The 66369-nt window shown below is 40.5% G+C and overlaps 4 protein-coding genes across 5 annotated transcripts; 1 reads left to right on the forward strand and 3 right to left on the reverse strand.

The window, feature by feature from the left end:
- Window positions 1-4989: 4989 nt before the first annotated feature.
- LOC139468748 (caspase-3-like) lies at window positions 4990-13064 on the reverse strand. Its single transcript, XM_071250874.1, has 6 exons — window positions 12967-13064; window positions 9529-9589; window positions 8720-8970; window positions 7420-7640; window positions 6426-6567; window positions 4990-5489 (listed from the first exon to the last, which is right to left on the reverse strand). The coding sequence occupies exons 1-6, from the start codon at window positions 12992-12994 to the stop codon at window positions 5233-5235; spliced, it is 960 nt and encodes a 319-aa protein (XP_071106975.1). The 5' UTR covers window positions 12995-13064; the 3' UTR covers window positions 4990-5232.
- A 2074-nt stretch (window positions 13065-15138) lies between these two features.
- Window positions 15139-20916, reverse strand: LOC139467471 (caspase-3-like). Its single transcript, XM_071249016.1, has 6 exons — window positions 20752-20916; window positions 19519-19752; window positions 18322-18542; window positions 16508-16655; window positions 15644-15739; window positions 15139-15404 (listed from the first exon to the last, which is right to left on the reverse strand). Exons 1-6 carry the CDS (start codon window positions 20786-20788, stop codon window positions 15139-15141), a joined length of 1002 nt encoding a protein of 333 aa, XP_071105117.1. The 5' UTR covers window positions 20789-20916.
- A 4674-nt stretch (window positions 20917-25590) lies between these two features.
- On the reverse strand, window positions 25591-41727 carry LOC139469861 (caspase-3-like). 2 transcript variants are annotated; one of them, XM_071252169.1, is made up of 7 exons: window positions 41619-41727; window positions 40156-40195; window positions 38021-38069; window positions 36476-36720; window positions 34014-34234; window positions 32906-33050; window positions 25591-31729 (listed from the first exon to the last, which is right to left on the reverse strand). In XM_071252169.1, exons 2-7 carry the CDS (start codon window positions 40178-40180, stop codon window positions 31470-31472), a joined length of 945 nt encoding a protein of 314 aa, XP_071108270.1. In that variant the 5' UTR covers window positions 40181-40195; window positions 41619-41727; the 3' UTR covers window positions 25591-31469. The 2 variants fall into 2 exon arrangements, with proteins under 2 accessions (XP_071108270.1, XP_071108271.1); XM_071252170.1 differs by lacking the exon at window positions 41619-41727 and having other exon boundaries at window positions 38016-38069; window positions 40156-40186.
- Window positions 41728-43470: 1743 nt separating this feature from the next.
- Window positions 43471-60737, forward strand: LOC139469862 (caspase-3-like). The gene is made up of 6 exons (XM_071252171.1): window positions 43471-43622; window positions 45192-45264; window positions 52857-53122; window positions 53580-53755; window positions 54514-54664; window positions 55804-60737. Exons 1-6 carry the CDS (start codon window positions 43613-43615, stop codon window positions 56034-56036), a joined length of 909 nt encoding a protein of 302 aa, XP_071108272.1. The 5' UTR covers window positions 43471-43612; the 3' UTR covers window positions 56037-60737.
- The last annotated feature ends 5632 nt before the right edge of the window (window positions 60738-66369 follow it).

The raw sequence follows: 66369 nt of genomic DNA on the forward strand, positions 1-66369 counted from the left end.
GTGTGTGAAGTGTTACATGTAGATCGGCTGTGTTGGGCGACGGTTGTGTGTGAAGTGTTACATGTAGCTCGGCTGTGTTGGGCGACGGTTGTGTGTGAAGTGTTACATGTAGCTCGGCTGTGTTGGGCGACGGTTGTGTGTGAAGTGTTACATGTAGCTCGGCTGTGTTGGGCGACGGTTGTGTGTGAAGTGTTACATGTGTTGGGGTAGCCAAATGGTTAAAACGTTCGCTCGTCAAGCCGAGACCCGGGTCCCTATTCCCCACATGGGTACAGTGTGTGAAGCCCCCGCTGTGAAATTGCTAGAATATTGCTAAAAGCGGCGTAAAACCATACTCACTCACTCTGCGAACTTCCAACTGTCAATTATCTCCCAGAACATAATTTGTGTTATCTTACCCCTATGTCACAATGTTGTGATCTGATTACTTTACGTGATTTTGCTAAACTACTTTCTAGTCATGCGGAGAACTCATAAACCGATCACGAACCCGTACATTAACATCAATGGCTTGACCTTCGTCGCAGAAATGTATACACAGCATTTGAAGTACCCTGTTATTATTTAACTCAGGAAATTCTTATTAATGGCATATTACTGAAATGCAGGGTGAATTTGATACCACGGAAGACAATACAATTCTCAGTGAAGCCTTTTGGAACGATGGGTTTGCATGTTCGAAGTCTGAAAAGTGTCATGGAACACGATGATAACGCATATCGTTCTGTGATGAATTATAAGGCAAACTCAACATTCCTCTGTCTCAGAACATCATTATAAATAAACACACTACAAATGGTACATCATTTGTCAAAGTATATCAAATAACTTTAGTTGACCTTAAACGAAATAGTATAGCTGTTCGGTATTGTATATACGTGGCACTGTTTATAGTATTGGCACTATTTACGTTCGCGCTCTTTAGCAACCGGAATTTCAGAACATTTACTGCATTGTCCGCATTGGTGATGGCTTACTTTATTTGATTTGTGACAGAGCTACTCTCAGAAGAAAATGGATTTTTTGCAGGTGTTAACAAATATCCATTATTTCGAAACTCCTTTGTGGCGTGTTTTTACGATCTGAATATTTGAGTAACCCATTTTGATTTGTTCAAACAGAAAGAAAACGTCTAAAAGTACCACAGCATGCAATGCGATCATCGATTAAGTTTACTAAACCTAATATACACTACGGGTTGTGCGAATGCTTTTATCTCATTTATAAGGGACTCTGACAGTGAATCGTGTTTCTTAGACATTCCTCCACATGAAAACAATTACCGATCACAGCGGTATAGCGAGGGGGATTGTTAACAGGTACCCTACCTACAGCGAAGGACAGGACAAACTCGATATACCGTATATCGATCCCTGGAGCTTCCACGGTGCTACATCGACTACAGAAGTAGAGAGAGAGGTGTTTGTATGAGGAGGAGGCCCATCTATCAGCCTCGACCCGAGAACAAGCAATTATACTAGTGTGATCCGCATGCGACTAAACCAATGCTTGGGCATGGTTTGAGGTAATTCAATTGTCAGTCAAGCAAGGGGTTGCATTGGACCTGTAAATAAAGCAACGATCTGAGCGTGCCGTTTGCTTGAATAGTTTGTTGATTTTTTGGTGAAAAAACGTGTTCTATTCGTTTCTTTACGTTTGTAAAACCTAACGTAGTTTTCTTTAAAGTAATTTCTTTGAACTTCGTAATCCAATTTCAGGCACATGACGTGGTTGTAAGATGTTAACGTGTTTACCATGTCGCAAGATAGGAGGTCAGCTTATTGTGAACCATGAAGTAGGTATTTTTATTTGACTGTTTTTGTTATCCATGACCTTATTAGTTTGCAATATGACGTCAAGTCTTTATGAGTTTGATTCGGTCATTAAATATATACGCATAGGCGGTCTGCCCTTTTGAAAACCAAATGTAGTATGTGTAGACCCCCCCCACCCCCCCCCCCCCCCACCCCCACCCCCCCCACCCCCACCCCCCAACCCCACACACACTATAACACACACACACACACACACACACACACACACACCCTTATACATGCTAGATCAGCCCTTGCACAACTTACCACCACTCAAGACCCGTGAAGATCCGAGGTATAGGTCTTCAGCGCCAAATGCTTGCCGTAAAAGGCGACTATGCTTGTCGTTAACGGCGACTAACGGGATGGGTTGGTCAGACTCGCTGACTTGGCTGATGCAAGTCTTTGTATCCCATAGCTTGGCTCGATGCTCATGATGTCAATCACTGGATTGTCTGGTCCTGATTCGATTAGTTACAGACCGCCGTCATATACAGCTTGAATATTGCTGAGCCCGGCGTTAAGCAACAAATAAACAAAAACAAATACCACAACTCAACCCCTGGAATATATTTTTGTGAGCGAGCAGCTTTTCTTGTACAGTCACGTCTCTTCCATATGCGAATTATGATTTTGCTGAAAGTATGGTCTAGTTTGTTGTATGGGTTTCAACTCTCCAGACACTCCCCCTCTCAAACGTATTTCGTGGTCAAATAGACTATGCTCGTCAATCTTGTAACCATCTCCAGTCTAGGTCTAGAGTGCGTGAGTGAGTATGTTTTTACGCCGCATTTAGCACTATTCCATCATCATCGCACCGGAGGACACCAGAAATGGGCTTCACACATTGTACCTATGTGGAGAATTTAACCCGGATCTTCGGCATGACGAGCGAACGCCTTAACCACTAGGCTACCCGACCACCTTTTCTATTTCAGAACCACATTCTCCAAACTCTAATACTACAAAGGTTTAAACTAGTTTTTCATGCCATCAAACACTGGTGTATCTAAATTGTGTGACGGGCATTTCTTAGACGTTGACGGGTGACAAAGTAGACACATTTCGGATAACAACGTCTTTAATATACTATAATATATATTAGTACATTAAAGAAGTTGTTTTCCATATATTGTGTCTCCTTTGGTTACCTGACCAGACTCGATTACTTACATATTGCCGTGAAATAGCAGGGATATTGTTGACTGCGGCGCAAAACAATATACACATATTTACCGTTAAAACAACAAACGGTACCATCAACACTTCTTATTAGACCCGTGATTATAGGTCTACAGCAACCCATGCTTGCCGTAAAAGGCGACTGTGCTTGTCGTAAGAGGCGACTAACGGGATCGGGTGATCAGGGTCGCTGATTTGGTTGATGCATGTCATAGTATCCAAATGTTCGTGGATCAATGCTCATGATGTCAATCACTGGATTGACTGGTCCAGACTCGATTATTTACAGACCACCGTCATATGGCTGGAATATTGCTGAGTGTGGCGTTAAACATCAAACAAACAACGAAACAAACAAACTTACTATCATGACGACGCTTAACCTAAAACTAGACAACCCTGAAAACGTTCTCCATCATGTTTTACTCGCCCTGATGATGACATTGGAACTTGTTGGAGAAAATACTTAGCGCACGCGTTGTCTCGTTTTAAACTTTAAATATATTGGACTGTTAACTCGTATTTCAGTTTCTTCATAGAATTATGTTGAATAACGCATACTGTTCATTCCCTTCAAAATTGGTTTGATCTCAGAATCATTAATTGAATTGTTATCATTTTCTAAAGATTGCTGGTGCACTCACCCCTTTTCTAAACACAAATAAACAATCCAAATGAACATCTTATGTGCGTGCTCCTTAATATGTGTCAGTAGTAAATTATACTAGTAATAATAATATGTTGGGTTTCTATATCTATGATTTTAGAGAAGCACCGCCATGTGTGTATGGATCTATGAGGAAGTGTTAGTCCTGTAAGAGTTACTTCCCTTACCAATGATGTTGTTTGTTATACCATAAAATCTCTTTTCGTCATCAGAACAAATTCAATACAATTCCATGTAGTTAATCAGTTGAGCATTTCTCATAAAGTTATTTTTCGTTTGGTCAGGGATTGGGAGAATATATCTTAACATATTATCAAGTACATGTAGACAGTTGTTCTACCCATTGCAATTCAGTAATTTCAGCTAAATGATGTCAGAGCCATACAACAATAGACAAGTTTAAACAAAATGTGGATTTCTCTTGTCACACGTCTCTTGTACAATTACCAGAATATACATATGTAATTATATAAATGTGTTTTTTTGTCTGGTAATTAACAGATACCAGTAGTTCATGCGACAGTATAAAAAAAAACATACTATATACAAAATGCAAACTGATTTATTCTTTGTTGATCTCATATTAATTTGTTGATAAAATGTTCATATGTCATCACCTGCAGCACCACCATCAGGTCCTGGGAAGAATAGGTCTTCAACAACCCATGCTTGCCGTAAAAAGCGACTATGCTTGTTGTAAGAGGCGACTAGCAGGAACGGGTGGTCAGACTCGTTGACTTGGCTGATGCATGTCATAGAATCCCAATTGCATGGATCGATGCTCATGATATCAATCACTGGATTGGCTGGTCCAGACTCGATTATTTACAGACTGTCGTCATATAGCTGGAATATTGCTATATACAACAAACAAACTATCAAGGGGGTCTTAAGTTTTATCACAGGATCGTCATTGTATGGCTAGCAAAATGTAGCAACTGCTTAGCAAAACTTTAGCAGTTGCTACATTTTGCTAGCCATACATGACGATCCAGTGATTGACACACATAATTCATGACACTTAACACCCCCATGAAAGTATTTTCAGGGGTTTGGTCTGGACCAGGTGAGGTGCCCCCTTACCCCTAGCGTCTGTATTACTCGTGGCGTAATCTTGTGTTTAATGGAAATCAATTGTAACATAAAAGTAGGTATGTTCCCTGATCTGATTGGTTAAAAAGTGTTGTCGAATGAGCATAACATCACTGAAATTTTGGGGTATCATCACCGTGTATGTATTGAGGAAATAAGTATTTCGTTTTGTAAGATTTGCGGGATGTTATGCTGAATGGATGTACGGAAAGTTTTCATTTGAAATTTCCGTACATCCATTCAGCATAACATCACGCAAATCTTACAAAACGAAATATTTATTTCCTAAATAACGGGTGCCAATATATTGGTTGACAGACGATAGAATGTATGCTGCTTTTATCAATATATGAATTTAAAACAATATTATGATGGGGGGAACAATATGATAGTGGCTAAAGCAATGGAAAAAAATCACACATATATAAACATATGAAATGTATCAGCGGTAACCATGGTAACGGTGATTGATGCAGCCTACAGTGGCTCCTCCCCTAAGGGTTTGGGAGAGAAATACACATCCTTTATCAACATGGAGTAAATGCATCCTGACTGTTTCTTGCCATCGATGTCCAGCTGTGGGGAATGAGATTCAAACTGTCGTGCCACGTGGTTGATGACCTTGGTCATCAGCTGGAGCAGGTTGTGTTTTGTCAAGTCAGCATTTTCAATGACGTCACGTAAACCCGTGACAAACCAGGAGCCTGTGGTCGGGCGGCGAAATGCATAGAAACCTGAAAACATTGGGATGCATGCTTAGGTCGGAGTTAAATGGCTTGGTTGTTGAAAACATTGGGATATGTGTTCGGGTTGGAGTTAAATGGCTTGGTTGTTGAAAACATTTGGATATGTGTTCGGGTTGGAGTTAAATGGCTTAGTTGTTGAAAACATTTGGATATGTGTTCGGGTTGGAGTTAAATGGCTTAGTTGTTGAAAACATTGGGATATGTGTTCGGGTTGGAGTTAAATGGCTTAGTTGTTGAAAACACTGGGATATGTGTTCAGGTTTGGTTTGGTTTGTTTCTTGTTCAACGCCGCACTCAGTAATACTTAAGCTTTATGAAGTCGGTCTGTAAATAATCAAGACTGGACCAGACAATCCAGTCTTGTGCGCAATGTGGATACAATGACATGCATCAATTAAGACAGCGAGCCTGTCCACCCGATCTTACGACAAGCATAGTCGTCATCTATACGGCAAGATGGGTAAGGCATCTTCACGGGTCGGGATATATGTTTGGGTTGGAGTTAAATGGTTTGGTTGTTAAAAACAGTTGAGCATTATTATCTGACACAAAACATGAAACTATTCAATGTTCAGTATGTGCGAAGAGATGGTGTACTGGGGTTGAGTGAGAGACACAGCTATAACACTGACACACCTGGAGGGGTGGCATACACTATACACAAGTCCTTGAAGCAGGGAGTGGGTGGTGTACTGGGGTTGAGTGAGAGACACAGCTATAACACTGACATACCTGGAGGGGTGGCATACACTATACACAAGTCCTTGAAGCAGGGAGTGGGTGGTGTACTGGGGTTGGGTGAGAGACACAGCTATAATACTGACACACCTGGAGGGGTGGCATACACGATACAGAAGTCCTTGAAGCAGGGAGTGGGTGGTGTACTGGGGTTGAGTGAGAGACACAGCTATAACACTGACATACCTGGAGGGGTGGCATACACGATACAGAAGTCCTTGAAGCAGGGAGCGGGGGAGATGATGTACTCTGGTTCAGTCATAGCATCAACCACATCCATGTCTTCTGTTACAGTCACCCCTGGGTCCAGCATCACACCCCTACAGGCCTGGACACAGAAGGAAAGACCATCTTCATAGATAAAAATGATAAACCCTGTTCAATAATCATAACTATAAAATGTCAATACAAGATAATAACCAGTCTAGATTATCTGCAAAACAGATTCCATATAGCGTAAAGGGCAAAAAAGCTGACAAAATTATATGACTGGACAACTGAACATTAGTGATGACACCAGGAAATCATAAGAAATCTCTGCTAAACGTAGAGTTCATTGTACGATTCTGACTGTATGACTAGCGTATCACATGTACTTTATGAATCATTGACCTTACACATCAAGCACAGAAGCACCCCTTTCTCATTGTCCATTGGGACATTTTGATAACATACCATCAAAACAACAAATACAGTCTTCAGAATATATAAGGATGATTACTGGTCCCTTCAGTAAAGGTGGTCGATTAATCTTTTTCTCAAATCAGAGGATATTTTTCACTATTCATCACCCATAATATTCACTTGTAACAACTGTATATTTTAAAACAATGGACCGCCTCCGTGGTCTAGTGGTAGAGCGTCCGCCCGGAGAGCGGAAGGTCGGGGTTCGATCCCCGGCAGCATCATACCAAAAGACGTTAAAAGATGGTACTTGTTGTTACCCTGCTAGGCGCTCAACATTAATGGATAAAAACAAGAACTGGTCGGTTCGGAGTCAGTATACTGTGTCTGAACTGGGTGTTCATGTAAAACTGTGGCATGGTATCTCAGTGGGCTAGCACTATAAAATCGGCATTAGTCGATAAGACCTACACGCACGCACCACTTGTAGCAATATTGCAGCAATGTGACACTTAAGGACACACCACATAGAATTCACAGAAGAAACATTGCATACTTGTAAAAAAAATATTCTTGGTTTCCCTCTTAAAGATGGACAGTTATCATCTGAGAATTTCTCCACCAGTTCTTCTGTGTAAACTGCCCCCTGTGAGCCGAGGATGGTATCTCGTTCCACTGAGACATTGTACCTCCTGGGGTCAACTTGAGTGTACTTCTCTCCGTGGGAGGTAATAGCAACAGCCAGACAGTCACGTTCACTATGATCTTCTTGAGATACTGTAACATATATTAAATTCTAACTACAATTCAGATCATCATTTGTAAATTGTCAAGTAATAATCTCTAAATATGTATTCATGTACAAGTTTGTTTTGTTTTGTTTACGATGACAAACGATGGTTGAAAATTGGTAAACATTTTGTGTGGGTATTGTGTTTCATGTTATTTACAGCAAGAACGTATAATCATTCAGCATCCTTTGTGTAAGGAGCCTTTCCCCCAAGCAGGTCAAATATTAACTATTTATTTTTTTATTAAATCAAAGTAAACAATTACCAAATATGTTAAAGTTAATAATTGCCAAACAGTAAATCAAAGTTAACAATTACCAAACAGTAAATCAAAATTAACAATTATCAAAAGGTATGTGAAAGTTAACGATTGCCAAACATTAAACATTAAATCAAAATACATGTATACAATTACCAAACAATAAATAAAAGTCAACATTTACTAAACAATAAATTAAATGGCATCAGGTTTGTTTCACAATTGCAATTTTGTGGACGTGTGTTGATGAGCTCCGAAATTAAGTAATTTTCCAACATGTCCAGCCATATCTCCCCATGTTGGAAGCTGTGGTATATAGAGAATCTTGCCCGAGTGTCTCGGCAAGCCTCGGAGTTTTGCCTCTTTTATCAACTCGTGTTGATATATTTTATATCAAAAGACAATAGGGTGAGATTTTATTTATCATCCAACATCATTCTTCCAACTTTTTCAGTTTGTAGGCAGTAATAAGCAGTGTCTTAAGTGTAAGAAGTACTGCTAACAGCTTCAGTAGCAGAGCCATTAGTGATGTCATTTGATTGTGACGTCATGGTAACAATGACATCACGATGATCTGCCAAGCATTGTGATGCACTATCATTGCAGCGATATCTACGCTGTAGATATCGCTCGATCTCACCCAAGCAATATCTTCTCTGGGAGCCAGTTTGGGATGATAAATCATGATAAAACCCTAGTTTAATGCCTCTTACAGCATGTCTTAGTAACATTTGTTGTTGAGCATATATATACCCATAAAAAAACAACGTTTTTTCAGGTAATATATGTATGTGAGTTAACCCTACCTGCAGTGAACCAATCCCTCATATCCGTATCAGTCATATTGTATTTGGTGCGGATATCCTCGAATCCAAGTTTCCGAAATGTTTTATAAAAACTTTCGGCATCTAAATCTGCCCCAACTCTGGGTTGGACGTGTTGAAACTTCTCATTACACACAATCAGGGCCACACCTCGCTGTGAGTGTCCAAAGTCATACTGGTCTGTTCTGTCCATTTCCTTCTCTTCCTCATCTTCATCTCCAGACATTAAGGTGCTGGGGACACAGGGACACGGAGACACAGCATGAGTGCATGAGTACAATGATTCTGACAGTAGGTGAGGTGAAATGGGGTTTAACGTCGCATCCAAGATTATTGCACTTATAAAGCGATGTGCATGGACGTGTGTGTGTGTGTGTGTGTTATTGCACTTCTATAGCGATGTGCATGCACGCGTGTGTGTGTGTGTGTGCGTGCGTGTGTGCGTGCGTGCGTGCGTGCCTTCGTTTTTGATGACACCATGCAGATCCTGGTAAGAATGGATCTTCAGTAGCCCATACTTGATCGCAAACCCATGTGAACGGGTGATCAGGCTTGCTGGCTTGGTTGTTGCATGTCATCGTATCCAAAATGCGTGGATCGGAGATCATGATGTCAATCACTGGACTGTCTGGTCCTGACCGGATTATTTATAGACCACCCTCTTATAGCTGGAAACTGCTGTGTGTGGTGTTTGACAAAAAACAAAGAAAACCATAAGCGATGATGTATATATAAATGTACCACCCACTTCATCAAATATACTGAAACAGATGGTACCAATGGATGCTTACTGTACACAACTCTTCACTGTATCTTTTAATTTTTTTAGGCTGCTCAGACCAAAATCTTTTTCTGAAAAAACATCAACAAAAAAACAAATAATTCATGATAATAATGACATTACATGAATCCTTATACACGTATATAGATAAACATCTCTTCTACACACCAATGACCTATTGAGTGAGTGAGTGAGTATTGTTTTACGCCGCTTTTAGCAATATTCCAGCAATATCACGGCGGGGGACACCAGAAATGGGCTTCACACATTGTACCCATGTCGGGAATCGAACCCGGGTCTTCTGCGTGACGAGCGAACGCTTTAACCACTAGGCTACCCGACCGCCCCCAATGACCTATTGGGTAAAATAGATGAAATAGGCCATAATCAGTTATTAGATTTAAATCCAATGTTATTTTAAACTTTGAGGTGGGAAGAATTTTTATTTATTAATTTTTATTTTTTTAAGCAAACTTTTCAAAGTACCTGCATGGATGTGATTAGCATGAAGCATGAACATTTTGTAGGACTACTTATATGGTGCATTTCATCTAGTATAGAAGACCCGTGAAGATTCCGGGGTAGAATAGGTCTTCAGCAACCCATGCTTGTCATAAAAGAGCGACTAACGGGATCGGGTGGTCAGACTCGCTGACTTGGTTGATGCATGTCATAGATCCCAATTGCTTGGATTGATGCTCATGATGTCAATCACTGGACTGTCTAGTCCCAACTCGATTATTTACAGATCGCCTCATATAGCTGGAATATTGCTGAGTGCAGCGTTAAACAACAAACCAACCAGCCAATCTAGTATAGAAGGAAAGCAACACATGCAGATATTTTCTTTATCTGTTAGTACATGGTGACAATATGATAATGTGAGGTGGGAATCAAATCTGATAACTAGAAAAGTGTTTGCATTATATGGTAAAACAGAAGCAATCCCACCCCACGATATCCTGTGTGCCCAAACCATTCCCATCAGAAACATGCACTGAGCGCCATTTTGACATCAGGTGATCTCACACATTCGAAGTGCAGTACAACTTTGAAACAGAAGGTCCTATATGCCTCCAGATACCCTAGTAAGAAGGTTATAATCAGCTGGGCATGAATTTTTAAAACTTAGTTTATGAATCCTCCAACACAATTGAATTGAAATGTTAAAAAAAAAATATCTTTTTCCGTTGACCAGAGTAAAATGTATTTGTTGCCATAGCTTACGATGATGTTTGTGAATTTTTTAATGTCAAAATCAGCAATGAACCTCATTTACTGTCGCTAACAATATAAATAAAATACTAGTACTGAAAATACTATGATTAAATCCTGGTGGAAATTCATCTTCGATACTTCCAAACAAAGTGAATTGTGACAAATCCCGATTTATCCTGCCCTCATTTTTTTTCTAACTACTTAACATTTAGAGGAAACTGATACAAATATTTGAAATTTTATTTTATAATTTATTTTTTCTTCGACCTACCGACATGAAAGTGGGGGTGAAAAATCAGCAATCACCCCCTCAAAATGTTGGCCTTTTAGAAGTATCCCAACCATATTAATAATATTATCTGAATGAAATTATTTTGTCATTTCAAGTGAGTGAGTGGATGAGTATGGTTTTACGCCGTTTTTAGCAATATTCCAGCAATATCACGGCGGGGGACACCAGAAATGGGCTTCACACACTGTACCCATGTCGGGAATCGAACCCGGGTCTTCGGCGTGATGAGCGAACGCTTTAACCACTAGGCTACCCAACCGCCCAGACAATTTTAAGAAGTTGTTACAGAAGAACAAGCAGGTGGGTTCGGGGTTTTAGCATTAGATAACAATGTAACAAATGTGTAACAAGAAGAAACAAATAGACAGTATCATATTTAAGTTATAACTTCACACGTTGTACACATGTCGGGATTCGAACCCAGGTCTTCGGCATGACGAGCGAACGCTTTAACCACTAGGCTACCCAACCAACCTGTCATTTCAAGAGAGAATGACCCTCAAAGTGACCTTGGCATTTGACACAATCTTGATGTGTGTGTGTGACAAGTATTGAGTTAGTTAGTTAGAGTCTGTCATCAAAGATTGGAAAATGCTTTGATTTTACATAAATTTTCCTGAAATTTGAGTCATGTTTCATAATGTGACCTCTAGTGACCCTGACATTATACAGAGGTCAGGGCAATGGGGTAGCCTAATGCCCAAAGCGTTCACTCATTCCCCCACCGTGATATTGCCTGAATATTGCTTAAAGCAGCGTAAACCCATACTCACTCACTCACCTATTTAGAGATCCCCCAAAAGTGTGACCTCTGACGATCAGGGCAATTGGGTAGCCTAATGCCTAAAGCGTTCACTCATTCCCCCACCGTGATATTGCCTGAATATTGCTTAAAGCAGCGTAAACCCATACTCACTCACTCACCTATTTAGAGATCCCCCACAGTGTGACCCCTGACGATCAGGACTCGGCCCTAGAGATAATGTACACTAAGTTTTGTCAAAATCCAATCATAAATACTCATCCTGTACACAATATTTTTAGACGCCTACTTCATACTGATCGAGTCACCTTGACCTTTGGTGTCAATAAGTCATATTTCAGGAGTATATTGTGGTCTATAAGGTATGAGTGAGTCAGTGAGTTTGGTTTTACGCCGCTTTTAGCAATATTCCAGCAATATCACGGCAGGGGACACCAGAAATGGGCTTCACACATTGTACCAATGTTGGGAATCAAACCCGAGTCTTCAGCCTGATGAGCGAATGCTTTAACCACCAAGCTACCCCCACCCCACCCCACCCCACCCCCACCCCCACCCCTAACCACCCCCATCAGGTTTGAAGTCTCTAAGATCTGTCATAAGCATTTGGAGAGTTCAAAAGCAAATCTCTTAGAGGGAGGGGGATGCATGAATACTTGACTGAAAAAAGAGTGTTTTCATGTTAGTAGATTGCATAAAGGGCATTCTGCACATGTTGAGTATTATGCTTTAAAATAATCTCAATATCATTGATAAGAACATGTTCACTGATTTTGCCTTTGAGAATATTTATATAGTTGCTGTAATGCAGATAAGACAATTGCTCACACAGGCTGAGATAACTCTGCACTACTAACAGATTCTTAATTAATTGTTTAAAGCCTGTTTGTTTACACACATGGGATAACTAGTCTTCCCGATAATTAGTTATAAACAGGTTACTAAAAGAGGGGTCAGCTGGTCAGAACTTGGCCAAGAGAATCAGATACCCCTTTGACAATCCAACTCTCTCATGCAATTTCAACTGAATTAGGGAGACAAGAATTTGTCTCATCCTGAGAACAGTGGGCTGACATTGCGAGGGTTAATCTTACAAACTCCTCCCTCCCTCCTTCCTTCCTCCCTCTCTCCTTCCTTCCTCAACCACTGCCTCACTCACTCACTGGGCAACTTACCATCAAGGTCCATACCATCGTCAGCCATGTTTAACTCAAGGTACAAGATACAAGTCACTATCTCCTACAAACCACCCACCTCACCTACTTCACCGCTTCAAGGAAATGGAAACAGTCATGCAACGTTGCATAAACAACATCGGAATTGTTGCTATTTATTTTTTTATTACTGTCTGTTAAATCAACCACAAAATATGACATGACATAACAAAACAATACTTGAAAATATTTGGTAAATGGACAACCGTTTAATCAAATACCAGTATTACAAAGCAAGTCAAAACAAGTTTTTCAGTCAAAACAAAATATTGACACAGAGTTATTATTAGATCCTTCTTGGAAATGCCCATGACCTTGACCTAGAAATGAATACCTCAGTAGTATCTGACAGACTGTTTGTGTCTTTAGTGTCACTCATGCTGCCCCAGTGGATTGCTAAAAAGAGCTTCTTATTCAGGCGTTGCTTATGGGTGAAGTCAGCACAGGTTAAACTCGTCAAACTTACAACTGTATTTTGGTTATATACAAAGTAATAATTACCACATAATTTGACTTGTCATAGAATTCACATTAGGGAAGAGAAGCAGTTATGACCTTCCATTGATCATACAAATTGTTTTTAATAGTTGCATACTTTATAGTGTGCTATGTAATATTCTATTATCAACTAATATTATATCTTATAGGACCCCAGAATGATTGAGGTGTGCTTGTGTTAATACTTCCCTGGTGAAGAGTGAGTGAGTTGGGTTTAGCGCCGCTTTTAACATTATTCCAGTTATATCACGGAGTGTCAGCTTATTGTGGGAGGAAAACCCGAAGTGATGCAGGTCTCAGACGTTTACCACTTCGGTGAAACCCACGAGCACAGGTATGGGTATGTATGGTTATGGACAAACCTAGAAACATAATCAGGGTGAACCGGGATTCAAACCCACAAACATAGGTTTCTGGCATGTCCAGGGGATGCAACTCTGCACAGCGAATCGCGGCGCCTTAGATGGCTGGGCTGTTTTTAATCAAGGTGCTCACGTGATTTGATGCACTTCACAATGTAAGACTCGTTTTATCACAATATAGATCTTGATTATGGATCAGATCGTCCTGGCTGGGCGCCACCGTTTTGTTTGAAGCAAATGCATGTGATACGAGAGGTTGAATCTGATTGGTCAATAGAAGAGGCATAGAAAGAACATAACTCGTAATAGCCACTGGTGGTGCTATGATCGAGCCCAGGTATTCCAGCCTAGTTCGGCAAGGGTGGAAACTGGACTTTTAGAGTCAGTTAACTTTCTTGCCTCGGGAAGATGCTGTTTATTTGGTTACATGCTTGTTTGAACAAGCAGAACAAAAGAAGACAAAAACACCGCCCGCACTATGATACAAAAGTCATTACCTGAAAACCAATTCTTTTATTTGTTTCAACCTAAAGAACAAGGATAAACAAAAAGAACTGCAAACTACAGGAAAAAAAACTGCACTTTTTTGTATTTAAGTAGATGAATGACCAAAGAAATCAAAAGGGTTGGACTGCAATATTGTATTAACCATTAAGCATGTACAGTACTAAAAAGTGGATCTAACAAATTGATCACAACAGTTCACTCACTACACACATGATACAACTCCACAAATATATTAACAATGGCTGTGTCTGCTGTCTTAGTGATGTCTCTTGCTGTTAGGTAACATAAAAGTGATGTGTCAGATCACACTGCACACTGTTCATCCACGGGTCTACACTAAAGTACACACACAACATTGAATGAGTCGTGTTCAACAAGTCTGTCATATGACACAGTCAGGAAAATTTATGAAGAGCAGAACAAAATGTAATTTTTTTTTTTTTTTCCTGGCCTACAGACCAGGACTTTTCATAAACAAATTGGTAAATCAAAGCTAAAACCATTTATAACATGTTTGAGCTGACACGATTTAACTGAACCAAGATATACCACCCAAAATGCTTTCTTTTTCCTTTTAAAAAAAATGAGGTTAGGAAATCCAAAACAACAAATAAATTTTTTGTTGTTGAACCATTTAACAAGCATATCCTTAATTTAATTGGACAGAAGCTCTAACATAAACCTAATACACTGAACAAGAAGGCAAAAAGTTTGTAGGTGTTTTAGATGAATAGCGATTCTTCAAAATTTCAAAACGATGTATTAGTTATGGCTTTGACATCAACTCATCAGCTTCTTGTTTGGGTGTGAAGTAAATATCCTTGGTCAACATTGAGTAGATACATCCTGACTGTTTCTTGCCATCAATCCTTGGATCAACGGCTGAAGACTGGAAGGAGAATGCCACCTGGTGGATAACCAGAGTCACCAATCGCAAAAAATCCACACGGGATGGATCCACTCTTTCCACAACGTCCCAGAAAGCTTTCACAAACCAGGAGCCTTCCGATGGGCGACGAAATGCAAAAAACCCTAGAAAGGATCAAATATTGTTTAAAATGTAAACATTCATGCAACTATTGTTCTCATACCACAAAGACAAATTCATAATGCCGACTGGATACCTATGTCTGGTGGCTGAAGTTAATATGAGCAGAATTGAAGTTGGGCATACTTTGAAAGGGTGGCATACACAATACAGAAGTCCTTGAAGTAGGGAGTGGATGGTGTACTGGGGTTGAGTGAGAGACACAGCTATAACACTGACATACCTGGAGGTGTGGCATACACAATACAGAAGTCCTTGAAGCAGGGAGTGGATGGTGTACTGGGGTTGAGTGAGAGACACAGCTGTAACACTGACATATCTGGAGGGGTGGCATACACGATACAGAAGTCCTTGAAGCAGGGAGTGGGTGGTGTACTGGGGTTGAGTGAGAGACACAGCTATAACACTGACATACCTGGAGGTGTGGCATACACGATACAGAAGTCCTTGAAGCAGGGAGTGGGTGGTGTACTGGGGTTGAGTGAGAGACACAGCTATAACACTGACATACCTGGAGGTGTGGCATACACGATACAGAAGTCCTTGAAGCAGGGAGTGGGTGGTGTACTGGGGTTGAGTGAGAGACACAGCTATAACACTGACATACCTGGAGGTGTGGCATACACGATACAGAAGTCCTTGAAGCAGGGAGTGGGTGGTGTACTGGGGTTGAGTGAGAGACACAGCTATAACACTGACATACCTGGAGGTGTGGCATACACGATACAGAAGTCCTTGAAGCAGGGAGTGGGTGGTGTACTGGGGTTGAGTGAGAGACACAGCTATAACACTGACATACCTGGAGGTGTGGCATACACGATACAGAAGTCCTTGAAGCAGGGAGTGGGTGGTGTACTGGGGTTGAGTGAGAGACACAGCTATAACACTGACATACCTGGAGGGGTGGCATACACGATACAGAAGTCCTTGAAGCAGGGAGTGGATGGTGTACTGGAGTTCAGTGAGAGACACAGCTATAACACTGACATACCTGGAGGTGTGGCATACACGATACAGAAGTCCTTGAAGCAGGGAGTGGATGGTGTACTGGGGTTGAGTGAGAGACACAGCTATAACACTGACATACCTGGAGGTGTGGCATACACGATACAGAAGTCCTTGAAGCAGGGAGTGGGGGAGACAGTATATTCAGGTTCAAGTATCTGTACGGCATCAACAACATCCAAGTCCCTGCTTAAGTCAACCCCATCGTCCAGATTTATTCCTCGACAGGCCTAAAACAAAATACAACCCTGTACACGCACTGTCAAACTACCCTTCCTATATATTCAACCCTGGTCAGTCATGCATGAAGACTGTGCTATCATTGTGTCAGCTATTGTACAACTTACACACATTGTACCCACGTCGGGAATCGAACCGGGGTCTTCGATGTGACTAGCGAACGCTTTAACCACTAGGCTACCCGACCGCCCCTACAGTATGCAGAATAAGTGAGTGAGTAAAGTTTAAGAACACTTCACATACAATGCAGAGGATAGAATGGGCTTCACACATTGTAACCATACAGGGAATCAAACCCCGTTAATGTCATGCATCAATGCTTTAACCACTGGACTATCCCACCGCATGAGGGTATGAATAGGTTAGCACCCACCCCAAGGGCACTCGAAGCATCAGCAGAGAGTGTCCATGTTGCCAGAGAGGGAGGCGCTAACTGACTTATTTGAACGTGCTGCATTTTGCATGATCATTCAAAACTGTGAACCAAGCCTCGCTCCCATCTCGTCCTAATCCAATTATCGGACCTCAGCAAGATGCTCATGCTAGGTGATTACAAAAAATAACAACCTGCCAAATAAATGGACATATCGCACACTAAGTGGTATAAGTAGAGATATACAATCTCCTCAACTTAACTTTAAACAATATAAATCCTTTATGCAGCATAATAGTAACATGAGATCAGGAACATAACACAGCTGTATTTGTACTGCTTTATCTCCATTCAACTCAAACATTACTGATCACATAGTTGTTATATGTTACAGGAATATTTGTATTTCTTTTCCACAATTTAGTTTTAAGAGTTCATCAAAGCTCTGGAAACCTTGAAAGTGATGTTTGTCAATTTGTTGTCATGGTTATATAGAGAATTTCATCCAAGTGGCCAGACCAACATTTAGAAATAAAGTTCTCTTATTAAAAAATATGTATCTACAAAATAAAATCCCAATGGAGCCCTGAATTTCCTCGAGCTGAGGCAATCTAGACTTGCCAATTCATTCTAGACTTGAGTTGGATTCATTGTTTAATTTATTCTCAAGGATCTGGGAGACAGACTACCAAGTGTCTTTTGATAACAAATATATCAACAAGTGTCAATAAAAGTATGAAAGACTGAGGCTTGATGAATGTTGATATATTTGGTATCAAAGACACTTTGGTGAAATTCTATTTATCATCCAAAATCATTCTTACTTCTTTTGTTGTTTGTAAACAGTAATATCCAGTGTATTGCTAACCAGCTTCAGCAGTCAGAGGTATCAGTGATTTCATTTGATCGTGATGTCATGGTAACAAATGATGTCACAATGATGATTGTGAAACAATTTCATTGTGGCGTTATCTCCTGCTGAAGCCAGTTTTGACTGAAGTTTTCATATGCACATCTCTGCTCCAGAGCGAGTGAGTGAGTATGGTTTTACGCCGCTTTTAGCAATATTCCAGCAATATCACGGCGGGGGACACCAGAAATGGGCTGCACACATTGTACCCATGTCGGGATTCGAACCCGGGTCTTCGGCGTGACAAGCAAACGCTTTAACCACTAGGCTACCCGACCGCCCCTCTCTGCTCCAGAACAATCCTTAGCTGACAATACTGCAAGACCGATAATGCGGTTCTAAACAGCATTCACTCACTCACTCCAAAACATACCTGTAGCAGGAATAGCCTTGGTTTGCCAGCCAGAGAGGGACAGTTCTGATCAGAGAACATCCCCACCAGTTCTTCTGTGTAAACTGCCCCCTGTGAGCCGAGGATGGTATCTCGTTCCACTGAGACATTGTACCTCCTGGGGTCAACTTGAGTGTACTTCTCTCCGTGGGAGGTAATAGCAACAGCCAGACAGTCACGTTCACTATGATCTTCTTGAGATACTGTAACAGACATTAAATTCTAACTGCAGTTCGATCATCATTTGTAAATTCGCAACTGATAATTACTAAATATGTGTTCATTTACAAGCACTTTGATATTAAACATCACTTTTACTAGTGCTGTACTTATATAATTTCATACTTTGAAGTTTACACTGTTTCTTTCATGCTGATTGGCTGAAGGGGTAGTCATGTGATCTGATATTTGGAGTTCACACACCTGTGAACGGACAGAAAAAGTTCACACGATGTTAACAATTCTTTGTGAAATTGATCGTGTGAACTCTGCCGGAACTACTTTCTGGGGTTTCCCCGAACTCTCGATCGGTGTTTACAATCAACTAGTTTTTCTATTTCCTTTTTCCTTTTTAATACCTGCATTTATCGGCATTAAAATTAATTATAGTATTTTGCCTGGTCTTGTAACATTTTATCTGACTTCAAAATAAATAAATGCTTTGGTTCTGGTGTTTGTTGTCGTCTGCTACATGAAACAAAATGGATTGTCCTTACGGTGATTTTGATAAGGAATGGCTATCTATGAATACTAGTGACGCAAGCTGGGAGGTTCACACAGTTTAACCAGCGCTTTTAAATCATTCACACTTCAATGAACCCATCCAAACTGACGTTCAATTCTTAAGTGGACTTGTCTTAAACCCAATATTACCTGTTAAATGTTGATGGAATAAGAAGATTATCAAAACCAAATCAAATCTGATATACCATAATCGCTGAAATAAGCACACCCTGTCCAAACTCTAGACCAATCTGTAAGTACTCAGTATAAGTACCCCCTACTTGGATTCACTGACGTTTGAACCAAGTTTGCCTACTACCCCTCGATCTCTGATCTCTGAACGTTATGGTCTATGTTAAAGTATGGGAGTTATTATCGTCTTAACACTAAGACCACTTTCTGGAACATATCCCAGACCGCTTATTACTGTGAATATGGTGCATCCTATCCAATTACCTGCAGCGAACCAGTCAAGCATACCATCAGCTGTCATATTATACTTGTCACGTATATCCTGGAAGCCAAGTTTCTGGAAAGTTTTCTTAAAATATTCCACGTCATGATGCGCTCCTACTCTGGGCTTGTTATTGACAAAAGTCTGATTACACACAATCAGTGCCACGCCCCGGTCTGGATGTCCAAGATCATACTGGTTTGACTCCGGCACCGGCTCTTTCTTTTCTTCTTGATCTGAGGATTAGACAGTAATAATATATTCTCTTATCAAAAGAGTATCAACAGTTAGACCAGATCATGTCTAATGGATGAGGTCCACATTTTGCAAAAGTGCAGATGTTTTTCATGAAATATGCTTGATTGAAAAGATGCTTATCTTCAACATGTTATTGTTTGTATATTTTGTTTAAAATAATTAAGATTTCTTCTTTGGGAAATTAAACACCATCTATTCTTTTCCTCCTGCTTTTTAGCATATTGACAAAGATGATCCATAGTAACAGAAAGCAATGGGATCCAACCTTGAGTGATAATACAAGGATCCTGATACTAAGTGAATACTTGACATAATGTATTCTGATGGATAGCCATCACAGTTTGGGTCTGTCCATCAATCTGATTCAGTATAAAAACTACATAAAATTTTACAATTTTAGATATTGCAAGCTGTGAAATCAAACTTCACAAATTCACAAAAGGCATACAGAATATTATCACACATGACACACTTATTGCAAACAGTTCACACAATCATACCTTAAGAAATAGTTATCATGGAGCAAAATTATTTTCAAATATGGCAGCCATTGTGGCCCTTGTAAGTTCTCCTATCTTGTATAGTAAGAGAGTGAGTATGGTTTTACGTTGCTTTCAGCAATATTCCAGCAATATCACATCAGGGGACACCAGAAATGGGCTTCACACATTGTACCCTTTTCGGGAATCGAACCCGGGTCTTCAGCGTGACGAGCGAATGCTTTCACCACTAGGCTACCCGACCGCCCCTACATCTTGTATAGACACACAACATGAACATATATACTGCCTCCATGTAAAAGCTGTGCAACATCTCTGGTGTATCGATACACTACAAAAATACATAGTACATATATATACTTACACAAACAATTATGGTTTAATGAAAAACTTTTGACCAGTATGTCAGTTTAACAACAATTCAGCTTAAAGTGAAGATGACAAGTGCCCATGTTTACATCCCAGGGTACTACTCACAGCTGTAGAACTTTGGTTCCTGTGAATCATCTGCCATTGTTAGCCAGGTCCATCCACCAGACAGAAATATCTCACATGGGTACTTCAGGATGTCCGTGAAGGTATGTAGACCTGCTGAAGCAGTTTGAACATTGTGCAAGACAAGTCAATATCCTGTTATTTCACAATGTATTTAACGACACTCCAGAATTTCACAGGCCAGACACAGGCCATAAGTTTTACAATCAGCACCAAACTTTATCTCGCTCAGGTACCCGGCAATATTAAATAGGGCAAACAAGTTTGAACACATTTACTGGATATTGTTAGTGCAGTCTTGGAAATATCAAGATATTTGACACAGAAATGAATACACTAGCCAGTATCAGAGATCTTTTCAGTGAGAGTTCTGTAAATTAATGACAAGCCATTCATAGATAGCCCTTACAGTATATTTCTTTAGAAGGATAGATTCTATTCAAACAGTCACTCAAAGGGGTAGAAATGTTAATTTAGATCTACAGGTATTTTATGGACCCATCAGCTAAATAGTCACCAAAACTAATTTTAATTGACTACTTTATAAATCTCCTTATAATGACACTATCCAGTCATTATTCTTTAGACTTTTTGGTACAGAGTGCCTGAATTTTATCAAGCCAGAGATCAAAGACTGGGTTTGACATAGTTCTTTAACTAAGAGTACAAGTACCGTATTCAACGTAATAAGCGCCCCACTCTGATAAGCTCCCACGGCGATATTTGCTAATATATTGACTAGTGAACAATCCCAATTATCACCCCTTCTGATTGATCAATGTACACGAGACGTATTTATTCGCATGTAATACACACTCATGTGCTATATGCTCCCTTAATTATGGGCAATTAAATTCTGGAAAAATATATCTTTCGTATATAAACATTTCAGGCTGTCAGCATAAACCACGAAATTTCAACTGTTTATTTCCACCAAAATAATATTCTAATACGAGCCCCCTATTTCTAATTTTGAAAGCGCCCTGGGTCCTTATTACGTCAAATACGGTATAAAAAAATTACAAAATCTGAGATAAGGAAATGATTGATTGCATGCAATCTGTGCTGTACAACAATTGCTAGATAAAGGGAAAACATCTGTAGTGAAACACTGCACTGGAAGAGTATGGGTTTTGAAATCAATGTCATCCCTGTCTTCGTTGACACTACAGCTACCAATGAGTGAGTTGGTGGGTTGGTGCTTCCAATGAGTGAGTAGGTGGGTGAGTGAGTGAGTGAGTGAGTGAGTGAGTGAGTGAGTGGGTGGGTGGGTGAGTGAGTGAGTGAGTGAGTGAGTGAGTGAGTGAGTGGGGTTTAATCCAGCATTGAGCAGTATTATATCACAGCATGCCTTGGATGTTTACCACTCTTGTACTCCCTCCCTCCCAGGTTTGACTATTTACACGCCTCCATCATACAGCTGGAATAACACTGGAGTGCTGTGTAAGACAACAAAATCTTTTCAAGTTTGGGGGCACGGGTGGCCCAGTCGTCTAAGGCACCGCGATTCGCTGTGCAGAGTTGCGTCCCTTGGGCACGCAAGAAACCTATGATTGTGGGTTCGAATCCCGGTTCGCCCCGATTATGTTTCTAGGTTTGTCAGCACCATACCCGTAGTTGTGGGTTTCAACGAAGAGGTAAACGTCCGAGACCTCCATCACTTTGGGCTTTCCTCCCACAGTAAGCTGACACGCCGTGATATAACTGGAATACTGTTAAAAGCGGCATTAAACCCAACTCACTCACTCACTCACTTTTCAAGTTAGCCCCGGGTTACTTGAAGTTCTCTATATTCTTTTGGGGGTAATGTAAAAAGTGAAACCTCCAAACATCTTGAGAACTGGAAATGACCAGGACTTCACGCACTATGTGTACTACCAACACCATAACTGCTTGGCAGCATATGAATCTTAATTTGTTTCTTTGTTTGTTTGTTGTTTAACGCCGCACTCAGCAATATTCCAGCTATATGACATCGGTCTGTAAATAACTGAGTCTGGACCAGACAATCCAGTGATTGATATCATGAGCATCGATCCACGTAATTGGGATGTGATGGATTGCATCAACCAAGTTGTCTCTTATGACAAGCATAGTCGCCTGTTACGACAAGCATGGGTTGTTGAAGACCTTTTCTAATCCTGATCTTCATGGGTGTAATGTTAATATTTAAACAAGCTGGAATTTACATCCAAACATCTTATTTTCAGCGAAATGCAACACAACACCATTTTACTCTCGAAAAAACAATACATGTATAAGGAAATTTAAAACATGTACTTCTGAAATAACAATACGATAAGGACATTTGTCTCTCTGTCTGTACTATCCAGGTAAACCCTTATAGGTAACCCAGCACCGTCGTCTTGTAAATGTATCACACTTATGATTGGGCTTTCTTTGCCGGACCTGTTCCCAAGTAACTCAGCGTTGTGAAGCAACTGAATGGAGTTTCAATGATCTTACTCCCAGTTCCGACAACCCACATGACCTGCCTCTTCAAGACCGCGGTCTGTGGTCCACATGACCAGCCTCTTCAAGACCGCAGTCTGTGGTCCACATGACCTGCCTCTTCAAGACTGCTGTCTGTAGTCCACATGACCTGCCTCTTCAAGACCGCTGTCTGTGGTCCACATGACCTGCCTCTTCAAGACCGCGGTCTGTGGTCCACATGACCTGCCTCTTCAAGACCGCTATCTGTGGTCCACATGACCTGCCTCTTCAAGACCGCTGTCTGTGGTCCACATGACCTGCCTCTTCAAGACTGCTGTCTGTGGTCCACATGACCTGCCTCTTCAAGACCGCGGTCTGTGGTCCACATGACCTGCCTCTTCAAGACCGCTGTCTGTGGTCCACATGACCTGCCTCTTCAAAACCGCTGTCTGTGGTCCACATGACCTGCCTCTTCAAGACCACTGTCTGTGGTCCACATGACCTGCCTCTTCAAGACCGCTGTCTGTGGTCCACATGACCTGCCTCTTCAAGACCGCTGTCTGTGGTCCACATGACCTGCCTCTTCAAGACCGCTGTCTGTGGTCCACATGACCTGCCTCTTCAAGACCGCTGTCTGTGGTCCACATGACCTGCCTCTTCAAGACTGCTGTCTGTGGTCCACATGACCTGCCTCTTCAAGACCGCGGTCTGTGGTCCACATGACCTGCCTCTTCAAGACCGCTGTCTGTGGTCCACATGACCTGCCTCTTCAAAACCGCTGTCTGTGGTCCACATGTCCTGCCTCTTCAAGACCGCTGTCTGTGGTCCACATGACCTGCCTCTTCAAGACCGCTGTCTGTGGTCCACATGACCTGCCTCTTCAAGACCGCTGTCTGTGGTGTGTGAGTGTTTCTCGTGTCTCACCTGACCTAGATTATCAATCAATAGTAATAATCTGATCGTGGTTGCTCCAAATATCATGATTTCACTGAAATGTATGTAAACAATATTGAAAGAAAATTGGAATAAACTTAATAGAAGAGATTACAAACATAAGTCCAGATATACAGTGGACACTTTTTATACCAGATAATGTAAAAAAAAGATTACCTGTACTTGCTTACTTCAGAATGGATTTGTTGACATGTTATTTACAGTGTTACATATTGCAGTATAAGGAAGTAGCTCAGATAATACATAGATATAACAACCACTGCACCATGATCGATGATCCTCTGTGTGTGTGTGTGTGTGTGTGTGAGTGTGTGTATTTGTGTGTGTGTGTGAGAGAGAGAAAGAGAGAGAGAATGGTTGTATGCTGCTTTTAGCAATATTCCAGCAATATCACAGCGAGGGACACCAGAAATGGGCTTCACATATTGTACCCATGTCGGAATCGAACCCGGGTCTTCGGCGTGACGAGCAAATGCTTTAACCACCCGGCTACCCGACCGCCCCTGATGATACTGTGAGTCAGATATGTCAGATGGAAACATTTAACAAGCAATGCAATGAAATTACTTTTTTCCTCTTCTGATGAATCGTGGCAGGGAGAATTATTTGTAAATCATCACAATGGTAACTAACCAAAGGTAAACAAAAACAATCCAAAATATAAATAATAGTATTCAGAAAAAGGTTTGTTTGTTGTTTAATGCTGCATTCAGCAATGTTCGAGCTATATGACAGTGACCTGTATATAATAAAGTCTGGACCAGACAATCCACACATACAATGACAGTCACCCAATCTACTAAGTTGCCTCTCATGACCAGCAGAGGTTGCTGGGGTCTACTTCTAACACAGAATATCCATGGGGCTAAGAATATGTTTGTAGTAATTCTAGAAACTGTCACATCATCTCTCTTCTCAAAAGTCTCTGCAACATCCCTTGTTAGATACTATTGACTGTTGATGCTATCCATGCCCTATATCTTTAAATATAACGGACCGCCTCTGTGGTCTAGTGGTAGAGCGTCCGCCCAGAGAGCGGAAGGTCCAGGGTTCAATTCCCGGCCGTGTCATACCAAAAGACAGTAAAAGATGGTACTTGTTGTTACCCTGTCTTGCGCTCGGCATTAAGGGGCTAAAACAAGGACTGACCGGCTCGGAATCAGTATACTGTGTCTGAGTGGGGTATTCTTGATAAACACTAGCATGGTATCTCAGTGAGCTAGCACTATAAATCGGCATCAGTCCGGACTAGTACAAGCAGCCCCCCCTACACACACACGTGCATGCACGTCGCTATATAAGTGCAATAATCTTGAACTCCATTTCACCTCACCTTTAAATATAACAGACAAGTTGTCTATGAATATAAATAATTTATTACATCATAATTGTTGTAGTAAAAAAAGTACATAAAAATATGTCATTTATACTGCAGATACAACATACATACTAAGTAAGGATAAGAATTTATGGATGAACAACTTCTTTATTACAATTAAGAGCGACGTTTCGGTGTAGGTTCTAACACCGTTATCAAGCAAGTGATTTACAGAGTGCAGTAAGCAAGTATATATACACGTAGGAGGCAATGTTTATACAGTAGGGTAGATATTGTATACTGGAGTAGGGAAGCCTGTTGTGTACACACAAGGGCAGTGATGATGGGTCGCTCTTAATTGTAATAGAGAAGTTGTTCATCCATAAATTCTTATCCTTACTTAGTACTCTAACTTCTAAATGCCTATCAAAGAAACATACATACTAACAACAAGTGAAGATGTAAAAACCAATAAACATACATGGCTGTGATTCAGGGCAAAGGTAACATGACGTAAATTTAAAATTGCGTAACAAAATGAGCAAATCAAATAATAATAAACTTGGTCCAATCAGAAGAATGACTCTGTGAGCATCTGGCCATGATGAGTTTATTATAATAAGTCTGTGATCTGACTTTAGTCGATATTGACAGTGTGAAAAAAGGGAAATATGTGAGGAGCTACGTCCAATGTCCAGACACTAGCCCCTCCACATGTTGTCGGGTAGGGTAATACTGAAATCATCGTTCCAAGGCAAGGGTGTTAACTGACTATAAAAGTCCAGTTTCCACCCTTGCCGAACTAGCCTGGTATTATGGAGTTGTATTTCGGCTGGACTAACGAGTCAATGCATAGTCCAATCAAAATCGTGTAACGAAATGAACATCTGGTTCGTAAACTGCCGTGCAGATTTTGGTCGACTGCAGGATTTGCAAAGCATGTGTTCCCTCAACTTATATCAACAGAAATGTTCCAAATCTTTTCATGTTTTTAATCAAGGTGCTCATGTGATTTGATGCACTCAGCGATGTAAGGCTTGTCTAATTACAATATAAATCTTGATTATCGATCAGATAGCTTTCACTGGGCGCTGCCATTTTGTTTGAAACAAAGGCGAGTGATATCACAGGTGGAATCTGATTGGTCAATAGTGAGTGAGTGAGTGAGTGAGTGAGTGTGGTTTTATGCCGCTTTTAGCAATATTTCAGCAATATCACACCACGGGACACCAGAAATGGGCTTCACACATTGTACCCGTGTGGGAAATCGAACCCGGGTCTTCGGCGTGACAAGCGAACGCTTTAACCACTTGGCTACCCCACCGCCCTGATTGGTCAATAGAAGGACATAGAAGGGACATAACCACTGGTGGCGCTACGATTGAACCCAGAAATTCCAGTCAAGTTCGGCAAGGGTGGAAACTGGACGTTTATAGTCTGTAAACTCCCTTGCCTCAAGAAGATGTACTGAAATGTACCCTGGGTATTCTGACAGAAATAGTCTAGCTGAGCACTGAATGTCATTTCCCTCCCTCTCTCCCTCCCACTCTCTCATTACTGTTTACCTACTTACGTGCCCTTTCCGACATTATGCGTGTTTCACACACTCATTACTGTTACAATATGTCTACTTATATCGGGCACTATAATGTATGCGGGGATACAGGGGGCACTGAGGTCAGAGGCTAGTTCGCATTCCTTCTGACTTTTATATGTTTGAGTAAAGATAAATCTTTAGTCAACTGCGGTGTATGAATGATAAGATCGTTTTTACGTGTATCTAAAAAGTTTTTTCCAGGGTTCCTGTAAAACAGTTCCCAATCAGATTTTTGTACCAACTCTTAACACCTACAGTGGGTACCCAAGTACAGTAAAGTACGGTTATAACGAACTCAAAGGGACTACTAATTTTAGTTCGTTATAACCGTAGTTTGTTATAAGCATATGCACAGCATAGCTACAGCAAATAGTCGGGACCAAAAAAGTAAGTACGTTATATTAGTCAGTTCGTTATAAGCATGTTCATTATAACCGTAGTTTACTGTAGTACATTTGGATAGTAAACGTCCAGTCACATACAAACTGAATTCTCAAACCTTTGTGATGTCAATGTTTATGATTATCACAATCACAGACTATAGGAACTAGTGAGTGAGTGAGTATGGTTTTACGCCGCTTTTAGCAATATTCCAGCAATATCATGGCGGGGGACACCAGAAATGGGCTTCACACATTGTACCCATGTCGGGAATCAAACCCAGGTCTTCGGAGTGACCAGTGAACGCTTTAACCATTAGGCTACCCGACCGCCCCCCTATAGGAACTACCTATTTCATACATTGTGTTCTGTACACGGTGATAATACCCAGTATCTACCATTGCATACTAATACACAAACAATAACAAACCCTTCTTGTCATGCAGTCCTGATGTTACAAGAGTTCTATGGCACTACATCATGTCAAAGTAAAACATCTGAAACAAATACAAATTCACAGGAAACAGAAAAAAACCACTAACAATACCATAGATATATAGAAATAAATATAAGAAGACATACACAACAAACAATATCAACCAATATCAGATGATTACAATAATTAAAAACAAAGCAAGTATCTGGACAAGGCAAACAAATCTGTACTAGTTTTAACCTAGGTTTTTTTCACAATCAAGTCAGTCGTGAGTGTTTTTCCACAGCAGTCAGAAATATTCCAGCTGTATTACAGTGACCAGTGAAGAATTGAGTTTGGGCCACGCAAACCAGTGATTGATAGCATAAGCACTGATCCACTCCATCAGGGCAATACACACAATCAGCACTGTCACCCCTTACAATCACAGAGTAGGGGGATCTATTCTGTGATGTTGCGCCCTACTTTCAGGACTTGTATTCTAGCATACAAGCTCCAACAGTCACTATTCAGGGTTCTGGTCTCAAAGCAGCCTACATCTTCATGTTCTAAAAGGCCTGATACTTTTATTTTTTTATTTACAGATGGTCCTGTCAGTAGGTTGGAAAAACATAAACATTTGAAAATATTTCTGGTTTTTTCTTCAACATGTTACTTGAGAATGTTAATGTGGGCAATGTCAGAAAAGCCAATATGGTCAATGTTTGGACATTTTCTGCTGTAAACATATAGGTAGGTTTCAGGAGGCAGAATAAAATGTTGTGATTTCAGATTTACTATTTTCCACTTTGTATTATTTAGGGCCAGCAGGCTGTATCTCCTGATAGGTGTCTGCAGCACTGATGATGTCAACTGCTGCCTACATACAGCTACCCCGATAGCAAGTTGGTCACACAAACACCATGCTGAAGGCTTGGTTCCAAATTAAAAAGAAGAGGTATCAATTCTACAGAGAGATGACCTCAAACTTCAAAACACAGCAGGTTTATCTCTTCAATTGATCCCCTCAAAAGACTAAGACTTTGCATCATGGATGGTACAGTGTATATATTAATATCCTCTAAAATAATACTGAATCCTGGAATAGTATGATGCTATCATCCTTTGAAAAATAACCAATGATAGTGCATCATGACTGGATTTCAAAATATTACGAATGTCAACAATAATATACTCCTTAGCAAATATTGAGTAGTCTACAAGTGATAATGTAATGACATGTAATAATGAGTGAGTGAGTTAAAATTGAATGTTGCATCAGCATTATTTCAGTAATATAGCGACAACATGTAATACTAATGACATGATATGGTCATATGAAAAAAATCAGGGGATCTTTAACTTCTTTTGAGTAGAATACTTCTTTAGTCCCTAATGCACCTTATTTGCGTCCATTCAAAAACTTATGTGTCAAGTAGGTAATTTGTCTCCAGTAAGACCCAGAAATAGGATAAATAGTCATTTGCAAACTAAATACAGGCCCCATTTGTATTTTCACCCAAACCAGTAAGTACCACACCTTGCTCTATACAAGTCAACTTGACATGAAAGATCAGTCCAGTTTTCCCGTCTCCATGTTCCCTTAACAAATGCATTTCAATATGATATCAAATAATTCAGCTGCCTGAGGATCATCAATAAATAACATCATAAAAATGGCAAGTGTTAATACAATATTCTTCGATACAGATGACATACATAGCAAAACATAAAAAAATGTCCGCAGCGTAGAATATGATAATTCATACAAAATATAAGTAACTTCTGTGCACCAAATTTAGCACTGTAAAGTGTCCACAACAACATTTTGCTTTTTATTCCAAAATAAATAATTGGATTTCATATTTTGTTAAAACACATTTTTTGTGACCTTCCCGAGTCACTCTGAACCACCCTCCCCCCTGAATAAATTACCAGTCCCTTAGGACTGCAAAGTGTCATCAACACCATTATGTCTTTTATGTCAAAATAGATAACTGGAATGAGCTATTGAAAGAAAACAAATACTGAGCACGAAATATAAGGTAAGGGGGGGTATATACACATGTGACTGTGGATCACACAGACAATGGCCCTCACACTTTGGATAAAACTGATGCAAGCATATTTCAACACCAATCTCATTAAAATCAGATCTTAGTTCTCGCTACCGCTAAACAAACATCTGAGGACATCGCATTACGGGTCACATCAGACCGACTTGCGCCAACTTTGACCGACCAATGGAATGACCAATCAGAGGCAGCTTTCTCGTGCTTTACGGAACTAATTTCAAATTGCCGACTACGCCTCGAAACATATTTTGACAAATTCTCGATTACAAATTTGAAACCTGAACAAAAGAACATTCTGGAATGGCTAATAGATGGTCTAGATTGTATGGATTCAGTCGTTAAACCTGTAACTATCGTTCGGAGTTAAAGTTTTCGAGGTTGCATGATTAGAAATCACATTCTGACTGTCACTTTCATAATCTGGTAAGCGATGCTCTGATTAGTCGGATGAAAGGTTGTTCTGACGTGACCCATAATGGGATGTCCTCAGATCTTTGTTTAGCGGTAGCAAGAACTGAGGTCTGATTTTAATGAGATTGATTTCAACACAATAGTTGGGTAGTCAAACTTTGGATTGTCTCCCTTGAATTCTATGGGGGTTTTTTTCCCTGAAGCACTATCTATGTTGCTTAGTACATACCTTTGGTCGTCTGTTTGTGTATCTTGAGATATTCAATGGGAGAAAAGTCGGACTATTCTGTCTGACATGAAACCATAATTTGGGCCACATTAAGAATTTCTAAAATACAGTCTCGTGAAAAACTTCAAAATAAGGCATTCGCTCACGGTACATCTGAAACTCTGAGAGTGGTGCTGTTGACCAATATGATTCCAACTATAATGTCATGACACTGCATGTAGCAAATGGCTGAGAAAAGACGACATTTTGAAGATGGCTGCAATGGCTGTCATGTCCCAATTCTGAATTTATATTGAAAAGAGACACCATTGTTGGAATCATACACACAAGAATTCAGATAGTCAAAGGTTGCATCTGGGTCAAATATCAAAATAAAAAAAAGAGCATATTACGCTATTCTGCATGGCATCTACGTATGTGACATAACATTCCATAATGACACACTCATAAATGACTGAGTAAAAGACTATATATTATCGCTGCTAAAATCAGATTGGATTTCGCATGTTAGACTCCATGTCTGTAATCACGGATGCAAAGATTCAGTTTCATAGGCCTTTTGGTTTCAGAGGACACGTCCAAAAAAGACGGATGGACAAAGCACCATGACATAAGCTCACTTCACCTTCAATCAGGTGAGCTTTATAATAAAACAGAGATAAATGTCAAAATAACCTTTTAAGAGATAAAAATTAAGCAGGTCAGATGGTAATTTATAAAAAATGATTCTGCTTTAAGATCAATTAAAATTAAATCATTGATGAAAACAAATATGGCCCACGCCATACTAATTTTGCAGTTCATAAGGGCACATACTGGCATGTCATAATTCAAATAGTCCAATACATAATCACATGTACATACAAACATCACCTGAGCAGCTCCACTTATAACATCAACTCATCAGCTTCTTGTTTGGGTGTGAAGTAAATATCCTTGGTCAACATTGAGTAGATACATCCTGACTGTTTCTTGCCATCAATCGTTGGATCCACGGCTGAAGACTGGAAGGAGAACGCCACCTGGTGGATAACCAGAGTCACCAATCGCAAAAAATCCACACGGGATGGGTCCACTCTTTCCACAACGTCCCAGAAAGCCTTCACAAACCAGGACCCTTCTGATGGGCGACGAAATGCGAAATGACCTGGAAAAAAATAAATCCCTTATACCCTGCCATGAAGAAAACATGCTGCACATGGACTTCTGCACATTGTTTACGTGTAAATATATGTCACATGACACTGCACCTGTTAACCTCAGGTGATTGGAACAGCTGTTTTCTATCAGTTAACAATTTGGTTCAATTCTTTTACAATGGCAGATTGAAACATGTCAACAAGATAAATTTGTTGAAGCAGTATCACTTTGGGTGCATATGGTTTAAGGTGTCCCTCAAAAGGTGTTTGTTCAAAAGAAAATACATCACTGTCAGGTATCATAAGGGAGTTACAAGCTTAAGTGAATCTTAAATATATACCACTCAAAACATCAGATTCATTGACACTACTACAGTTAATCTGGCACGCCATGCTTTTGTGAGTAGTATAGGTTTAACAAACACAAGGCTCTGAAGCTGATCTGTGAGTATTGTTTTGAGACACCACAGCTAGCAGAGATTGCATACACAAGCATGGTTTGTTTCTTTGTTGTTTAACACTGCACTCAGCTATATTTCAGCTATATTACAGCAGTCTGGACCAGAAAATCAAGTGACTGACATCATGAGCATCGATCCACACAATTGGGATACGATGACATGCATCAGCAAAGTCAGCAGCCTGACCACCCGATCCCGTTAGTCGCCTCCTACAACAAGCCTAGTCGTCTTTTACGGGTTGGTGAAGACCTATTCTCTACCTGGATCTTCACGGGTCTCACAAGCATGGAGAGCTATAATACTGACATACCTGGAGGGGTGGCATACACGATTCAGAAGTCCTTGAAGCAGGGAGTGGGTGGTGTACTGGGGTTGAGTGAGAGACACAGCTATAACACTGACATACCTGGAGAGGTGTTATACACTATACACAAGTCCTTGAAGCAGGGAGTTGATGGTGTACTGGGGTTGAGTGAGTGAAACAGTTATAATACTGACATACCTGGAGAGGTGTTATACACTATACACAAGTCCTTGAAGCAGGGAGTGGGTGGTGTACTGGGGTTGAGTTAGAGACACAGCTATAACACTGACATACCTGGAGGTGTGGCATACACGATACAGAAGTCCTTGAAGCAGGGAGGGGGGGGGGGGGGGGGGGGGGGGGGGGGGGAGATGGTGTACTGGGGTTGAGTGAGAGACACAGCTGTAACACTGACATACCTGGAGGTGTGGCATACACGATACAGAAGTCCTTGAAGCAGGGAGGGGGGGAGATGGTGTACTCTGGTTCAGTCATAGCATCTGCTACATCCATGTCTTCCTCCTGGATCTCGACCCCATCGTCTAACTTGGTGCCTCTACATGCCTAAAAAACATCACACTTTGAAACATCTTCATACACCTCCATGTCATCTTCATAATTGGAGATTTAATACACTCAATAATTAATGATGGGTTTCAGCAAAAACATTACACCATAAAAAAAATTGACAAGAATATGTCTGAAGATACACCTATAACATGATAATCTTAATTTTGAAAACACAAGATCAACTATTGATAAGTGTGACTGAATGATGCATAATACCATAGACAGAAATTTAAAAGCAAAATAACTGCAGCTTAGAACTGACTGAATACTAGTTGCTCAACACTTAACAGAATACAATGATCATAATGAGACACCATCAGAATGGTCATGGCTAAGAGTTATCTCCCCTGGTAGTCCCCCATCCAATAGCTGTACATATCAGATCCCTAGACCGCAAGCTTAGATCAGAATTCAACAAGAATTAGAGAATAACAAGGGGGAATTGTCTAAAAATATTTTCAAAGCGTAGTATGGAATGGAAGTTGCCAGTTTTTAAAGTCGTGGCATAAACGAGAAAGCTGCTGTCTGATTGGTTAATATCAAACTCATGTTAGTTATTACATGGTCGTTCTGATGTGACACCCTAACGGGTTGTCCTAAGATCTTTGTTTAGCTGTAGTAAGAACTAAGATCTGATTTTAATCAGATTGACACTTTTCAGCAACATCAGCATATTCTCTCCTGGAATCCACATCAGTGCAAACAGGGTAGACAAAGAGCATCTCTCGAATCAGTCAATCTAAACACACAGAACCCTGAACAAAAATATATATCAGATATACCAGTGTACCTACAGCATATACTACTCAAAAGAAGTTAAGAACACCTGATCCTTTCAAATTACTATGGTTCATCTGTCATGCCCCTTCATTCAAATTACTATAGTAATATTTAAGAATCAGGTGTTCTTTAACTTCTTTTGCGTAGTATATTTCTTTCTGCTTTTAGAAAGTTTACCTGAAGTAAGAATATCTTTGGTTTGTCTTTCAGTGAAGGACAATGTTTGTCTCTGAAAATGTCAACCAAGTCGCGAGTGAATATGATTTTATCAGTTGTGTGGATAACGTCTTCCCGCTTAGTGACGTTGGAGCGTTCAGGGTCTGTATACCGATATTCGTCTCCATGGGACGAGATGGCCACCATGAGACAGTCAGCATCACTGTGGTCCTCCATTGACACTGAAAGCAACAACTCAACAACATGGAGACAGCACTCATACAGTCAGGACAGGGAAACAGCAGATTATTTGTATATTTCACATTAAATTATATATTTATAATACTTATCCTATCTCACATATGAATTTCTTCCAACTCCTTTCAATCCTTATGTGAAACATGCTTGAACAAGGTTTCCACTTTCTAAAAACATTTTGCCCAAACACATCCCAGCATCACCATGGTCACCACCCCAACAAATAAGTCTCCAACTGTATTCTCATGCATGAGACCTTACACGACTTGATCACCTGACTACCCATTCTGTATCTTAGAACTGACAGGCTAGAGTAGCTGTGATGGAGAGATGGTTGGGTGGGCATATAACGTGTGAGATAGGAAAAGCATATAAATATAAAATTTAATGTCAAATTTACAAACTTATCTTATCTCACACTATGCAGTAGGGACAGTGGAAGCCCACATAGATGAGCTGTCCTTAGACTTAACTGTGCAGACATCTGAGGCTGCAGGTTGTTTCAGTGTAGATGTGGTAATGGTAAAAGAATGATGTGGCAGAGTTAGTCAGGTGATCAGGCTGTGTAAGGTCACAACTCACAAGATTACAGTGCATAACCGTTTGTATGGGTAGTGACCATGAAGATGCTAGGATGTGTTCGAGCAAAATGTTTTTAGAAAGTGGAAACGTTGTTCAAGCATGTTTCCAAATAAGGGTTGAAAGAAGGAGTGAGTGAGTTGGGTTTAACGCCGCTTTTAACAGTATTCCAGTTATATCACGGCGTGTCAGCTTAATGTGGGAGGAAAGCCCGAAGTGATGCAGGTCTCAGACGTTTACCACTTCAGTGAAACCCACCAGCACGGGTATGGTGCTGACAAACCTAGAAACCTAATTGGGGCGAACCGGGATTCGAACCCACAATCATAGGTTTCTGGCGTGCCCAAGGGACGCAACTCTGCACAGCGAATCGTGGCGCCTTAGACAACTGGGCCACCCGTGCCCCCCTTGAAAGAAGGAAAAAATGCATAATGTGAGATTGGATAAGTTTAAACATGTATATTTTTCTTTTACATGCATGTTTAATGTTTAATGTTTACATGTATGATTTCATGCTAAATATAACACCATCTTCATCAGCTGATGCACAATAACTATCTTTTTGTCACAACTTTGTATGCACATGGAATAGCCAAGTTCTTGAAAGTGTCTTCTCTTCCTCTAGTGAGAGGTCTTATTTTAATCAGACCGCCTCTGTGGTCTTGTGGTAGAGTGTCCGCCCGGAGAGCAGAAGGCCCGGGGTTCGATCCCTGGCCACGTCATACCAAAAGACGTGAAAAGATGGTACTTGTTGTTACCCTGTCTGGCGCTCGGCACTAAGGGGCTAAAACAAGGACGTGTCGGCTCGGAGTCAGTATACTGTGTCTGAGTGGGGTATTCATGTTAAACTGCGGCATGGTATCTCTATGAGCTAGCACTATAAATCGGCATCAGTCCGGACTAGTACAAGCAGCCACACACACACGTGCATGCACGTTGCTATATAAGTTCAATAATCTTGGACGCGATGTTAAACCCAATTTCACCTCACCTCTTAATTTGATCAACTTTTACAGATCCACCGACCCTTAACACAGGAATGAGGAAAAAATATAATTCCAGTTAATTCCCTTTTTACGAACTGTTAGCCTAATCGTGGCCCAACAAAACATCACGATTTATGTCTTTGTATGACAAAAGCAAGGGGTAAAATCAAATCTAAATGTTCAATAACCTGTAAACATTTGCTCAAGCCACAACAAATGATATGTATAGCTACATTGGTAATTAAAGACGTGTGTCGCTTTGTTCCAAGGAGTAAAGGCTCATTCACAAAATACCAAATGAAAATAAAGAGAATTTGAAATCTTATTTTCTCTCTCATCTTACTGACATTTATTTCAAGTGCAGAGATGTTTCTCTTTGACACAAAAAAATCTCAAACATACATCACTCCTCCCATATTAAGCATATCAAGTTGACTTACAGTTTTGTAACTGAAATAATGTCAAAACACAACTCTTCTTCAACTTAAAGGCAGTGGGGTAACCTAGCAACTAAAGCATTCTCTCGTCACACTGAAGGCCCGGGTTAGTTCCCCACATGGCTACAATGTGTGAAGCCAATTTCTGGTTCCCCTGCCTATATATTGCTGGAATATTGCTAATAGTTGCAAAAAACACTCACTCACTCATTCACCAACTTACCTGTCAAAAACCAGTCCAACATATCTCCAGCATTCATGTTGTACCGTATTCTGATGTCTTGAGAACTGAAACCAAACTTGATAAACGTCTTCTCAAAATGCTTCACATCATGTTTCGATCCCTGCCGAGGGGCTTGACCCCGGAACTTGTCATTACACACAATAAGGGCCACACCACGACGCTTGTGATCAAAGCTGTATCGCTCCATGTCGTCAAGGGCTGCTGGCTCTCCAAAAAATGTGGACCTGGTGTAGAAAAAAGACACTAGTGTTCACACGTATAGCATTTTTGTTTTGTTTTTTGTTTAATGCTGCACTCAGCAATATTCCAGCTTGATGATAACGGTCTGTAAATAATCAAGTCTGGACCAGACAATCCAGTGCTTGACATCATGAGCATCGATTGGCATAAGGTTACGATGACATGCATCAACCACCCGATCCCGTTATATGCATCTTACAACAAGCATACCGGGTAGTCACTTTTTACGGCAAGCTTGGGTTGCTGAGGACCTATTCTACCCCAGATCTTCACGGGTCTCAAACGTGTAGCAAGTGATGGACCCTCCTCGTCACTTCTTTCAACTGACATCATATCAGATGTAGGAGAGAAAGATAGAGAAGAGCAGGGATGCAACTCAACCTGAAACATTCACTAGCCGAACACATAACACATGTTCCGAGGGCCATCCCTAAATAGCCCGAAGTTCTACAGGCCCTTGTGGTACCTTTACCATTAGACAAAATGACGAGGGCTAGTGCCGAATTGCATCGCAAGAAGATAGAAACACTCATTCAAGCCTCAACACCAGCAGCCTAGCATTACATGAGATATTATCTTACTGTTAAGTCAGGGACATTTTAGGACTTGTTCCTCTGGTTCTGTCTGATGGAACATCAACATTCATCTCACTCGTGTTTACATAGTTTCCAGTTTCAATGGGTGCTGTGCCTGATCTAACTAGAGCCAGAGGTTGGCGAGGTTTGGGCAAGTCTGCACTTACACAAGTACCGGGGTATGATGGAACTCAGTGGCAAACAAATAAATATAAACTGTGTACATCACTTGAAGACACAAGCCTGTCAAATTAATTATTTGCTGAATGAATTCCATATTTTGGTGCATATTTCCATATTTAATTAACTACTCACCAAAAAATAAATTAATAGGTCCAGTATAAATGCTAAGGCAATATTCCCCAAGTATATATAACTTATAAGAATGAGTTAAAAAAAACACTCTAACATTACTCATCATTACATAACCATGGCATGTCATCGGTATTTGTAAGAACTTTAAAGCAATAAATGTTGTCATTTACATGATTTAGCAAGTTTAAGAGAAACAAAGGCCTTACCTCACTATGGGAAACTTCAAATGAATAATTATTAATTAATATTTTTCAATGCCTTTGGCACATTAATCTCACAGCACCGTGATACATTGTTTACTTGGAATCAGCTACATGCATAGATCTTCCTAGTCTCAGGAGAAACAATGAGTAATTATTCTGTCAAGAAATAACATTATTTAATCTTGCCTTACTTCACACTGTTCCAGGTATTTTTTAGCACTCTTCCCGCGAAAGATCGAGCTGAAAAAAAAAGAAGAAAAGATTTCTACATGACATAGACTACATATTATCTTTACGGTTTACAAAATGTCAAGTGCATCTGTTACAAATACAGACTGCTCATGGGATATTCAATAAAACATGGATAATCAAAATTTTTTCCTCCTAGCGAAAATGCATGTATAATATAAAAATCCAACTTAAAGAAAAGGGCAGTTTGCAGTACATTTCCTTCCCCCTCTACCAATACTGAAATATACATGATAAACATGACAAGAAAAGAGCCTTTGCTCATCAAATTCATTGGCATATGTACCGACCATCTTATTTCTCCAACAATAACTAACACTAACCATGCTGACCGTACATTTCACCATTATCATGATTATCATATTATCGAAGTTCCTAACCATGTTAACGCCTTAGTCTTTTACAAGATTCATGGCCTGTGCTATATCATTTATATACATGTACTTCAAAATGGTGTTTCTACATTTCAATATGTGTGATGAACATACACATCATAATCATCATCATAACTATACTAGCCACATAAAGAAACTGTGCACGGAGAAAATATATTCTGGATTGAAATACAACACAGCAAGAACAAAATGATGCAGACGCTGTAGCAGCTGAATGATCGGACCATAAGAAAATGTCAACGGGACCTGAACAACATCTGTTACGATGACGTCAGAAGATCAAAATGGAGTAGGGGGTCATACGACAAAGTCACAAAGTCAATAACAGGTATGACCATCCTGTGTGTGAATCACAGCAGTGCATCGGCGACGCATGGAGTCCACCAAATGGGCATGGAAGGCCTGGGGAATGGCCTGCCATATCCTCCTAAAATCCTGTGCCAAGTCACGGACGTTATCTGGAGGATGTGGAAGACGACGCAGACGGCGCTCCATTTCATCCCACACATGCTCTAATGGGGAGAGATCTAGAGAAATTGCAGGCCATGGCAGTAACATGACATTGTTATGGTGAAGGAAATCCATTGCGACCCTAGCCGTGTGAGGACGAGCGTTGTCCTGTTGAAATGTCAATCCCGGGCCATGACGTTGCAGGAAATGAATGACCACAGGCCTCAGAATCGGATCTCTGTAGCCAACACCGGTGAGATTGCCCTGAACAACCACCAAAGGGGTTCGGTGCCGTGCTGTTATCCCACCCCAAATCATCACAGAGCCACCTCCAAAACGATTCCTCTCCACAATACAGTTGCGTGCATAACGTTCTCCCAAACGCCGGTAGACACGTTGGCGCCCGTCAGTGTGGGAAATGTTGAACCTTGATTCATCTGTAAAGACAACATTTCTCCACCAAGGTTGGCGAACATGATTTCGACACCATCTTAGATGGTAGACTCGATGACGGTGTGTCGGGATGGGACGTATGGCAGGGCATCGTGGTCGAATCCCGTACTGACGTAAACGATTCCTGACAGTGTTGGGATGGATATGGCGCAGTCCAGGAATTGTCTGGGACGTCGTTACTGCCGTTTGGAACCTGTGTCCGAGATGTGTAACTCGAATCCATCTGTCCTGTCTTGGCGTTGTTACTCGGGGACGTCCTGAATGTGGGTGGTCGGCAACGTCATTTGTTTCTGATAACGCCTCACCAATGCCGATATCGTGTTACGATGGCATTGGAAATGTGTTGCCACCTGTTGTTGCCTCATTCCCGCTCAGAACATTCCAATGGCTTCATGATGCTGTGCAGCTGTCAATCTTGGCATGATTTGCTTGTGATATGCTTGTGTCTGCGCCTGAGAAGTTTTGAATTTTTGAATGACCACAGATCATGCTTTCCAAAGTGACAGCTAATTTTGAGTTGCACATGCTGTGTACAGCTGCACAGGATGCACGTGCAGTAACACATTGCACGTCCATAGGCCCCCATCAATGACGTCATATCGCATGGCACGTGCATGAGCGTTTGAATGTCTCCAATAATTGCTGTGTTCAAACCTATATTTCATATATGGACGGTGTGCCCTTATATCTATATTTTCTCCGTGCACAGTTTCTTAATGTGGCTAGTATATATAACAGTATTACAAACATATTTATGAAGAAATGATGTTTCCACTCACCATCAGCAGTTGTCTCCACTGCCATATCTCGAAACAGACTCTGTGGGAAAAAGGTTTCATTTTTAGAATCAAAAGTGATATTTTCAACATGTTCAAGGTAGGTCAATGACCTGTTCATTATGTAGGCCAATTTAAGGGTCATGGACTGCTCCAAAATAGACTTGGTAAGTAATGAGGGAAACAGTGTTGAAACAATGACACTGTCTTCTATACTGCTAAATGTAAGACACTGTAGTGATTTCTAAGAAATTCATTGATAATAGACCTAAACAAACACTACTTTATGGATATTTCTTCCCTTCGAAATCACACAATTCATGGTCACTGAAAGTACACTGTCATACCTTGTGGAAGGGTTTTTCAAACCTTTAGACATGTCGATCATATGTAGTATATGTACTTGTAATTAACCAGGTATGAATAAGTTTGGAAATAATGAACATAATGAACTGATGAACAATTCATGATTCCTCTGGAAAATGTTTGTCACTCAGAGGATGACATGAACATATTAGTAATCAAATACGCTCCATGTTTACTCTGTGTATTGTACAGCAAGTAGTTACATCAGAGATTAGCAGAAAGTAACTGTTTATCAATGCAAGATGAGAAGAAGCAAAACTAGGGATCTGAAGAGACTAGATCCAGCAGAACAGTATCCAAACATACACACAAAGACATTTATTTATTCACATTTGAAACCTTGTTAGCATGGACCTTGATAGTCTGAAAACCTTGCTTTACAGACAATTCTGTTAGGAACGTCTTCACATATTGGGACAGCTATGTTTATCGTGATAACTCGCGCTATAACGAGGGGTGTGGTGTCACACAGACATTGTAAATACTGGGATGATGGCTTGTCTTTAAGATAAAGTTGTCTTTTATAAATGAGAAAGATGTTTTACAGTTGTTCATGTGATTAGTGAGAAAACTAAACATGTTTCTTAAGCATCCAAAAACCCATAACACAAGGATATTCACTAGATCTACTCTTTAATAATGATCAATTCATTCAGATATTTGCTTATTTCAGAAAAACAATAGAATAGAATTTGAATACATGTATATATTTTGGACACAGATCAGCCTGAGTATGGTTCAAGCTCATGTTGTGCAGCTATAAATAATAATACAACATTATTGAAACTAAAATGCCTTGTGCGATGCAACAAGAAATTAAAGTGCAGTAACTTTCCAAAACGTTTTCTGGAGGATTTAATATTAAGTAATACCATTAATGACTAAATAACCCCACCTGCATTTCACTGCTGAGGCGTCTGAGCAAGTATATTTCAAATCAAAACAATCATCTTTCATCTGATGATAACAGGAAATAAAATGGGGAATCCCCTTGTCTGTTTACAAATAGCCTAAATGATGAAGCGAATATAAGCAACGGTAAGACAATATTCATAACCAAACCTAGGTTTATTCAAATGAAATAGTGATATAATACATACCTGTCAGAGGCCAGGGACTACTACAGTCAGTTGGGTACTGCCGTTTGATTGTTTAGTAGCCAAATACTGTTACTATTTCTGGTGCTCACGCACCTGGCACTCTTTGGCGAATGAGACACGTAAATGGCGAATGAAGTTACTCGTCGTGAGGAGTTATTCTCGTATTTATAACCGTCAGGCGAACAATACTATCTTGGGTTCAAAAGTTCCTTTTATTGGCAAACATTCCTGGAGTTGTGCTAGCAGGGAGTCTTATGGGCTTGTTGTCAAAACGGCACGATGTCAGTGTAACCTCAAACCTAAAAACTTAAGACGACCATAAAAAGTCAAAATGACACAAACCTATAGTCAAAATGGCCTTTAAAAAGTCATAATTGGCACAACAAAAGAGTCACAAAGGCCACAACAAAACAATCAAAATGGGACACAGATTAAACGTCGAAATGGCCATGATAATGATAAACGAACATCCAATGTGAGCAGGGCAACGTGTTACAAAGGACATGTTTGATGAAGAAAGACAAGTTCTATGGATGAACAACTTCTTTATTACAATTAGTGCGACGTTTCAGTGTAGATCCTAACACCTTTATCAAGCAAGTGATGGATAGCACTCACTCACCCACCCACCCACCCACCCACCCACCCACTCACTCACTCACTCACTCACTCACTCACTCACTCACACCAACCTAAATAACCATAAAAAATAAAATAAAAAACATACTACAGGTAACTGCCCACACTGCAAACAACTAGAAACCCCAGAACACGCACTCATCCACTGCACACACAAACACACAAACATCCACCATACCCAGCTCCCTTAGTTCTCCTCCCCGACCCCATCGGCAACTTTTCCAAATCTCAAAATTCCCAAATTCTATATAGGCAACCCCTAAAGCCCCCTCTTGGATTGCAAGTGAGTGTCTATTCTGTTTGATGGCAACTCACTACCTTGTCGAATCCCAAATTCTGCTGTCATACAAATAGTACATTTGCAGGGAACAGTCGTTATTATTCACCAACATATCACAATCACAATCACAGTATTAGAGATCCGACTTCTATTTTGGGATAGAGCCCTTGCTCCGCGTCTGTTAGAGGCCGACGTGTATTGGAGATCGGGCGTCTATTAGAGGAAATGCGATATATGTATTTTATATATAGCCCTGTATTGTTCTTAAACCTGATATATGTTATTTTGATCGGAAACCTCTGAATAGCGTCTTCTTCGGTGTCATGTGTCTGTGTCATAAACAAATATTCCAGTGTCCTGTTCCACAACGCGATGTCGTAAGCCAGTGTTAAAGTATGGGAGTTACGATCGTCTCAGCGCTAAGATTGCTTTGGGGAACGGGGCCCAGTCTCGCAAGTCACCCGCCTTCTTCCCGTGGCGAGAGAGTTAACTGACTAACACTTGCCTATGAAAACATTTTTTTAAAAATAATTGTAATTTGTTTTCTCCAAAAGAAACTTTCTTCTTCTACTGTTTTCATAGACTGTGGAATAAAGGAAGAGACTTGGTTTCGTTTGATCGAGACATGCCTAGCTTCATCAATCATACCGCAGGACTAGATAGATTTAGTAAATACAGTCATATGTTGCACCAACGGATTATGGCGGGATGCGCATGATTTATACAGTAGTTCGACGTAGAAGGGAACAAATATCATGTTAAACAAACCCATACTTGTTGTGATTTTATCTTCAATTTTGTTATAGCAAAATGTAACGAAATAAACTACACATTCTGGCATATTCTTTTAATGGTTGTGCAAAATCTCTATTGACGAATACTATGACCAGATGCGTGAAAAAGCTTCCGGATAGTTACGGAAGGTTACGGAAAGAGACGAGGTCGACTGTTGTCGCAGAGGCTGGACAGCAATATTCCGAAAGATTGTTTGTGCTATATATCACTCAAGAGGGCGCTGTTTCGAATAGTGAGACGTTTCAAATACAGCTACAGATTCTTTTCGTTCTTGTGAACTATGACTGACAGTGAGTATAACGTTCTTTGTGTCACAGCTTCTATATATTTTGTTGAATCATAACAGACTCGTTACTGCCTCTCAGCTCTTGAGCGCCAGGAGTAAGTCAGGAAGTGTCGTAGAAAACAACATAGACCCATACAGCTCTCTGCGGATGTTTAGTATCAGTGTAAACCCAAAATTATCCTATCAAAGTTCAATGTATCTCTCATGAACGAACGTGATTAAAAACCTTAAAATCACTCTCCTGATCTGGCTTCGGATTATGTCTTTCCAGTTTTCTATTGTTGAGTTTAGAAACCTGTTACGATTATCAACTAATTCATGCAATCCCACCAGTTTTATGCTGTAATAATAAATTATATTTTATTTTGTCGTTGAGGTGTAAAATGTGCGATGACAATGTTGATGTGGCATGTTCGATTCCTATATTTTGCAAGCAATCAGAGTGACATTCCTTTTCGGCTTCGGTCATGAAGTTAGTGAATGTGCTTATGCCAGTTAATTTTGCTATCATATTCGTAGATGATGTCAAGAAGCAGTAATATGAAGGTGATGGCGATAACTGGTCATCAGCCAGTAGTTGAAAGATCAGAATGAGTTTTCAGATAAAAATAATTTCCTTCATGTTTAAGCTAGCATGTTAAGTTATTGTAGGCCTATAATCTGATCATTTGTAATAAAAATATAATATCACTATGACCACTTTCAGTTTTCACCAGTTTTTTTAAAATTGGCTGTTGGTAACAACGCAGTTTAGCCGGTGCAGTTACTATAGCGCTAATTGGCTCAGGCTGTCAACTGTGACTCGTAGATCTCACGTTTCTTTTCAATCCTTAGGGTTATCAGTTGTATAAGGGTTAATGTAGGTTACCCCCAACTCTTTCCTTAGCCCTTAGATCCTCTTCTGATCCAGCACCCCTTTATGATCATTAGGGTTAGGTACCCCTTTCCGATCAAACACCCCATCACAATTCTTTATGGTTGGACACCACTTGCCAATCAATACCCGATCCTTAGGGTTAGTTGTGAGGTAGGGTATGGGTGAGCTTTCTCTTTTAATGAATGAATCCAATGTAATTTGAAGAAACTCCATACAATTTTTATCAAGATCGCAGTTTGTCAAGTTTCGCAAAGAAAATAATTATTATGCATAAAGGAAAACAATGGGGCTTTTATGGTTTGTGATAGGGCACGTGGTCTCGCGGTAGGGTATTGGCTAATTAGAATAATTCATTATTGCTTAACTTCAAGCTGGCTACGATCGTGAAGTCCGAAAAAGTGCGCCCAGTAGAGTGCACTACATATTCCCTGGTTGTCCCCGTGGGGTTTCCTGAATGCTTTTAGCATTTGAACATGCCTAAATTGACAATTAATGCAACTAAACATTGGTTGGTAGCAACATCCTCTTATGAGCTTGACCACATGGAATTTCAAGCAAAAATGGTACAAATTCAGTATCATGATACATATCATGACTTAGGTGTATTGAGAACCTCTTTAATATGCAGCCCAAGACATTTTATATTTTCAACAAATCTCTTTAACTGACAGTGTGCACATATTGTTTGTGTTCCAGACAACCAGGACTGTGTCGATGCTTTAGGAGGAAATCCAGCAGGAACAGATGCCCCTGATGCCAGGGGGGGAGGGTAAGACAGATGGACGATGTCATTTTGTTCTGCAGCAAATGTCAATAAAAATTCCCAAGTTGGGACTAACATTTCCCAATTCATGTTACACTGCAATTTCAAAATACGCCTGAGATTGAGAACATGAATATTTAAAACTTCCTATTTTGAACAAAATAATGAATTCCCCCAATTTGCCAGCCACAGGCACTGACTTATTTCTGAAACCTAGATAAATCCTTGAGTTAATGGCTAGACTCCACTAAAATCGTATAGAAACCCAGATGACAGATGATCCAGCATTGTGTGATGTTGTAACTACTTGGCTTGAGTGAGTGAGTGAGTGAATGAGTTGGGTTTAACGCTGCTTTTAACAGTATTCCAGTTATATCTCGGCGTGTCAGCTTAATGTGAGAGGAAAACCCGAAGTGATGCAGGTCTCAGACGTTTACCACTTCCGTGAAACCCACCAGCACGGGTATGGTGCTGACAAACCTAGAAACATAATTGGGGCGAACCAGGATTCGAACCCACAATCATAGGTTTCTGGCGTGCCCAAGGGAGGCAACTCTGCACAGCAAATTGCGGCGCCTTAGACGACTGGGACACCTGTGCCCCCCTACTTGGCTTGAGACAAAAATCATGTAGATATGTGTAACTGTTCACCCCTAAAATCTCCCCTCCTCTAATATTTAAGAAAGTTATTTTTAAGCACTACAAACAAACAAGTTCATACTGTGTCTGATTGGTAAGGGACAATGTGGCCTCTAGCTGAAGCCCACCTATTCATATTTCCAGCTGAAAGGGGCATGGTCAGTAGGGGTCATAGGGTACCTAAGAATCAAGGTTACTTTCATAGATTAATAATTAAATTTTCGTTGTGTTCACTGAAATTACTGGATTCTGATTAGCTGAATTGGTCACGTGTTATTGCATTCATTTCCCAATGAATGTAAAAAATTAAGCCACGTCCACTGAGGCGCACTACTTTTATTACTGCGGAATGTCGGGGAATCCCTATATTACAGTTGAGGAAATTCCTTTTCTGCTCTCGTGTATCGTCATGCACAGGTCATTTAGCCACTTTCATGCATATTCATTGTCCAAACAACCCTTTGAAACCAAAGGCCGAGAATGAATGAAACAGAAAACGTGCAGGCTCGCCCACCTGTTTTTTTCCCGCTCGCCTTGGTTCAACTTTCATGTCTTCGGGTTTCATTTCTGACTAGCATTTTTCCAGCTGTGTTTTACCGTAACCAGGGAAGTAATGTTTGAATCTGGCAGTAACTGACCATGTTATTTGAAACAACCATCTTCTCCCGGACATATTTGTTCTGGTTTGTTACAGTCTGACTGTTGCAGTTCTTTTCGCCTCTTGCCTTAATTGACAGGTCCAATGAACATTAGTTTGATCCTACTCTCCGTTGATTGGTTACTGACTGTGTAGGCATGTCAAGTTATGTTATAATTTAAACGATCACCTGATTCATGTCACGCAACGGTATATGTTCCTACTCCTGGAATGTTTATCAATCTCGTCAGTTTTGTCTGTTTTGATATATACAACTACTATACAACAGTTTGCACATTGGTTTTTCGATTCATACCTCAATGAACTGAAAAAAATACAGTCAATCCTTAAACATGTTAAATAACCAACTTATGAAAAAAATATAATAAGAATAATCATCGTTCCCTGAATCATGTGAATCGGTTTTCACAAGAACAGATTTTTTAATTGGCCTTTTCATACATATGTGAAAATGTTTTGTATTAAAATTTCCAACACCATATACCCTGCAGTGTTTACATTTGTAGTCCTATTTGACTCTATTCCCCCTATACAGCCACTGCTACACCTGTGTGGTGCTGTAACAAGAGCACCGATTGCCCTGCCACACCTGTGTGCTGTAACATGAGCACTGATTGCCCTGCCACACCTGTGTGCTGTAACATGAGCACCGATTGCCCTGCCACACCTGTGTGATGTAACAAGAGCACCGATTGCCCTGTCACACCTGTGTGCTGTAACATGAGCACCGATTGCCCTGCCACACCTGTGTGCTGTAACATGAGCACTGATTGCCCTGCCACACCTGTGTGCTGTAACATGAGCACCGATTGCCCTGCCACACCTGTGTGATGTAACAAGAGCACCGATTGCCCTGCCACACCTGTGTGCTGTAACACGAGCACTGATTGCCCTGCCACACCTGTGTGCTGTAACATGAGCACTGATTGCCCTGCCACACCTGTGTGCTGTAACATGAGCACCGATTGCCCTGCCACACCTGTGTGATGTAACAAGAGCACCGATTGCCCTGCCACACCTGTGTGCTGTAACATAGGCGCTGATTGCCCTGCCACACCTGTGTGCTGTAACATGAGCACCAATTGCCCAGCCACACCTGTGTGATGTAACATGAGCACTGATTGCCCTGCCACACCTGTGTGCTGTAACATGAGCACCGATTGCCCTGCCACACCTGTGTGGTGTAACAAGAGCACCGATTGCCCTGCCACACCTGTGTGCTGTAACACAAGCACTGATTACCCTGCCACACCTGTGTGCTGTAACATAGGCGCTGATTGCCGTGCATCACAGGAACCTGATTACACTGGTGAGACGTCCAGCCAGCAGAGGTGTGGCTACGGACTGGTCAAGGCTTGTAATTACCCACCCTAATGGTTTACAAACAGTGTCCTTACGGTGACCTCAGTGATGAAAGTGAGGGTTACCTCACACGCAGCCATCTAACAACACTGTATATAAGGCAGTTGTTGCAAGGCTCAACAAGAGTTATGTTGCTTACAGATCTTGACACTTATTGACTTTCAAAGGGATTTATCTAGACCTGCTCAGAGGCCGATATACATCCTCAAGGCAGCAGTAAATGACAATAAAAATTCCCAATTTGAATTTTATTAAATCCCAATACCTCAGAATTTTCAAAAATAAGAACATTAAAAAAATCAAATTTTGAACAATATCACAATTTATTTCCCAGTTTGCCGGCCAAGGACACTTTGGAATCCTAGATTAATCCCAGTTTACTCCCAAGACACAGGGTTTTTTGTGTTTATCATGTTATGGTGGCTCGGTGATCATGGGAATACAATAAATACAAATTAAGGTTTGTTACATCAGCTGAGCAATACATCTTGTACATCGATATGTATCATCCTGCATGTTTGACAATTTTTTTATGATTGATGCTTGATCAGTTACATGGTGTACAAATAACTACAATGTTGTATTGATATCATGATTGATTTGAAGTGGCCATGAAGAGAGAAGAGAGAAAAATGTTATTTCATACCAAGTCTTCGTTATGATTGTTCAAACATTCAGATCTCTTCACCATGTACCCAATTACACATAAACACACTCATAAGTGTGCAACCACGTCCGTTGTATTTGGATTATCCAGTGTATAATATCTCCGCTCTATTATGGTAAACACCTTGTACCTTTCACCACCATAACTTCCTCTTGCGTCCGATTAGAATATCACAGGCTAAAATAACTGTCCAATGAAATAACTTTCCTTTACAAGTGAATTTCTGTTCGAAGTTGCTGATGGAGACGTCACTGTTTAAAGACAGCCATCATGGCTATAGTAGCGAATGTGTGTTTGGTATTGATCCCAGAGGATTAGACATGTAATACACCTGATAATCATGCATGTACCATTCGAGGAATACTGATAAGATTTTGAGAAAAATAGGTCCGTATTTTGATATAAATGATTTAAGTTTCCTAGAAAATATTTAGTTACCAGTTATAACTGATGATTTGAATAAACAAATGGAATGATTATAATCAATGATCTAAAATGAAATCACAACTAATTTCCAACACCACTTTTTATATTGATACCTTGTGTACAATTTGTATATCATGTAGTCCTGTAGTGATTGGTTTGTATGTTCCAAATTCATCAAAATCTGGAAAACACTTTGAAATATAATTTCTGCTCCGCTTTTGGTACAAGATGAAACAGAGATGTGTATCCTATCATTGATCAAAATTATTGTCGCTGTTCAAAATGGCTAAATCTAATATCCCAATAGATGACTGTGACTAGATGACCGTTTATGTTTATGACTAAAGTGATGTTAGATATTATTACAATAAGATAAAAAAAATTGCACCCCATGCCATTAGCACTGGGAAATCTCGAGGAAAATTTTGCTGTAACCATGGTAACAGCAATGCACTTGAGCTAGATTATAGTAGATATCTCTAGCCAGATAGGAAATTAGAATGTTTGGCAGTAAGGCAAGTTCTACAGCAATGCTAATCCTGATACTGCTTGTTGTATGACTAACATGCATATTGCCATGACTGTACACATGGTATATGCAGTATGCTATATATAATGCTGTTTGCACCAGCTGGGAAGAATCAATACTATTGCTCACCTGTCATTCTCACCTGTGAATTTGAGTAATCTTATTTTATAGTATTAATTTGAATCACTTTTGCTTAAAGGAAAGGGTTAAGATATATGAAACAATATAAAAACATTAATACCAGAAATTAAACCAGTTAGACATTTCTTAAATTTTATTGCCAATCACACAGTTAAAAATCCAAGGGCATGGTTAAAATAACTTAATAGTGTCTGAATTGCCTACTTGAAATACTATTTTTTAACAACAGTACCTTGTGATATTATTTTCATAATGACTTATGAAGCCTGTAACTATGGTAATAAAAGAATTTTTGGTGTAATAAACGTGGCAATATAGAAAAGGATGTACATCATGTACATATGAACATCCTTAATACGCAGCATGATTCACAGAATGTTTGCTGATTCAGGAATGAAAAAGTGTTGCATCAATCTCAATGATAAGGAAGTGGGCAAACTTTCTAAAATACAGCCTCTTATGGTCTAGCCTTGATGAAATGATTGCAAACGTCATGAAGATGGGTCAAAGGTATTCCAAGCTGTACGCTCAAGTTCCAAAGGGCACCCCGAAACATTATAATGAGTGGCCTATGTCACCCTGGAAAAAAGTACATTTCTTCCCTGAAGAATTCAGATGACTGAGAGATCACCAACTCTCCCACTGAACAAACATATTGATTATCCTGTATCATGACTCAAATATCCATACCTGTCAACTCTCACGCACCTCGCGTGAGTCTCACACATTTATCACCTATGTCTCGCTCATTGGCAAGGTTGAGAAATTCTCACGCATTCATATGAAATGTAGATTAAATATTTTGAAACACTTTTCTCTTTCGATTTATTGTGATTGCAACCAACAGGGCAAGAAAAATCATTCAAAACCAGTTTTCGCCGGGGGGACTTTGCCCCCCCCCCACCAAGGCTTAGCCCTGGACCCAGCAGGACTTGAAGCCCCTGCACGCCCTGGCTTCTCACTCATTTAGACATCCAGGGGTTGACAGCTATGAATATCCTCATTGTGCTTAAAACATATTCTGTATATAAATTGTCTCATTGTTTCAAGAGTTTAAAAAATGTTTTAACTTTCGAAAGTCGTTTATCAATATACTTTACAATTAAAAGTCTCGGTGGACCATGTTGACTTCTGTACACGCAGTAAAAAAGCAAGGAGTTCTCTTATCTGATGATGAACAGCTTCACTGTTCTGTGTTCACAGCCACTGTGGTTAGATTCCAAGTTGGAATAGGTCTCCAGCAACCTGTGCTAGTCATGATAGGTTGCTATGGGACTGATGGCCATTCGGTGAATCGGTGGTTGTGTGTCATTGTATTCCGAAAGTGTGGCCCATAAATACACTTCAAACTTTAAAAACCTTCCATCAGTTTTCATAAATTATTTGTAAAACAAATCTTGAGTAGGACCAATTCAACAAAGTAGTAGTACAAACGGCAATATATTGTTTATTTCCTTCTTCTGATATGAATCGTGCCAGTTGTCAATGGTTCAGAATTAAAGTCCTCCAATACTACTTGTCAATGAGGACTACCTCTGCTGGAGGTTCACATGTCCCCAGCACAATTGTGTTGTCCTGCAAAGGCGGACAAGTGTGAATTTTGAAGGCTTGTTTGATGAAGTAGTGTAATTGGATACACATTGGCTTAGAAATAACCAAGTTAATAAAAGTTGGACAAATATCAATTCACACACATGAGTGTATTGTTCACTTCATCCGGACGACATTGTTGACATTGAAATGAGGTCGGAATGACGTCACACAAGAAACATGTCATAGCTGGTGATTGTTGACGTCATTCAAGAGTTGTGTTTTTCTAAAACGGTGATCGTGATAAGTGCATTATTCTATATGGGAGCTCAAAAGGATCAAGAAATAATGGGTTACATCGGGTAATAATGAACTAATTACACTCACATGTGTGTCAAACTGATTTTACGAAACTCTGGGAATTCACTCTCTTGGGAAATACAAAAATTCTGACACTAATCATTATGACTCACATGCTTGTATAATATAAGTTGTACTTGTGACAGTATCACAAGAGGTACATGTAGTTTTATGTGTCCTGCGTAACGCATTAGTTTTTATACTAAAACCTAACAAGGGACCGATATATCGGAGTATACAAGAATTCTAGTACTTGTTCCGTGTAATCATTCTGCCACACATACTTGTGTTGATGCAGTAACACAAGGAGTAAGTGTGGTTTCTTGCATCCCATGAACTGGAGCCAAGTGGTATAAAACGATGAACACATGTAAAACGATGAACACATGTAAAACGAAGGACACATATAATCACATGTAACCACATTGGAAAAGAATTTTTAAAAATTCAAAATTTATAGAAAACAGCTGTTTGATTGAGCTGAGGTTAACTTGTGCTATGTGATGTGACTTTCACTGACTCAGAAAAGAGTGCAAATCTTTGCTTCGAAACAGGGTATAAGGGATTTATTCTCCCTTTCAGAAATCCACGTGCAGCAGGTCTTCTTCATGGTGGGGTATAAGAGATTTATTCTCCCACTGGAGATCGGGAGGTCCGGGGTTCGATCCCCGACCACGTCATACCAAAAAAATGTTAAAAGATGGTACTTGTTGTTACCCTGTCTGGTGCTCGGCATTAAGGGGCTAAAACAAGGACTGGTCCGCTCGGAGTCAGTATACTATGTCTGAGTGGGATATTCATGTTAAACTGCGGCATGGTATTTTCAGTGAGCTAGCACTATAAATTGGCATCAGTCCGGACTAGTACAAGCAGCCACACACACACGTGCATGCACGTTGCTATATAAGTGCAATAATCTTGGACGCGACGTTAAACCCCATTTCACCTCACCTCTGACATGGACGTATGATAATAATCTTTATGTACTTCTCAAATTAGGTTAAGGACTACCTGTTACTTTCATATTACATGTACTTTAGTTAATCTGTCATGCTATGACAGATTAACTATTGTAATATGAAAGAATTGTGTGTTCCTTAATTTCTTTTTAGTAGTATATGTAACAATACATTATATCAGGAAAGCACATTGTGTTCTCTACAGCATACTATCGTCATACTACCACAATATATCAGCTGTTGAATTAGTATTGCAGTTTTTGTGACTCTGACACTGCTATAGTAAAACTTAACATGCCCCAATTTTCCAATTCCTTTGACTTCCAGGGGTGGCCAAGCGGGTCGAAGGGGACAGCCTCCAGTTTACACAGAGGCAGAGTTCCTTGCTGAAAAATACAAGATGGACCATGAGAATAGGGGCATGGCTGTTATTCTCAACAACCGAGACTTTGACCGACACACCGGCATGGGAACTAGGACAGGAACTGATGTAGATGCTTCAAATATATATCAGAACCTCAAAGCTCTTGGTTTTACAGTGGAGATGCACACTAACAAGACGACAGGAGAAATGAAAAAAATAATGACAGAAGGTGATTGGCGTGTTATTTTTCAGCACGTTTGTTTATATTGATTTCATTGATTTAGGTTTCACATCTCGGCCTCATTAACTACTTGATTGTGGTGAGTACCGACAAGTGTGAATTGTTTGAGCACATACAAAGAACGTTTTTTGTTTTGTCTTTTTAGTTTAATGCCGCACTAAAAATATTCCACTTATAGAATGGCGGTCTGTAAATAGTTGAGTGGGGACCAGTTTTGTCTACTTATTAGTTACAAATTTATATGCTCTAGATGTAAGTGTTCGGCTCTTATTAGCTGACCTTACTAGACCAAACAGAATTTTACTAGACTAGGGCTTCTGATAAGTGGCTCAAGTCTCAGACTGTTTTCCCTGTTGAAAGTGTAATTTGTATCTTCATATGCTGTTGTGTACGGCCTGAAAGTTCTATTCTTGTGATGATCATCCTTTTGTGTTTACTTTGACAGCTGCGAAGAAAGACTTCAGCAACAGCGACTGTTTCGCATGTGTCATCCTATCTCATGGAGAGGAGGGGGCTGTGTATGGTACAAATGGACCTGTAGAAATCAAGGACCTTGTGGACCCTTTTAAGGGTCACCGATGCCAGTCACTGGCAGGCAAACCTAAGCTGTTCTTTATACAGGTGAGGAAGATATTTCAATGTTTATTTTCAGTAAGCATATTTCAGTGATTTCATATTCGAACAAGGGACACGAGTGGCCATCATCTAAGGTGCTGGTATACGCTGCACAGAGTTGAGTCCCTTGGGCATGCCAGGAACGTGTGAGCAGTATCAAAATTTACTTGGGTTTGAATCCTGGTTCATTATGTTTCTAGGATTATCGGCACCACACCTGTGCTTGTGGGTTTCACCAAACTGCTAATGACCTGCATCACTTAGGGCTTCCCTCCCACATCAAGCTGACACACTGTTATTAATGCACTGCTGTTCAAAAGTGGGGTTACCTCAAACTAGATTACTGGTAACTGAAACCCAGCAATATGTATGCATGTTTTCTGGATTTATGGTGGCTTTATTGAATGTCTACCATCAGCTTTGCTTGAAATAGCAAAGTTTAACATATTCAGAATTGAAAAATTTCCCTGCTGTGTCCTTTCAAAAGATGGTACTTGTTGTTATCCTGCCTGGCGTTCGACATTAAGGGGCTTCAACTGTGCTGATATGATTTCAGCTTCAACTGTGGTGATATGGTTTCAGCTTCAACTGTGGCGACATGATTTCAGCTTCAACTGTGGTGATATGATTTCAGCTTCAACTGTGGTGATATGATTTCAGCTTCAATTCTGGTGATATGATTTCAGCTTCAATTCTGGTGATATGATTTCAGCTTCAACTGTGGTGATATGATTTCAGCTTCAATTGTGGTGATATGATTTCAGGCATGTAGAGGACAAGGCCTAGATGAAGGTATTGATGTGAGTGATGCTTTGGGTGTGAAGGGAGATGGAGACGAGGATGTCGAGATGGCCCCCGTCACCTACAGAATCCCCACAGAGGCTGACTTCCTCATGGCCTACTCCGTTGTCCCAGGTGAGTAGCTGGTAGTAGTGCAGCATGAAACCACAGCTAGACTCACAAATAAAATAGTAATAGTAATAATAATAATAATAATAGTTGTCAAAAGTTGTCCGACTCCCTATTTTTCTTGGTGCCTTAGGTTTGGTACCACCTCCCAATCTGTTGACTGACATTGGGAGAGTACCCGGGTTGCTACCAGGAATACAGCCCTTATGACAATCTGGGTAATGCTGAAGGCTGCAGTGTTGGGGAGTCTTTAAATTCTCCAAAAAGTTCTGGGTGGGTTTGACTAGGCACCGTTTCCTGGCAGAAGTCCCATTCGCTGTCTGGGCTGTGTGAAGAGGGGGCCAGGGCCCCAAGAGCCATGATGAGCCTAAACAGCCTGACTGTATCAGGATCACCCAAACCCTCTTTGCTGCATTTATATTTTTATCTGTAAATAATAATATTAATAATGTGCAAATAATAATAATGTGCAAATCCACGCCCTAAAGCATGTTCAAAGCACAAAATTATTACCCCAGTCAATCGATCGATGTTCACTCAATATTCATTCACAGCTTCCTGGGGAGTATACAATACTTCATGATGAAATAACTGTTCTCAAAATTAATCATGAAACTCAAGAAGTCATTACCCTAATTATGAATATTGAAGATTTCCTCACCTTCATTATCCAGTGTCTCTCCATTATATTAGTTGCCTGGACCCCCTCACCACCATGTTTCATAAGTAACGAAACATCACCATCTCTCTTATCATACTCGACCCGTGAAGATCCGGGGTAGAATAGGTCTTCAGCAACCCATGCTTGCCATAAAATGTGACTATGCTTGTCATAAGAGGCGACTTATGGGATCGGGTGGTCAGGCTCGCTGATTTGGTTGATGCATGTCATCAATCCAAATTGTGTTGATGTTCATGATGTAAATTACTGGATTGTCTGGTCCAGACTTCATTATTTACAGACTGCCGCCATAGAGCTGTAATATTGCTGAGTGCGGCGTTAAACATCAAACAAACAATCTTATCATACTCAGAATTTCTCAAAATTAACAGCCAGTCATTATCAGTGATTGACTGGTTGGAACAAATCGACCAATGATTTATCAGGACATATATACATATATCTTTATTGTTGTTCCTTTCAGGGTATTTCTCCTGGCGGAACTCATCCCGGGGCTCTTGGTTCATTCAAGCACTGTGCGCTGTTTTAGAAAAATATGGCCACAAACTGGACCTCATGACGATGATGACTCGAGTAAACAAACTCGTAGCGTACGACTTCGAGTCAAATGCAAGCAAAGAATTCATGAATAGGAAAAAGCAGATTCCTTGTATTACCTCTATGTTGACTAAAGATTTATATTTCCCTCCCATGTGATTAAATATAAAATAAGTAAAGATTGTCTTTCTGAATTAACCCAACACAGTTCAACACATGTCCAGCGAATGGAGGAGCAAGAATAGGAGAAACGGTTTGCCGGGGGTAAAATATTTTGTATGCCATTGAACATATTGACTAAATGCAATGGTTGGCAGGGCTGGAATTTAGCTCTAGCCGGACCAGGTTTGTTGCTGTTAAAGGCATCCTAAGGGCAAGTAGAATTTCAAAACATTTCAGGGGTATTGCTTACTGTTATCACTATTCAGACTGGTAGTGTTCTTGGTTGGACGATAAAATATTTCCTGATCATGAAATATCTTTGTTATGCTTGCCTGAAATGCATGACCTGAAATGTGATGCTAATATTCAATCATATCAATTATAAGGTCAGAAGTACTAAATCTGTATGGTCAAAAGATGAGAGATTTAGGATCAGATGCCTTACATACACTTGTGAAATGTCTAAAAGGTAAAGTTGGGCAGATCTTAAGACGATCCAGAGATGTGAGAAAGGTTGGAGAATAATATATCTGACTGATCTCATTAGTTAGCATTGTACTGATTTGAGTATTCATGCATTCATGTATTCACTTACATTATTTGCCTTTATTCCCTTTATGAACATGTATCTCTCTGTCAATAGAGGGGACAGGTGGCCCAGTCATCTATGGTGCCGCAATTCTCTGTGCAGAGTTACTTGATATAATAGAATACAGTTCAAAGCAAGGGTAAACCCAACTCACTCACTCACTCACTCACTCACTCACTCACTCACTCACTCACTCACCCACTCTCTGCCAACATGTGGACTCAATGACAATGTACACACAGACTTCAAAAGGACTTGGATTTGTATACCTTATCTTGAAATGACCTTAAATGGCCTTAAAAGGTCTTAAGATCTATGATTAGCTTCAAGAAGCCGTGAAGTTTGTGTGTATGTTGTTGTTTTTCTGCACTTTTTTTCAGTATGCACGGAATAAGTACATGTAGTTTGAAACTGAAAAAAAAATGATTGCGGTAAGAATTTGTTTTTGTAACCATGGTAACATATATTACCCTTTTATATTCTTCACATCACTGTCCTTAAAATTATGATTATCTGTACATTTTGCCTTGAACTGATTTTATTTGGGTTTACAACTGTGTATCCCACTGCCGAAATGTGCTGTCAGAAACTGTGTACATACAGATTTGAAAGGACTTCAATTTGGATACCTTAAATGGCCTTAAATGTGCCAATCCTTTTAAAAGGCCTCGGATTTGATGGTTCAAGTTCTGCATAAACCTTGTGTCTCATGTGACAAGCATGTTTGATGTGTGATTGTAGTGATCAATTTTCATATTTCCTGTTTAGTAATCTCAACACTCTCTGTCCAGTATGTCTCAGTGTTCAGAGGTGTTGGCTCAAGTCAGTAATAAGAAATATGATTGGTAAAGTTTGAATAACTGTGGTTCAGAAAAACACAGGTAGCTGTGTTTCAAAAATCCAGGCCTTGATTCTTGATTGCTGTGGCTATGTTCCTAACAACTTTGTTATGAAATACATTACCGTATTCAACGTAATAAGTAGCCAGGGCTCTCTCAAAATCAGAAATAGGGGCACTTATTAGAATATAATTTTGGTAAAAAAACAGAATTGAAAGATCGTAAATTTTTGTGGTTTGGCCAACTAAGAAAACGACTGATCTTATTATTTTACCCATTTAGTATCTTTGTTAAGGCAGCTCCACATTTACGATGAGTAAAAATGATCATCTAAGCTCAATGTTCCAAACAGGTAGTCCCGGTAATCAGCAGGTATAGTTCGGTTCTTATTAGAGCCGGGCGCTTATTACATTGAATATGGTATAAGCAGTTTTTGTGGGGCAATGCAGACTGTAGTACAATGTATTTGAGAAGTTACTAACTCAGTAGTTATTTGATATTAACATGATTAGGATCATTTCTAATTTCAGCTTGTGTATATTTGTTTACTTTGCAGATAATTTGTTGAAGGTTGTCCAGTTTGGAAAAATAGGCCATTTAATTGATTTGTGCAAATATATGGTTAATAGGACTAATGTACTTGTATGGTAATATGCTGAGATTAGTTGAGGGCTTTGTAAAGAAGTGTTTCACATTTGATCTCCTTTGTAACATGACCCCGGTTGCATCTGGAGTTTATTTTACAGTGGGTCGTATTGTAGAGGATAATAATTCCTCTCAGTTTTCTCCTACCTTCGCAAGTAATGGCTTATTGAACAAAATTGCTCAAATTTGAATGAACCAAGTGATGAGAGTATTACAGATTGAATTTGATAAAATGTTTTCAGTCGACAACTTTTTTATTTACCATTACCCTTTATTGAGATAGGGACACAAGGGGCCCATTCATCTAATGCACTGCAAATTGATGCACAGAGTTGCCTCCCCTCAGTGTGCCAGTATCCTATGATCCTGGGTTTGAATCCCAGATTCGCCCTAAGTTTGATTTTTGGTTTGTCAGTACCTGTGATCATAGATTTCACTAAACTGCTAAACATCTAAGACCTGAAATTTCCTCCCACATTAAGCTGATATACCATCATAACTAGAGTTCAACTCACTCACTCACTCACCATCATGAGATAAATACAAAGTTATTTGATATCAGTTCTGTAGTATTTGCTCAAGGTCATATATATGGTTATAAATCTGTAGTTATGACTACTAGATGGTAATTCGTAAAAGAATCTTTAATCTGGAAACAGGCAGTCAGTGTGCCAGTCCCTTCTTATCATGCTTATATTGCATGTATCAGCCCTTATTTAATGTGATACTTTCTTCACCATTCCACACGAGTGCCTATCACATCAGTGTCAATTGCACTGTCTCTAGATGCCTCTGTGTCATGTATTATAACATTATTTACATCTGTAGACCTCCAGTGTTGAGTGCTGAGGCTGCTGTTGTAATGTATTGCCTAACACTTGTCATTTTAACTACAAATCAAGTCGTAGTATTTTTCCGTTTAAAAAAGTATATAAAATTCAAATTTGACCAACTGTTAATTTGATCAACAACTTGATTTGTTTTGGTGAATATAAAATTCAAGTTGGCATATCTGATCAATTATTGGGTGTAATCTTATTGAATGCTTGTTCTGAAACCAACCAGGAAGTGAAGCAAACACTGGTTATTTCCTGTCTCTGGGCTGGGAACATACCAAACTGCATGTCTCACTGTATTTCCTACAAGGATGATTCTTGTTCACTGTTAATGCATATCATTTACTTGTAAAATCAGTAAGCTTAGTATTTATCAAAATTGAGTTTCAAAGGATGTTTACTAAGAGGACCATATTAATATTCTTTTTTTTCAACTTGTTCTGTCATGCTTGTGACTAGTCATTAATGATCAATCAGAAATAAGTAGTTTATGACCAATCAGTGATTATCATTTAATAACCAATCAGTGGTTAGTAGTTAATCATTCATGACCATTCAGTGATGAGGTGAGGTGAAATGGGGTTGAACGTCGCGTCCAAGATTATTCCACTTATATAGCGACGTGCATGCACGTGTTTGTGTCTGCTTGTACTAGTCCGGACTGATATCGATTTATAGTGCTAGCTCACTGAGATACCATGCCGCAGTTTAACATGAATACCCCACTCAGACACAGTATACTGACTCCGAGCCGACCAGTCCTTGTTTTAGCCCCTTAATGCCGAGCGCCAGACAGGGTAACAACAAGTACCATTTTTTAACGTCTTTTGGATCAGACCCTGGGCCTTCCGTTCTCCGGGCGGACGCTCTACCACTAGACCACAGAGGCGGTCACATTCAGTGATGAGGCATTAATGGCTCCAAACAGTGGTTAGTCATTAATCATGATCATGAGTTTCTGCACAGGAATGGCCTGCGTTTTGCCTGTAAAGATGTACATACATATTTCTTGGTGTTTCAATGAATGATTTCCCCCACATTGAAGTAAACTGGAACGCGTCAGTACAGTAATAGTACTTTTGGGGAAGGCTTAGAAAAGGTTAGATTCCTCAAGTGGTCACATTTCTAGGAAGTATTTTCATTTCTCTTGAGAAAATGATTACAAGTAATAATGTATTCTCCTGAACTGTCTCAGTGCACCAAAAACTAACATGAAAGTCTTTAAGAGTCCTATACTCACTCTAAATGCATGTCTTAACAATTCAAATTATTATTTTTATTAAATATACCTATTTTATGTAAATTGTAAAAATATATTGTGTTTGTAAAAAATGTTTTGCAAGAAATTGTTTTGCATTGTTTACCCATATGTAATGTTGATGTTATGGTTTATCATCACGATACAGTGACATCTAGTTAGATTGCATTTTCACTGCCTCTCTGGCTGTATTATGATAATAACAGCCAGTGTGTATATAACACAAAGGTATTTTGTTTTGTGAGTGTATAAAGTAGCAGTGCTTCTTGTGACTTTTTCAAAATTGACCACGAAGGAAGCAGGATTTGTTTATTTATTTATCTTTTTGAAAGTAACCTTAAATTATCCCTGACCACAAAGTTTTCATTTTTCCACTTGCCTCTTGATATTTTTCCGAAGAATTTTGAAATAGCATGGCCTAACATCCTTATAGTGGGTAATGAGTTCACCTGGCACAAAGAAGACAATGGTTAGATTTGTTTGTTTTTTGTAGTGATGTTGAATAAATAATAATGCTGATTATAACAATAAACTTTGTAATAACAAAATATGCATTTTTCATTATTTTAATTGATTTTAAATGCAGCTACTTTGATTTAAGTGTCACGTTAAATGAATGTGAACAGACGAAAGTAACCTACATGTTAACAGCTTTTGGTGGAGAAAGGCCAAGTATCCATGATTGGTGTACATAGGATCATTGATGTATTCTCTTATTTTACACAAAAGCTCCAAAGTCCTCAATGCCTATTACTTGTTGAAATGTTGTCTTTAATGTATGCACGTAATCATAATCATTGGGGAGATTCCACTGTAGAATAGGACCCCAGTACATGCTTGTCTCACGAAGATTCCAGGGCAGAATAGGACCCCAGTACATGCTTGTCTCATGGAGATTCCAGGGCAGAATAGGATCCCAGTACATGCATGTCTCACAGAGATTCCAGGGCAGCATAGGATCCCAGTACATGCTTGTCTCATGGAGATTCCAGGGCAGAATAGGACCCCAGTACATGCTTGTCTCACGGAGATTCCAGGGCAGAATAGGACCCCAGTACATGCTTGTCTCACGGAGATTCCAGGGCAGCATAGGATCCCAGTACATGCTTGTCTCATGGAGATTCCAGGGCAGAATAGGACCCCAGTACATGCTTGTCTCACGGAGATTCCAGGGCAGAATAGGACCCCAGTACATGCTTGTCTCATGGAGATTCCAGGGCAGAATAGGATCCCAGTACATGCATGTCTCACGGAGATTCCAGGGCAGCATAGGATCCCAGTACATGCTTGTCTCATGGAGATTCCAGGGCAGAATAGGACCCCAGTACATGCTTGTCTCACGGAGATTCCAGGGCAGAATAGGACCCCAGTACATGCTTGTCTCATGGAGATTCCAGGGCAGAATAGGATCCCAGTACATGCATGTCTCACGGAGATTCCAGGGCAGCATAGGATCCCAGTACATGCTTGTCTCATGGAGATTCCAGGGCAGAATAGGACCCCAGTACATGCTTGTCTCACGGAGATTCCAGGGCAGAATAGGACCCCAGTACATGCTTGTCTCACGGAGATTCCAGGGCAGCATAGGATCCCAGTACATGCTTGTCTCATGGAGATTCCAGGGCAGAATAGGACCCCAGTACATGCTTGTCTCACGGAGATTCCAGGGCAGAATAGGACCCCAGTACATGCTTGTCTCATGGAGATTCCAGGGCAGAATAGGACCCCAGTACATGCTTGTCTCACGGAGATTCCAGGGCAGCATAGGATCCCAGTATCTCATGGAGATTCCAGGGCAGAATAGGACCCCAGTACATGCTTGTCTCACGGAGATTCCAGGGCAGAATAGGACCCCAGTACATGCTTGTCTCACGGAGATTCCAGGGCAGAATAGGACCCCAGTACATGCTCGTCTCATGGAGATTTCAGGGCAGAATAGGACCCCAGTACATGCTCGTCTCATGGAGATTTCAGGGCAGAATAGGATCCCAGTACATGCATGTCTCATGGAGATTCCAGGGCAGAATAAAACCCCAGTACATGCTTGTCTCACGAAGATTCCAGGGCAGAATAGGATCCCAGTACATGCTTGTCTCATGGAGATTCCAGGGCAGAATAAAACCCCAGTACATGCTTGTCTCATGGAGATTTCAGGGCAGAATAGGATCCCAGTACATGCATGTCTCACGAAGATTCCAGGGCAGAATAGGATCCCAGTACATGCTTGTCTCATGGAGATTCCAGGGCAGAATAAAACCCCAGTACATGCTTGTCTCATGGAGATTTCAGGGCAGAATAGGATCCCAGTACATGCATGTCTCACAGAGATTCCAGGGCAGAATAGGACCCCAGTACATGCTTGTCTCATGGAGATTCCAGGGCAGAATAGGATCCCAGTACATGCATGTCTCACGAAGATTCCAGGGCAGAATAGGATCCCAGTACATGCTTGTCTCATGGAGATTCCAGGGCAGAATAGGACCCCAGTACATGCTTGTCTCATGGAGATTCCAGGGCAGAATAGGATCCCAGTACATGCATGTCTCACGAAGATTCCAGGGCAGAATAGGACCCCAGTACATGCGTGTCTCATGGAGATTCCAGGGCAGAATAGGATCCCAGTACATGCATGTCTCACGAAGATTCCAGGGCAGAATAGGACCCCAGTACATGCTTGTCTCATGGAGATTCCAGGGCAGAATAGGATCCCAGTACATGCTTGTCTCATGGAGATTCCAGTGCAGAATAGGACCACAGTACATGCTTGTCTCATGGAGATTCCAGGGTAGAATAAGACCCCAGTACATGCTTGTCTCACAGAGATTCCAGGGCAGAATAGGACCCCAGTACATGCTTGTCTCATGGAGATTTCAGGGCAGAATAGGATCCCAGTACATGCATGTCTCATGGAGATTTCAGGGCAGAATAGGACCCCAGTACATGCTTGTCTCATGGAGATTCCAGGGCAGAATAAAACCCCAGTACATGCTTGTCTCATGGAGATTTCAGGGCAGAATAGGATCCCAGTACATGCATGTCTCATGGAGATTTCAGGGCAGAATAGGACCCCAGTACATGCTTTTCTCATGGAGATTTCAGGGCAGAATAGGATCCCAGTACATGCATGTCCAATGGCGATTCCAGGGCAGAAAAAAGACCACAGTACATGCTTAATGAAGTATATATAATGGTCAAATAATGTCCGATCTTTGGTCCAGTGATATGTTGATTGTCAGTAGTGAAAGTAGAGAAACACCATGCTTTTAAGACCACGGTACCAAGGTACCAAAATAAAATGTCCTGATCGGCACAGTATTCTTTGTCTGAGTTGGGTATTCATGTTAAACTGCGGCATTTTTTTCTATGGGCTAGCACTATAAATCGGCACCAGTCCGGACTAGTACAAGCAACCACACACAGACGTGCGTACACATCGCTATATAAGAGCAATAACATTGGAAGTGACGTTAAACCCCATTTCATCTCACCACCATGGTACTTCACAGGTTAATTCCAGAATATAATGTCAGTTCATTGCAATCAAGATAGGTGTATACACACAACACATAACTTGTCATACTGCAGCCGAACATGGGTAATTCTTAATAATCAATTTATAATCACATAATCGATAATGTTATCGATACGATTATCCAATCCGATAATGTTGGTATCACAATCTGATAAATGTTTCAATTAGGGGATCTAGAAGTAGATACTTTTAATAAGCAACATGCATCCCTACAATAAACATTTTCCTGTGAAGGTCCGGGTTAGAAATGGTTTTCGGAAGCCCATGCTTGCCGTATAAGGCGACTATTCTTGTCGTAAGAGGTGACTAACGGGATCGAGTGGCCAGGCTGTCTGACTAGGTTGATGCATGTCATCGTATCCCAATTGCGTAGATCGATGGTCATGATGTTAATCACTGTGTTGTATGGCCCTGACTTGATGATTTACCGCCGTCATATAGCTCTAAAATAACTAAGTAGTATGTGTTTCCCTGTGTGGTGTTGTGTACATACACGTGGCTACCAATCATTTAGAGCTCCAGTAAACTACGTTTATAACGAACACGTTTATAACGAACTGACGGATATAACGAACTTATTTTTTTTCGTCCCTATCATGTGCTGTATATATGCTGCATATATGCTCATAACGCACAACGGTTATAACTATAATTAGTGATCCCTTTGAGTTCGTTATATCCGTAGTTTACTTAATACGGAAGATGGATCGGCTCTCTCGAGCATTGTATTGGTACTCGGTTTGAAAAGTTACTTCTATGAGCGATATTAAGTCTTAAACATTGATAATTTTAGGAATGACATTTATTCTAAAGAGAGTATTGCCAATGTATGTTTCTACATTGTAAATATTTTTCAGAAGAAAATACGTATTATTCTCGCCAGTCTCACATAATACAGTTATTATTCCTTATATGTGATATTTACGGATGCGCACTGTTAATAATCATTATGTATCGACTGTAGATCCTGCTTGTGCACATGAAGACCTTTAGGTATTACGATGTAACATTGGTTTCAGAGCTTGAGGCTTTATTCGTGCATCTTAATCCCCATGGCTTTGTGTTGGTATTCACTTAAGTCGAGTTGATCGGTCTTTAGCTATTCATAAAAGGTGCTAAGGTCACTAATAACACTAATTGTCAAGAGATTTTCACGGGAGCTGGTATTGTGTGTGTTTGATAAGTGCATTATATGACATGAGGAGTGTTATGTGGAGTAGAGGTATTATTGACATCACCAGTTAGGCACACGTGACTGAGTTACCTGACAGAATGACCAGTGTAGGGGTAGTTTACACCGTGCAGGTGGCCGGCTGTTAATCTCACTGCTATTACATACACCAGTTATGTAGTGAGCTTGATGTGTTTTGTTGATGAGCTGGTTGGGTCGCCTTGTGGCTTCTCCATGGGGGCAACGTGAGCATCCCTGTCTGTCCCGTCCGTCCGTCCGTCCGTCCGTCTGTCTGTCCCACCCCGTCCGTCCGTCCGTCTGTCCCGCCCCGTCCGTCTGTCTCTCTGTCCCGCCCCGTCCGTCTGTCCCGCCCCGTCCGTCTGTCTGTCCCGCCCCGTCCGTCTGTATGTCTGTCCCGCCCCGTCTGTCTGTCTGTCTGTCCCGCCCCGTCCGTCCGTCCGTCCGTCTGTCCCGCCCTGTCCGTCTGTCTGTCTGTCCCGCCCCATCCGTCTGTCTGTCTGTCTGTCCCGCCCCGTCCGCCTGTCTGTCTGTCTGTCCCGCCCCGTCCGTCCGTCTGTCTGTCTGTCCCGCCCCGTCAGTCTGTCTGTCTGTCTGTCCCGCCCCGTCAGTCTGTCCGTCTGTCTGTCCCGCCCCGCCCGTCCGCCCGTCCGTCCGTCCGTCCGTCTGTCTGAGTCACACACTCACTGACTCGCTCTTCGCAAACTTGGACGGGTTGTTCTCCTCCATCAGAACAATGGTTCTTCACATCAGTCATGCTGTATCAGCTGTTGTAAGGGAATGTGGCTACAAGGTTCTAACAGATCCACCTCATTCACAATGTCTCACCTCTTGTGACTACCACTTGTTTTCCAATTTGAAAAAGAACATCTGTGTCATGAGTCATTTAACGAGAATCAATGACTGGTCACTGACGTGATGGGCTGGTTAACAGACCAGGATTTGACCTTCTACAAAACCTGATAACTGAGATGGATCAAGTGTATTGAGCTGCAAGGGGGAAATAATCCAAGCCTACCACAGTGTTTCAGCTCCTTGTATGCTGGGCTCGGAATGTTTGGGTACTTCTTCGTTTTTGATGACCAAACGGGAAATACATGTTCATAGGTCTGCGAATGCTGAAATACTCTCATGCTTATAGACATAGAAATGAAATCACTACATTGGATGTTATAAAACATGGTAATAACACAGAGATTAATAACACACTACCTGACCTGTTCCTATTGATGTGAGTGACAATTATAATGCCATGAATCTGAGTAAGGGAGTATGGTATTACGACGCTTTTAGCACTATTCAGCAATATCACGGCGGGGGACACCAGAAATGGGCTTCACACATTATTCCCATGTCGGGAATCGAACCCAGATCTTCGGCGTGACGAGCTAACGCTTTAACCAGAAGGTTACCCGACCGCCCCTCACCAAGCCTGAACATCT

Source organism: Haliotis cracherodii, unplaced genomic scaffold (genome assembly GCF_022045235.1).
Source record: "Haliotis cracherodii isolate W230 unplaced genomic scaffold, xgHalCrac1.p SCAF_2, whole genome shotgun sequence".
NCBI lineage: Eukaryota > Metazoa > Mollusca > Gastropoda > Lepetellida > Haliotidae > Haliotis > Haliotis cracherodii.

Excerpts from the sequence above, each read along its gene's own strand:
- LOC139468748 (XM_071250874.1), bottom strand. The coding sequence starts at position 12,994 with ATGGCTGACGATGGTATGGACCTTGATG. Across the intron at positions 8,971-9,528 it reads ACAGTGAAGAGTTGTGTACA|CACCTTAATGTCTGGAGATG; the intron begins GTAAGCATCCAT and ends CTGTGTCCCCAG. Across the intron at positions 5,490-6,425 it reads CGTGTATGCCACCCCTCCAG|GTTTCTATGCATTTCGCCGC; the intron begins GTATGTCAGTGT and ends CAATGTTTTCAG.
- LOC139467471 (XM_071249016.1), bottom strand. The coding sequence starts at position 20,788 with ATGGCAGATGATTCACAGGAACCAAAGTTCTACAGCT. Across the intron at positions 19,753-20,751 it reads GGAACCAAAGTTCTACAGCT|ATCAAGAAGAAAAGAAAGAG; the intron begins GTGAGTAGTACC and ends TCTAATCCTCAG. Across the intron at positions 15,405-15,643 it reads TGTGTATGCCACACCTCCAG|GGTTTTTTGCATTTCGTCGC; the intron begins GTATGTCAGTGT and ends GATCCTTTCTAG.
- LOC139469861 (XM_071252169.1), bottom strand. The coding sequence starts at position 40,180 with ATGGCAGTGGAGACAACTGCTGATG. Across the intron at positions 36,721-38,020 it reads AATACCTGGAACAGTGTGAA|GTCCACATTTTTTGGAGAGC; the intron begins GTAAGGCAAGAT and ends TTTCTACACCAG. Across the intron at positions 33,051-34,013 it reads CAAAGATATTCTTACTTCAG|GCATGTAGAGGCACCAAGTT; the intron begins GTAAACTTTCTA and ends GATGTTTTTTAG.
- LOC139469862 (XM_071252171.1), top strand. Across the intron at positions 53,756-54,513 it reads CTAAGCTGTTCTTTATACAG|GCATGTAGAGGACAAGGCCT; the intron begins GTGAGGAAGATA and ends ATATGATTTCAG. Across the intron at positions 54,665-55,803 it reads GGCCTACTCCGTTGTCCCAG|GGTATTTCTCCTGGCGGAAC; the intron begins GTGAGTAGCTGG and ends TGTTCCTTTCAG.